The 60,948-nt window shown below is 36.6% G+C and overlaps 2 protein-coding genes and 1 long non-coding RNA gene across 7 annotated transcripts; 2 read left to right on the forward strand and 1 right to left on the reverse strand.

Moving 5' to 3' along the window:
* Window positions 1-1,131: 1,131 nt before the first annotated feature.
* LOC309391725 (transcription elongation factor A protein 1) lies at window positions 1,132-41,361 on the reverse strand. 5 transcript variants are annotated; one of them, XM_081952397.1, is made up of 17 exons: window positions 40,946-41,305; window positions 36,796-36,827; window positions 34,737-34,802; window positions 31,977-32,024; window positions 29,758-29,828; window positions 27,444-27,517; window positions 26,241-26,342; window positions 25,089-25,265; window positions 11,744-11,806; window positions 9,384-9,489; window positions 7,859-7,946; window positions 7,210-7,358; window positions 5,814-5,870; window positions 5,134-5,288; window positions 3,710-3,856; window positions 2,311-2,382; window positions 1,132-1,390 (listed from the first exon to the last, which is right to left on the reverse strand). In XM_081952397.1, exons 1-17 carry the CDS (start codon window positions 41,012-41,014, stop codon window positions 1,382-1,384), a joined length of 1,485 nt encoding a protein of 494 aa, XP_081808523.1. In that variant the 5' UTR covers window positions 41,015-41,305; the 3' UTR covers window positions 1,132-1,381. The 5 variants fall into 5 exon arrangements, with proteins under 5 accessions (XP_081808523.1, XP_081808522.1, XP_081808521.1 ...); XM_081952396.1 differs by lacking the exons at window positions 25,089-25,265; window positions 26,241-26,342; window positions 27,444-27,517; ... (3 more) ...; window positions 36,796-36,827; window positions 40,946-41,305 and adding exons at window positions 15,346-15,422; window positions 16,588-16,881; XM_081952395.1 differs by lacking the exons at window positions 25,089-25,265; window positions 26,241-26,342; window positions 27,444-27,517; ... (3 more) ...; window positions 36,796-36,827; window positions 40,946-41,305 and adding exons at window positions 15,346-15,422; window positions 16,417-16,881.
* LOC309391726 lies at window positions 20,732-28,895 on the forward strand. Its single transcript, XR_014175324.1, has 3 exons — window positions 20,732-20,819; window positions 25,979-26,030; window positions 28,073-28,895. It is a non-coding gene; the product is annotated as an uncharacterized lncRNA (long non-coding RNA).
* Window positions 41,362-42,731: 1,370 nt separating the features above from the next.
* MRPL15 (mitochondrial ribosomal protein L15) lies at window positions 42,732-47,973 on the forward strand. Its single transcript, XM_081952546.1, has 5 exons — window positions 42,732-42,950; window positions 44,333-44,481; window positions 45,886-46,051; window positions 47,064-47,187; window positions 47,523-47,973. The coding sequence occupies exons 1-5, from the start codon at window positions 42,834-42,836 to the stop codon at window positions 47,858-47,860; spliced, it is 894 nt and encodes a 297-aa protein (XP_081808672.1). The 5' UTR covers window positions 42,732-42,833; the 3' UTR covers window positions 47,861-47,973.
* The last annotated feature ends 12,975 nt before the right edge of the window (window positions 47,974-60,948 follow it).

The following is a 60,948-nucleotide window of genomic DNA, read 5'->3' on the forward strand; positions in this document are numbered from 1 at the left end:
GTTTCCATCTCTGGCCATCGGGGGCGTCCAACTAGCCCCCATGGAACAGGTGCGCAATTTGGGCGTCCTCCTGGATGCCCGGCTGTCCATGGATAACCATGTAACAGCCGTGGCAAGGGGGGCGTTCCATCAGGTCCGCCTGATGCGCCAATTGCGCCCCTTATTGGACCGGGATGCCCTACGCACAGTCACCCATGCGCTAGTGACGTCTCGCCTGGATTACTGCAATGCTCTCTACATGGGGCTTCCCTTGAGATGCACTCGGAGACTACAGTTGGTCCAGAACGCGGCCGCGCGGGTGATTATGGGGAGGACTAGGTACTCCCCTGTAACACCTCTCCTGCGCGAGCTGCACTGGCTTCCTGTGGTCTACCGAGTGCGTTTCAAGGTTTTGATTATGATCTTTAAAGCGCTTCATGGCACAGGGCCTAGTTATATGCAGGATCGCATCCTGCCCCACACATCCCTACGACCAATTCGCTCACACAGAGAGGGACTTCTCCGGGTGCCGTCCGCCAAACAGTGCCGGGGGGCGACACCCAGGAGCAGAGCCTTCTCTGTGGTGGGCCCAGCCCTGTGGAATGACCTCCCCCGTGACATCAGGATTACTTCCGATCTCCGCTCCTTCCGTGTTCAGCTGAAGACCCACCTCTTTCAATTATCTGGCCTGGCTCAATCGTAATTATTCTTATTCCTCCTAACTGTTTTTAAATTGTATTTTAAACGTTAAATCTTAATTTTTATATTGGGTTTTTACAATTGGGGTATTTTAATGCGGGTTTTTTAACTGTCTATATGATGTAAATTGTTTACCTCCTCCGAGTCCGTGTTTGTGTATCTGTATGTATGTTCTGTATGTACGCCTATGTGTTTTATATATTTTCTATGTTTATATGCCCCATTGTACGCCGCCCCGAGTCCTACTTGGAAAGGGAGCGGCTAATAAATTCAAACTTATTATTATTATTATTATTATTAGTATAATGAAAAACTATTTGCTTTAACACACTGAAATTATTCAATTGGAGTATGACACTGGGAATTTTGCAAAAAAAAATTCAACCATATATGTCAAAAGCAAATAAGTACAATAAATTGTTTACAAAATTAAGAAAAAAACAGTTACCCAAATTTCATTGATAAAAGTTTAATGTAGAGTTGCTTATAAAAATGGAAAAAAATATTACACCATACAACTAAGCATCCTGGCTCTGACTATTAACTACAGGGATGGTCATGTCAAAAACAAAATCTAACTTCAAAATTATCTGCTTAAAAGGAAGCAAACAAACAAAAACATCTCTGCAAGTAATAGGATGCTTTACCTAGTTCTTAAAGCTATTTATAAAATTATTTTTAACTGGTCCAACAATTTCTTCTTCTAGCAGAACTGTGAAAAGAAAATAAACATTTATGAGATAGGCACATATAGGTAGGTTCACTCCATTTATTTTCTATGAATGCAAATATGTATATTTTACTTCTTGGATACACGCTGTGTATTCTATTTTAACATCAGAATTTATATCAAAATTCACTTCAATCTTAAGCACTTAATTCAAAAACATAGAGGATCTATTAAATCTACTTTTTTGGGATTGCATATATCAGTTTTACATTCAATTTCATATACAGAATCCTCTTTAAAAATATCCCAGAATGGCAACTACAAAAAAAATTCCACTTCGTATATTTACTATAGTTTTATTGCTAGCTATTATAGATTTATTAAAGAGTATTATATGACTGTCTAAATTCTGAAATAGTACCCTTGTTTTTTTTAAAAAAGGTTCATCATAGAGAAAATGTAAACCAGTAATCAAGTTTTGTATACTTTTTCCAGTATAAAAAATTAAAAGCTTCTGACAAAACAATCTGTATATACTAAGTTTATCTTGCTTATTTTAAGTAAATCTTGCAACTTTAGTTTTCCTCTTTCTATTATCATTTATGCAATATTTGGCAAAATCTGACCATAAAATTATAATATTCTCATTTCCATCTTATTTCTCTTTTAATGTGAGGCTGCTTCATCTTCATTATTCTGGTTACATATATATATATATATATATATATATGTGTGTGTGTGTGTGTGTGTGTGTGTGTGTGTGTGTGTGTGTGTGTGTGTGTATGTGTGTATATGTGTGTGTATATATATGTATGTATGTATGTGTGTGTGTGTATATATATATATATATATATATATATATATATATATATAAACAATGAAACAAATGCTTAATAAAACAAAAGGGTTAACATTAAAAAAAGAACCAATACTGCACAAAATACAAAGCTAGTTATTTTTACCTTCCATCTGTTTCCACATTCATTGCATACAACAAATGTTGTCATAGGTTCATCGGCACTTCTGGTCTGAACCTATCCTCCCCAAAAAAACCCAAATAAACAGAAAATAGCAATGTTACTTGGCTACAGTTATATAATTTTCTTATTTTGTGGCAGTACAACAATACGATTGTATATCCGCCCAAAATCCAAAACTCTTTAGTCACAATGTAACACATTAGTTTGATTAAAAACATATATGATAAAATCAAGTTAAATGCAAAGCACCATAGAAACTAGTCAGCTGCAAGTGGACATTGAAAATGTAAAACGATATGAATAAAAATACAATTAGAAGTTAATTTTAAAGCCTAGGAAAATGCAAAGCTCTTTACCTGGTGTCAAAATGATACAAATGTGGGTATCAGGCAAGCCTTACTGGGACAGAATTCCATAACTGGGTACCAACTCAGAAAAAAACTCTGCCCCTGTAGAAACCCACCTTACATCCTTTGAATTGTTTATTCAGGTATAAAAGCCCAGTTTCTTTAATCACAGTTAATCTTTTGGTTACTTAGTAATGTATGCTAACACTAATCTTTAATTCAATATTATGTTAGTCCAAAATATTAATAAGTTCATAATTTTCAAATGAAATATTAAGTGAACCCACAATCCTTCTCTTTAACAGCTAAGATTCTCTCTTGTATGCCTGTCACAGTTGAATTTTTAACTCCAATCTTCTCTAGCCAGGATAGCCAATGGTATTAGAAGAGAGTTTAAAATCTGGCAACACCAAGAAAACTACATTTTGCCCGTTATTACTCTCAAAAATAGTTTTCCATATCTTATTTGGTTATGAGTGCCTGGGGAAAACATTCAATTGGGCCTTTGCCGTCTTATATTGGGAATACAGGTTATAAATAGAGACTGAAGATTTAGTGCTAAATCTGATGTGAAGAGAGAAAACCTAAACATCAAAGAACATACATCATTTTGAGAGGAGATCAATTACAGATTACTGTAATGTTCTAACTATTTGAAAAATATACTGTATCCCAAGACAGCCAACAAAATTATGGTTTTGTTCAAAATTACATTTCAAAAGACGATGGATGGATGAATGTAGATAGAGGTAAGTAGATAGATAGATAGATAGATAGATAGATAGATAGATAGATAGATAGATAGATGATAGATAGATAGATACTAACTCCAAAAGCTAATACTGTGATGGTCATGTAGAAATGTCTAAATCACAAAACAGAGTATCTAAACAGGTATATTTGAACTGTTTAGTTGAATCTTTTTCCTGCCTTGTTGGTTCCTCATAATATGCTATGAACATATTATTTAATATTATTTAATTTATTTCACAAAATCGCAAATGTTGAATGCTGCTTGAATACAACTGATATACCTGGGTGTAAGTACAGTTCTTCTTTTTACATTTACCACAGGAAAATAGATCAGTCTGTGTTCCTCCTGTTTTAGCCATCTGGTGCTCTCTTATAGCTTCTTTGGTAAGGTTCTTCCTCATTTCTTTCAGTTCATCACTTGCCATCTCCTACAGTGAGCCCCCCAAAAATCATATTAGTTTTACGTTTTTTTGAACACACACACACACACTTTATTTACTAGGCAGTAGGTTTACCCTTTAGTTTGTGAAAGCAAAAATATTACTAATATTTATAATATATGCATTAGCCTTATTAATTAACATTAGATTATTCTATATATCGGATTATCAGATTCCTTTTGGAGGCTTACAAAATGACAATTTATTTGACTGAAAATCCAGTTTAAGAACTAGAAATCATTCTTGTACCTCAGCATCTAAGTGCTATCAAAGTTAATACCGAGTGGCTTCTTGAAAATATAACAGAGGCCATGTATCTTAGGTATTGTACAATAGTTTGGTTATTACGTAGAACTTTAAAAAGTTTTATTCTCCATAGATGCCTTCAGGAAAAAATATATTCTTCAAATGATTGAAATGAACAGATTCAACATAATCTGATTATATATACAGGTAGTCTTACAATAGCAATTGGGACAGGAATTTCCATTACTAAGCAATTAAGTCATAAAATCTTTTTTAATATACAATACAGGCAACCAAGTTGAGGCATCATAGATTTAAGATTTTCGATCCCTCTGCTGCCATCTTCTGACTATTTTTTTACCAAAGATATGGTAGCCTAACTTGGGCTGAAAACTCTAAGGACCATCTGGGTTTTAAGATATTCTATAAAATTTTAAAAATGGAATAAAAGAAGGCAATGGCAAAGGGTTCTGTATTATTGCCAAGAAAACTGTACTATCACTTCCAGGAAGTTGAGCTCAAACTGAAGTATTACTTTAAGACATTATACCCAGTTAGAGGAGTGATTTTTCTGGCATAATACTATCTACATCAACTGTAGGTTCAAGATTTCTCCAAGCCATATCAGGAGATGCCAGGAACTGAACCAATGACTGCATGCAAAGCATATGTTGTTTCATCCATTTCTGCTATTCTATGGAGGCTTGACAGCAGTAAATTATAGCCTTCTATATTGCTAAAACATGTGAAGTATAAATTTAAATACTTTTAAATTATATAGTATGATTTAACAATATATTCAGATTTTTTTCCCCAAAACACAAATAATACTGTATTTTTATTTTGGAAACATAAAAAGTCATAGACTTTTGCTTAAACAAATCCAGTAGGCCGGAAGACTCTACACTATTTTCAACTGACAAATGTAAATGTTGTTTTACCGTGTCAACTAAACATGGATTCATAATTGTATCTTAGATTAACAAAATAAAAATTGTAATATGCTGAATGTTTATTACCTCTGCTGACATCTTAGCAAATCTATCAGGAGGTATATTTCCACATAAAACATTTTTTCTTAAATTAGGATTTTTTGTATCTTTAAGATTTGCTATTCTGCTGCGCACTCTATTTTTATATTTCATGTCAGTATTTTTTAGCTCCTGAAATATAGGTATTCATTAATTAAGGAAATAATGTGTAAAACATAGAATTGATTCATTTTACAAATATTTCACATTTTATAATTGCCTGTTTTTAATTAATAAGAGCATACATATGTAGAAACTTAACTAAATTTATATTAGCCCCAAACTATCAAGTTTGTTTTGCTTACATAAATTTAATATGCAGAAAAGCAATGTTATTTTAATGGTATGATATTTTAATATTAAAATATTTGAATAATCTCAGCTATCTCAAAGGCACATATATACTTTGTCCTATTAATAACAAAATCCATTAAATATACAATATTCTAAACGTTTATCTTCTTTCTACCATACAATTTGTTTATAATATTACCTGATCTAAAATACTTTAATAAAGTTTATAAAAATGTAAGTATATTAGTGAACACAATACAGACTGATGTAAACAATTATAGGAGCCCACAAAAAATTAAGGAACAAAATATTTTAAGAGGTTAAGAATTAAACTACAGAATAAGGTAGAACTTTCATTATATAAGAAAGGATATCTTCTTCAATCTGAGAACCTAGTTCTTCCTCATCAGCGCCAATAGCCATATAATCATCTGAAAAATAAATCAATTGGGAATCAGTTTTTTGTAAGCTGATTATATACATATATTTAGATGCAAATAAAATTGTGTTTAATAAAATGTGCTCCAAATTATATAGTACTATAACTGCAGTGGATTCTATCCACAATTAGAGAGTATCATAAAAACAAGTACAAAAATAACTGTAAAACAATCACAAGCTGGCAATCAAGCAACAATTCAAACATAAAACATCACAAACAGGAGAGTTCCATCCACCCTACCCCAAGGCCTAGGTAAATTTTCAAGGCCTTCTTTAACATCAGGGTGGGAAGCATATGGGTCTCACCTCATTCCAGAAGGCAGTCATCCCTAAATAGAAGGTGAATTTTCTAGGTATTGAAAGAGGATACCATTTAATTGAGATGACCCAAAGCACACCACTCTGCAACATTGCATCAGAGGGGCAGAAAGAGAAGAAGATAGGTAGCTTAGACCCTATGCCATCTATAGGGTTTTAAAGATAATAACCAGCATCTTTAATATTTCATTTGGACCCTTAATTTGTTAAACTCTGGGCTATTTATGTCTAGAACCGAAACAATCAGTTCTTTCACTCCCCTCTTTGAATTAGAAATTAACTTTCTAACACTTTTTACAGTGAAGACTTCCATTTGATATTAACTGGTCAAAGACACTTCACTAGGTTATTTTTCCACTAGGTCATTTTTCACTTCATGTCTCCATTCCTTTTTTGGTGTAACTTTAGATCAGCAAAAGACTTTCTACAGTACTGACACAAAACATCTCTTTATATAATATCAGATGCATATCCAATCCACTTAACTGTAAATTCAAAATTGCAACAATTGTCAATTCAGAGCTAAAAATGATAACTTAAGGCTATTCTCAAAAAGAAATATGACAAATTCACAGCAATTAAAAATAACTCACATACTGCAACATATAGAGCAGGGGTCAGCAACCTGTGGCTCTGGAGCCACATGTGGCTCTTTCATTCCTCTGTTGTGGCTCCCTGCCGCCAGTCGGCTCCACAATTGATAGGTCATTTTGTCAGGATAGGTAGACGAAAAAGGACGCTGCACTAGGAGGAGAATCTATGGTGGTGGAACCAGACTTCCAGTCAGCTGCAGAATTGAATGGGGGGGCCTCCGGTTATGACCTTTGCAGCTCTTTTTAAGGTTGCCAACCCCTGATATAGAGGATCCTCTAAAAAAATGTTTTTTACTATGCACTTAATAACATCTCACAGCCAGTTTCTTAATAGCCTTGCATTTTGTATTAAATAAAAGTAGAAAGAAAATATTGAGCTGAATGAAAAGTAAGTATAGCACAGTAATATAATTCTTACCCCCCGTTTTAAGAGCTGCTGCTAACATTTCTCTGCATTTCATCCGTACAGAATCAGATGTGTTTGGAGCCCGGGGAAAAGAAGAGATATATGTGTCTGATGAAATGTTAGAATCCTCTTTCTTGCTGTTTGAATTGCTACTGGAACTGCTAAATAGGCAAACAGACAAACACTTTTTTTTTGTTTCATTACTAATCAGCAGGACCCACAAGGGATGATTTGGACCCTTTTTATCACCCACCCAGACACTGTTTCTACTGATTAAATGACCCTTTTAAAGATCTAAATCAATGAACAAAACTTCCAGTATTAAATATATTTCCATGTGTATAATGAAGTTCATAAATGCAGAAATAAATATTTCATCCATCCCAGGTGTTAAAGTAATACAAAAAATGAAGGTCTCTCCTCTATACATATTGATTATTTATGACTTAAATATTCCAATCTAAACTGACAGGATTTCATCTAACCAAGTGTTAAATGTTCCTGTACATGGTATAAGACTATTCTGTAATCTTTTCTCCATATGTACTTTCATCATGTCCTTTAATATTACCCTTGAGTTTGTACTCTAAGTTTGTAAACATTAGGATGACTTAATGTTAGTTGTCTTCTACCATTTAAGCAAAAAGTTTATAAGAAGTACCTTTCCTCCCTTGCTTCAGGACTATTTTGTGACGATGATGCTGATTCTTTTTTCTTGTCTTCAGATTCTTTGTCATTTGATGGTCCATCTAAAATGCATATATAACACATACAAGTAAAAATAGTTCAGTTAATGAAATGAGGGGATGTCAATCCAAGATAAATAAAAGATTAGCGAGCGCCTGACAGCAATGAATGAATTTAATTAATTATATATGAGTAATTAACTAATTAACTTTATAAGAACGGGAATAAATCTTCGCTTCTTCTTTCTTTTTTTCCCTTTATGTAGCCATTTCTTTCTACTTAATTACTATTTAATTTGGCCTTATCTCAAGATGACATATAACACTAACTACACATAACTGAGACCTGCCAACAAGCATCAGTGAGGCACAATCAGCATTTCTAATTCTTAATTAAAAAAATAAAAATAACTTTATCATCATAAAGAACATTCAAAGGCAAAAAGAACTCCTGCTGCTATTTTCTAAATCTACATCTATTGTAAACTGCTCTTTTCCACAGGTAGAAAATTAGTATTTTTTCTCACAAAGTCTAGCTAGAAGGGGGATATGTAAGAAATAAATCTGTGGGTAAAAGTGTTACACTTCTCTCTACAGCTCATTGAATTCTTGGATGAAATTTTGGATGTCATCGTAGTTTAAAATATGGGGAAAATACAGGGAATAAAACCAAGAAAAGACTAAATCACAGGAAAACTCTTGAAGAAAAAAATGTATTGTCATTGTTAGGGAATTAAGAATCCAAGTAAAAGGTAGAAGCTGGATTACAAAGGAAATAATTATCCCATGAACATTATCTTAATCTCTATATGTTACAGTATACAATTTACTGGTACATCATTCTGGTTATAGGCTAGGTAAGATCCTTGTCCTTCACATCAAACTGGACAAGCTATAGATTTTTGAGAGAATTTTGCATAGATTCATCAGCACTGTTTAATCCAAAGTTCTTTTTTTAAGTTTATTGAAAGGTTACTGTAGTAAGAATAGTTTCAAAAAGGTTTCTATAATTTAGTGATCCATCTTTAAAATACTAGATTATTGATAATTATTAGATTGTTATCTTTCTTATCCATAGTTTCTTAAACATATTAGATTATATTTTAATACATTGTTGTAAAAACCTTTGTTTATATTTTAAGTTTTCACTATAGCATTATTGCATTATGTTTGAAAGTAATTTTTAAAAAAAGAATGTACATTTCAAAATGCTCTTTTCCCCTGGTTCAACCATTCTAAATTGTCTAATGCACACAATAAATACTTGAGAATTTTCCAGGATATCCATCCTCCCCTACCTGCAAACATATTCCTCAGGTCAACTAAGTAGTCATTAGTACATAGAATAATCAAGAAGGAATATCTCTTAAGGTATGTATAGTTTCATTCATCACCATAGCCAAAAACCGTAAGAAGAAACTAGATATACAAGACCAAGAAAAGGATTAATTTGAAAATTAACTAGCAATGAGAAAATGCAAAAGCTTAGTGCATATGTACCTAACAATTTCTTCCACGATTTAATGAGAGATTTTGCTAGAGATGTAACTTCTTCATCTGTACTTTGTTTCCGAATTGCATTCACAGACATTCCAATTCTTGTAGACTGAAAATTAAAATAATTAAGATCAATGACAGATAATTTCAAGATTATATATATATATTTCATTTATTTTCTGAGGTTTTCGCGGGTGTTTGTATGTATGTCTTTGGTTGTTCGGGTTTTCTCCCGCGTAGAATTGGAAGTATCTTCATGACGTTTCGATGAAGTCTCATGCATCATCTTCAGGCTGGTGCTTCTGGCTTGGTGCTTCCGGCTTGGTGCTTCCAGGAGCAATGTGAGATCTCAGCCGGTTCCTCCTTTTAACTGCCAGTGGGGGTTTGTGCTGATTGGGTGGGAGCTTGGCTGCATTCTGATTGGGTGGAGGTGTATTCTGATTGGTAGGGGGCTTGGCTGTGTTCTGATTGGATGGGAGTTTGGCTGTGCCAAATATTTCATTTAACCTCCACCTCCCCAAAATATGTTGGAATAGTTATTGGTTGTGGTAAATATAAGAAGTTTCTAAACCTGGTATCAAAATTGATACATTGTAAATAGTTATTTAAAGTTCTGATTAAGATTATGGTGATAGATTAATGATATAAGATTTCTCTATTTTCTTAAAAATAAAGTATTAGCATAACAATGCAAGTTATTTCAAGCAGATTGAAAAGATATTAGGAACATTTTTATGAAAAGGAAAAACATAAAATGTTACTTAATTTATGGCTATGGTATGATAGAGGTTAACTTTTCTGATTTTTAGCTGTATAGCTGTGCATAAGTTTCAACTTAAATTTCTTTGTGAAATGAAACTGAGTAGATTTTAAAAAACAGATACAATTTGAAAAGTTTCACATAATGATGGAAACTTGAGTCTAGTCTGACTTATTTCTTACATATAGCAGAACCTGTTTATGCGATTTCTTTTTTTTTCTTTTTATATATATTCAAAATAAAGCATGCTGATCTACTACCATCTATTGTGGTAGAAAAAAGTGTATAAGGAATTCTTATAATTGAACAAACCATCCATTGGTCATAGTTTAAAAATTAATACTCAATTGCCAATATTTACTTAAATGTGTTGTGTTTTAATTCTATTCTGTCTGAAACAAGCTCATATGTAACAAAAAGAACAAATTAAAAATCAACTATTCCTTTTCTGTTAGCTATAGCTTACGTGTGTGTGCTAGAGCTAACAGCTTTATGTACACACATCAATTTAATATACTGATTTCTCACATGCTTGCATAACTAAAGCTAACTATACCTAGATTATTTACATTAAACATGAATATTTATAACAAGATTAGTGAGAAAATAGATGTCTTAAGTGAATTTTATACTTTCCCTCCCTTTGAAAAAATCATAGATTCTCTGATCACTTCATCTGCAATTTCAGTCACAAAGGTGACTGATCTCTTCATAGTGATCTGTTGAGGCAACTACTGTAGCTTTCCTTTAAATGTCTTACGAAATACTCATATTCTGATTTTAGATGAAAAATTAGATGTCCTTTTTATATACATATTTTTATCAGTGTTCTGCATTTTGTGGAATAATATTTTATTATATATTATATATATAATTTTAACTTCCCAGAATCTCTTAAAGTTAGGTGGCATATACATTTATAAATAAATAAATAAATACATATCTCCGATATGAGACAATCACTGAAGCTCAACCATCATAGAATATAGGATATACAAGTAGTACTCAACTTACAACAATTCATTTAGTGACTGTTTGAAGTTACGTCGCTGTAAAAAGTGACTTATGATCGTTTTTCACTTACAACCATTTCAGCATTCTCATGCTCACATTATCAAAATTCAGACACTTGACTACTGACTCATATTTATGACAGTTGCAGTGTTCCTGGGTTATCTGATCACCTTGTCCGACCTTCTGACAAGCAAATGGGGAAGCAGATTCACTTAATTGTATTGCTAAATTAATACCGTAGCTGCATTGATTCACTTAGCAACCTTTGCAAACAATGTCTTAAAATGAGGCAAAACTCACTTAACAAATGTCTCATAGCAACAGAAATTTCAGGCTTAATTGTGGTAGGAAGTCGAGAACTACTTGAATTAGCATCATAAATCTATTAGCAAGATCCAATAATGATAACCAAAAATGTTTTTCCTTATCAATACATTTATAGCATTTATGTTTGAAATCTAGATCTCACAAACCATTTTCTATTTGTAAGGAATCCGAAATATCACACTGATGAATGTTAGCATCTGCGTCTTGGTGTTTATATCATAATCAACTTCAGTATTTGCAGACAAAAAATATATATGCATACCTGTAACAGTTCCAGTGTCATGGGTATATTCTTAAGTTCCTTGAGTAAGTCAAGAGCCCCACCCTGCAAAACACATTGAAGATTAAATATATTACTATTGCCATGTACTTAAAAAAGATACCAAATATCATTTATTCAACTTCAAATCTATGATATAAATGCTAATTAAAATGATACTGATCAACATTTGAAAAATATTTCTTCATGTTTGTTCCAAAAACTGACAACTCTTCTCATCCTTAAAAACGTGAACTAGGTCCATCCTAAACTAAAGTCTACCTATGTGAAGCCAGTGACATTTAATTAAAATTTTCTAAAGACTACTAATTTTTCCAATGTCTTGCATAATATTTAAATTCAGACTAAAGAAAAATTATAACATCAAAAATTATAAAATCAAATTCTATCCAAGATGTCCCAGGAGGAGGAAACTATGTTGTCGATAATTTTGTTTACACAGTCTGATTTCTATTTAATGCTGAGCTCCTAATTTATTTTTAAATGTAGTAAAAAGGGTGAAGGGGAAATTACCATAGAATTCAACCTTTTTAACTGCTATAGGTACAATTTATGAGATTTAGATCATATTCATATTGATCTGATTGAAAAGTTAGATTTGTAAGATTTATAAAAATAATTACTTCTCTGGCAACATGTAACTCATGAGTATCAAAATAGATATTCTGGTAGATATGAAATAGAATTGAATTGTAAGTGTACTTTATTCAACTTTTTTCTTACTACACAGAATTTGCCTTCTATTGAAATAATAAAATTATTTTTGTTGATAGTTTTAAAAAACTCTATCTGTTAATGTCAACTTTATATTCATATCACAATTGAGCACTCAATCACAACACCCCCAACTATAAAAAATCCCATCCAAGAAAGGGAGACAATTCAAATTAAGACAATTACCCTGAAACTTTGGCTTCATGTCACATACATTTCATTGCTGAAAATAAGGAATTCTACTGATGGGAAAGTATGAATAAAATGTCCTTTGCAGAAGGCAAGCTCTCCTACTAATATAACTAGTTAGTAAGATTTGTCCACTTAAGACCCCAACAGCTATATACATACAAGCCTAGAAAAATATGTTACAAAGTTATTCAGGAGGTAAAGAAGTTTCCTTTCCAAAGACAAGGTCAAAAGAAATACCTTATAGTTCATAAAATTACTAAAATTTTCACTAAAATCACTAAGACACTATAATCATCATAAATATATGCCAGTTGCCAAGCGGTCGAATTTTGATCACATGACCACAGGAATGCAACAATCATAAAGGAGAAAAAAGATTATGTCACCCATTTCAGTGCTGTTGTAACTTTGAATGGTCTCTAAACGACTAGCTGTAAGTCAAAGACTACCGGTATATTACTAAATCGATTTTCTTTTGTTAAGAAGTATTTCTGACGGCAAATCTCAATTAATTTCAAGAGAAAATTTCTAAGAAATTGAAGCCACATGAACTATAACTGTAAAACAGGCATTAAAAACATCATTCAAAAATACCTTTCTGAACAAAAATACTTTTTGCACAATACACACACACACACACACACACACACACACACACACACACACACAGGCAATTGCTTTTTTACTGTTTCATTCATTTTCAAAAATTTAACATGTACTACAAAATATGTCTAAAAGGACAAAAATATTAATTTCAATTCAGTTCAACTCAGTTTTCTTCCCTTATCAAATAGTACAAAAGCTGCCCAAGAGGCTTTGGATAGTGAAATGGATGGATGGATGGATGGATGGATGGATGGATGGATGGATGGATGGATAGATAGAGTCAGTCATAACCTTGAAAGTATTTATTAGTGGCTTGTTCAATAATACCTTATTTATCTAATATCTAAAAATGTCCTCATTTACATATGTTTATAGTATTGTTTAGTTACTTGGTTTTAATACATTGTTCCACAATATTTACAAAATAGACTGATATTATGGTTTGGCTAAGACCCTGTTCTTTATCCTGGTGTACTCAGATGTGTTGGGACTATCAGAATTCCCAGCCAGCCGGTGACAACTCTCTACAGGAGCATATAATTAAAAAAACAGAACAGTTCTACAACTGCAGTAGGGGTGCATGATCTGTCGATTATTAAGTTCATGAGGCCTCCAAACCTTTTTTATGGTAGCTGAGTTCCTAAAGTATTACAATACCCCCAATCCCGCTAAAAAAAAAACCCAAACCCCGCAGCAAAAGGTAAATGTACACAACAAACAAAAACCTAATCAGGCATTTATATGATATTACTGTTTTTGAATGTTCAAATTTTGATCCTTGTGTGTATAAAAAAATGATAAAGTTGCTTGGGTAATACAGGTAGTCCTCAATTTACGACTAGAATTTGGCCCAAATTTCCAATTCTAAGCAAGGTAATTGTTAAGTTTTGCCCCATTTAACTACTTTTCGCCAGTTTTTAAGTGAATCACTGCAGTTGTTAAATGAATCATGTGGTTGATAAGTCAATCTGGTTTCTCCCATTGACTTTGCTTATCAGAAGCTGGCTGTTACAAATGGTGATCACATGACCCTGGGACAGTGCAACTGTCTTAAATACACCAATGCCAAACACCCAAATTTGGAACATGTGTCCATGTGACTATGTTGATGATACAATGGTCATAAGTGTGAAAACCTGTCATAAATCACATTTTTCCAGTGCCACTGTAACTTTGAATAAGTTGAGGACTATCTGTAGTAAATGATTTACAATTGCAGCAACTGAATAATGTCACACAAGCATTAGCAACAAAAGTTCATTATATGGTCTAGCAGCTCAAATGCTTTATTCATAATGAGAATTTAAAATAGTGTATACCTAAATGCTGGTACAGAACATGGTAATTTTAATGGAAAAATTCTAAATAACAGTTCTGCTCAGAATGAACATATAAAATGGCCTAAGTATAGGTGGGACTATAGATTACATTGTTAACTCTTCCCAGATAGACAGATCATATAACCTGCACAGTACATTTATCAACATTGAAAGCTACTTTACATGAATCAGTCCCTTAGGTCACATCCATTATTTCACAGATAACACAATATAATCTACTGGAAAGTAGTGGTCTCCAGGATCACTCAATTTGGTGGGTATTATTTTTCTTTATAATTCACATAACTAAAACTCAGCTATAACAACTTAATATTAAAAGTATTTTAGAAGTATAGTTAGTTTAGCATGGAAAACAGCAGATATGAAGATTCTAAACACAGAACTATAACTATTGCTAATCAAGTGTTTATGAACTTTGGAAATAATTCTATATATAATTCTATATATATTGAAGTTTGAAAACTACTCAACGACATGACTGTAGTCTTTATTAGTCTTTTTTAAAATACCACTAAAATATGATTCTATACTCCAAGTCTTAAGAGTCTATAAACAGAGGTGCTGCTGTCTATAACAGACAAAATACTTTTGTGCCTACTCAAGTGTAACTTCTACTAAATTAAATATCATTTATCTCAGGTATGTGAGTATAGAATGGCAGCATGATGCACATGGAAAAATATTTAGTACACTCTGATTCTATATCTAATAATAGGAAAAGCTACTGCTTACCTTTTCTTGTCTAATCTTACTCAACTGCTCTTGATTTTTGAATATCCATATGCAACTTTACCTCTGTCAACTTGAACCTATTCATTACACAATAAGGTAATTCATTACACTAAATATACTATAAAAAGCATTGTTACTAATATCACTATAATAAAAGCAATTAAAATCCTTAACAATACTACTATAGTTCAAGGGACTTAAGAGACCCTAATGTAAATGGAAAAATATCTGTGCACAAGACTGTATATTAAATCCATACTAAAATAAAGAATATGGAAGAGCTTCAGTCAAAAGTTCATTTAATTAATAGCAGAAACTTAGTGGCAAGACTGGCTTTATTCTAAACTTCATTGTATGTGTGTATGTATTAAATAAAACATTTTAGCAGACAATACTACTTTGTGCAATATCTAGAGTTTGTCTTTTCTGCAAGTAAATATATTTAAAATAAACTGCAACATATATAGACTAGAACTGCAATTATCCCAAGCTAATGTTTTTACATAAAGTTTGTGATTTTCATGCAGCTTTTCTTGGTAGTCACAGAACACTTTTCCTATACAATGCAAATCCCATATTTCTTAACACCAAAATCCGAATTCTTTCAATATACTTCTTCATTTGAAGAAGACACTTGAAATTGCTTGAGGTGCAGTAAGCTGCAACTTAGCAACATCTAAAATCCAGAGACTCCCTCTGTCTAGAACAGGTAATGCAGTTTTAGATTAGTGTTTTAAATTTACAATTCAGAGTCAGATTAACAGAGTTGGAAGGGACCTTGTAGGTCATCTAGTCCAACCCCCCCTCCAAGCAGGAGGTCTTGCATATCTTATAATAATATATAGTGTGGACAGCATTTTGAATCAAAACTTTTGTTTGTTGATTGTAAACAAACATTACAATAAAGCACCTCCAGAGTTTAATATCCACACACAGTAGCAATGCAGTGCAGTCCATCTTTTAATTTTAATAAAGTGTTTGGGAACAATCTCAATGAATGCTCAAATGTACAAGGGTGAAAACAACGCAGTGTAGTGAATTACAATTGCAAAATGGAAGTTTGATATATACCTATAGGGTAAGTGTCTTTATACATTTTGGACTATAGAATTTATAACTCCATATAACCAGAAAAGCGACAACGTCTTCGGGAAAAGGGGCTGACATCGCATAATAAAGAAGAAGAGAAAGGTAGCATAGGTCTTAAGGATAGAACAGCTTTCCAACAAAAAGAAACCCCACAGCATTAATCTGGTTTTAAAACTCGACTCTCTTGAAGGTTCCAGTGGGCTCTAATTTTCAATTTTCCTGAAGCGAAGAATTAGGCCTTTCTCGAGGACAATAAATGCCGCCACAGGACGCTTTCCCTGGATTTGAACGCGACGTACGGCTCCGGCTCCTTACAAACCAGGAGAGCTACCAACAACTGGCCCAGATCCGGAGATCAGGCTCCCGTCACGCGACCTGCGCTTTCCACAGATGACAGTTGGAACATCACAAAAGAGAAGCGGCACGAGAACGAAGCCTGCCCTCCATTATCCCCCTCATTTATCAGCCGCCGCCACCCCACCCCACCCCACCCGGAAAAAGGCGGGCGCCCCGTTGAGGTGCAGCGCCGCTGATTGGTCGGACAGAAGTTGAAGTCGGGCGCGCGAGGGGGCTAACGGACCTTTCTCCCTCCCTCCCGATGGACCTCACCGCGTTCTTCTTCTGCACCATCTTGTCCATCTTCTTAGCGATGCGGATGATTTCATCTTCGGTGTTCATGGCGGCTGCCGGGTCCGCGGCGGCGCCTCTCTCTCTCTTTGTCTCTCTCTAATGGGCGACTGAGGAGGAGCGAGCGAGCGAGCTTCAACCTTCGATGCTCCTTCTACGCCACGAATGCCGAGGCTTTCAACGCAATAGCAAAGATGGAGACGCAAAATCACTGTCGGGGTCGCTGCGAACATCAACCGGCCAGGAGCGACAGCTCGGCAGCCGTGGCGCCAGGCCGTGCTGATCAAACCTCGGTAAAGAGAGCCAGGAAATGCTCCGGAAAACCGAAAACATCGATTAGGGATTAAAAAAAAAAAAAGGGGGTGGAGCTTCGTCTCTCTTCAGAGTTCCGAGCGTTCAGCGGAAATGGAGGATCAAGCTCTGCGTGGGGAGAAGGGTGAGAAGAAGAGGTTGCCGTTGACCGAAAATGACACGGAGGTGTAGAATCTGTGGAACTGTAACCTCAGGACTTTAGGCTGTGAGTTGTTTTGTCTTGGCAAATGGAAACAAAAGGAGAAGCAGTGGTTGCGATCCCGGGGAGGTAACATATTTCAGCTTCAACCACAACAGCACACGAGCACACAATAGATACAAATTTATGGTAAACCGCTCCAAACTTGATTGCAGAAAATACGACTTCAGCAACAGAGTTGTCAATGCCCAGAATGCACTACCTGACACTGGTTTCCTCCCCAAACCCCCAAAACTTTAATCTTACAGTGTCTACTGTCGACCTCACCCCAGCACGGAGCCGGCCTTGGTCGCGTTGGTAGATGATCTCTGGAGGGCCAGAGATAGGGGTTGTTCCTCTATCCTGGTCCTATTAGACCTCTCGGCGGCTTTTGATACCATCGACCATGGTATCCTGTTGCGCCGACTGGAGGGGTTGGGGGTCTGGGGCACCGTTTTGCGGTGGTTCGGCTCCTACCTTTCCGGCCGGACGCAACGTGTGTTGGCAGGGGAGCAGAGGTCGACCCTAAGCCCCCTTACTTGTGGGGTGCCACAGGGGTCGGGCCTCTCGCCACTCCTGTTCAACACATATATGAAGCCGTTGGGTGAGATCATCCGTGGTTTCGGGGTGGGATATCATCTGTACGCTGATGATACTCAGCTGTACATTTCCACCCCAAACCACCCCAACGAGGCCGTCGAAGTGATGTCCCGGTGTGTGGAAGCCGTACGGGTCTGGATGGATGACAACCGACTCAAGCTCAACCCCTCCAAGACGGAGTGGCTGTGGGTACCGGCTCCCCGGTTCAGCCAATTAATTCTATCTCTGGCCATTGGGGGCATACAACTTGCCCCCGTGGAGCGGGCACGCAATTTGGGCATCCTCCTGGATGCCCGGCTGTCCATGGATGACCATGTGACAGCCGTGGCAAGGGGGGCGTTCCACCAGGTTCGCCTGGTGCGCCAATTGCGCCCCCTACTGGACCGGGACGCCTTACGCACAGTCACTCATGCGCTGGTGACGTCTCGCCTGGACTACTGTAACGCTCTCTACATGGGGCTTCCCTTGAAATGCACTCGGAGGCTACAGTTGGTCCAGAATGCGGCCGCGCGGGTAATTATGGGGAGTACTAGGTACTCCCATGTGACACCTTTCCTGCGCGAGCTGCACTGGCTTCCTGTGGTCTATCGGGTGCGTTTCAAGGTTTTGATAACGATCTTTAAAGCGCTCCATGGCTCAGGACCTAGTTACTTGCGGGATCGTATCCTGCCCCATACATCCCTGCGACCAATTCTCTCGCACAGAGAGGGACTCCTCCAGGTGCCGTCCACCAGACAGTGCCGAGGGGCGGCGCCTAGGAGCAGAGCCTTCTCTGTGGCGGGCCCAGCCCTGTGGAATGACCTCCCTCCAGATATTAGGACTACCTCTGACCTCCGCTCCTTCCGTGTAAAGCTCAAGACCCACCTATTCCAAGTAGCTGGCCTGGCTCAACCATAGTCTGATCATATCACTCCTGACGGGTTTTTTATTTTGGTAATTTATTTAGGGGATTTTTAATATTGTGATTTTAATTGTTTTTATCCATCTGCCCACCTCCTCCTTGTATACGTCTATATTATATGTATGTTTTGTCCATATTTGTATTTTTATGTGTTTTATTGTACGCCGCCCCGAGTCCTTCGGGAGAGGGTGCGGCTAAGAAATAATAATAATAATAATAATAATAATAATAATAATAATAATAATAATAATAATAATAATTCCTAAAACGTCTTTAAGGGACGTGCCTTCTGTCCCTGTCCTAATATTCCCTTGTATTTGTATTCATTTCATGTATACATAATCATGTCTATACTTATATCTGTTATCTAATTCTTGCTTGACGAAATAAATAACAACACTAATATTTATTTAGGCGTGAGGAACTCCAGCCGTGTTGGACTACAAAACCCATGACTCACTGCCCAAATTATGACTGGAGTTTACATCCAATTTATTTGGAAGGCTATGGATTGGGGTGGCTAGTCTGAGAGGTTTGTCTTCAAGGATCCTATTTCCTGAAATTAAAACTCTACTGTAGTTTGCAAATTTGCTTCTTTGTATGGTTTTTGTCCTTTTCATTGAATACATAAAAATTAGAACAATTCTAAAACAGAATTTTGGAACAGCCATGGGTGCAATCTTTTGTGTAGGATTTAAAACTGTGATAAAGTATTTGGAGCATTTTGAATACATTTATTTTGATCTAGAATGCAAGAGAAAATATAAAGTTCAGCAAAAGAGGCTCTGTATGTAATGTGTAGTGTGGTATTTATTGACTGAAGAAAACTATCAGTGTATTGATTTACTAATTTAAATTGTCAGAGTGGTTTTGCAATTATGTCTGCATTGAGATTTCATGAAGAGATGGGTTTATATGTAGTAATTCAACTTTCCATTGTAAACTGTAATAAAGTATATTTCTGACAACGCTTCTGTCTGAGCTCATTTTATTGATTTTTATTATTCTTGTGAACTATATAATACCAAAAAAAGCTTTTAAAGATTAAGATTCACAAAGCATCTGTAGTTTTATTCTTGCAACAAAAATGCTACAATATATACTTATCATGGAAATAACTGATATTTTTTTTATACCTGGTTGTGCATTTTATAACTGCAGTTTGAATTATGTGTTCAAATTTAAACATGATTAACATTGGTTGCTTTGTTCATACACTAAGTCACACAACTAAAGTTTGCAGCCAAATTGTATAGAAGCCCATCTTTTATTATTAGTTTATGGGTTGGTGAATTATACAATATGAAAACGTGACCAACTATTTACCTAACAATGGATAAATGTATAGCACAAATGTGACTAATTTTAATATAATGGCCTCCCCAAGCCTTGGCATTCTGCTGCAACTCTATGGAATGATACTGATTTAACTTACTTTTTTAAAATGCTGTTTAAAAATCAATCAAGGTGGTGAACAAATGTTTATCTTATTTTCTCTGCAACAACAATCCTGTGAGGTAGATTGGGATAAGAGATAGTGACTGGTCCAAAGTCACCAGCTGGCTTTCATGTTAAGGTGGGACTTGAACTCACAGTCTCCACTACATCACACCGGCTTTCTTTGGTTTATGATATCTATTAATATGCTACATATTGTGCTTAATATCTTCTAGGTATCTGAAGGCATGCATGTTATATATGAAACACATAAACAACTGGATATTGCAGTCTGAAAGTATCTTAAAGTATAAAAGAAAGTATCTTAAGGTATCTTAGTGAAAAGTATGAATCCAAATATTGTTTCTCATATGCTGCATTTAGTTTTTTTAATATATAGATATATTTATTTATATTTTATATTTATGTATTTATCAGCACAAATACATTATATATATATATTATATATATATATATATATATATATATATATATATATATATATATATATATATATATATATATATATATATATATATATATATATATATATATATATATATATATATATATGTAGAGAGAGAGAGAGAGAGAGAGAGAGAGAGCAAAGGATCGGCCCACCGTGCCTCTGCCAGCGAAAACAGAGCTCCGTTTTCAGCTTGACAACCTTCTGCACTGCTCTGTTAGTAAAAATGGAGCTCGGGAGGGCCAACAAAAGTGATGTTGAGTTGGCCCCACACACACATCAATCACACCCCTCTCGCGAGGTCAGACACAACCCTGATATGGCCCTCAATGAAATCAAAGTTGATCCCCCTGTTTTCAATGAACAATTTATTTTTTCTTGTTTAATAATTGTAGAGATGCATATAAGGGATACAGCATTTGTCATACAACAAGAATTGTTTCATTCATTGATTGTTCAGATTTTATTCACAGTAACAGATTACAATTTCCAACTAAGATGTTTCAGTAGATTTCTTGCCATAAACATAGTATAAAATCAAAGTGTTATCTTAGCTATGAACCTCCTAAAATATAAGATAAAGAAAAGCCAAATTGTTTATAAAATACTCCAGCCTGAACATATGGCTTCATTTATATCCTATACATACTTTCTGGAAACAATATTTGACAGTCAAATAGCACCTATATATTTAAAAAATGCGTTTAGAATTTACTGAAGTGCAATACACTTCCTAAGGCAAATATTCAATTAACAGACCAGAAATTCATGTTAGAATAGAGTATGCGTTCAGCAATTCATTCACTGCAATGAACACTATATTTCAAGATAAATTAAAAACTAACCCTATCAGGATAAAAATCCTGATGGATTTATTTGATTTGCCTCAATTGTCACAGCATTTAAGATATGATATAATACAATTTTATTATGGCAATTTTATTTAAACATTCCAATTAAGAACAATTTAATACTTAATACTCTAACGTTTGATTGTTTAGCAAAGTATTGTATATGTCAGATTCCAAAGTAAACTCAACATTATTTGGGGGCTATTATATTTTGATGTCAGTAGTTCCACATAGGTTTTTTAAGTTAAAAAATGAGATTAATCAAAGTTTTGGTTTGTTTTGCATTTCTGATGTTTAAGAGAACTGAAACAGTTATCTTTACGTAATAAATATTTTAACAGACTACTTCCTGTTAAGTCAATGTTAGAAAATCTTACATGTTTAATGGTTATAAAAAAATCTCTGAATACTGTCAAATGCTTTCTTCTTGCTGGTTATAAGCAACCAGTCTCTAATAAAAACAAACTGATTAAATCATTGTTCCCATATTCAAGTCCTATGTACACAAACTCTCGCAGAGATTCCTATAATTAAAATAGTTCAGAGATGCTTTCAGTACAGAAACATTTACTTCCTTCAAGAGCCAAATTCAGTTCATTAGAATCCAGAATCTGCATTTTAAAATATTGTTTCAGGCTGCAACAGGGAACAAATTTAGTTTCCTTGCTTTCCAAATTCCATCATATAACTAAATAAAGAATAAGTCCAGTTAAACCTCCATGATATTGGCAATACACACTAGAAAAAAAATTACAATTTGAAATTATGTATTCCAAACACAGTCTTCTTTCCCAGTTCCTTCTGCTGGTATATAGATTGCCCTCAGTTTAATTATCTAAAGGCCCAGCAAGTATCAAGAAACATGCCAGAACATAGACAAAAGTGTCAAAGGCCATGATTATCTGCTCCACCAACATGTAATTGCAATTACATTTTAAATTCTGTATTTAAGTGCTTATGAGCTGCAGATATGAGTGATTCCATTAGGTTCCATGTCTCCTCTTAAATAAAATCACATTAATAGAAGAAATTTCAGAAGGTGCCATTCACCATCAATAGATGCACAGTAGCAATGTGATGCTAAAAAAAAATCAGCAAAATATTGGGATTTGGTGAATGGCCTGAAAGAAAGAGCATGTCCAGTTTTTCTCCCAAACATACAATATTGACCACAAAACTTGTACACTATTTCTAAAAGATTCTTACAATTATGCTATAGAATTAAGATTTTTTTCCCATTTGTATATACACAAGTACATATAGAAGCAATATGTATGTATAGCTGTGTATATGTACAAAACTTGGAACTTCTGAAGGAAGGTGTATTTATCTGAAATAAAATATCAAGTCATTAAGAATTTTTTTTTTAAAAAAGAATTTAGATGGAAATTTTATCATGAGAAGGGTGAGTAGTACCTTATTTCTGAATGACCTGGTCCAGGGACATTGAAAATGTTGCTTGCACAAACTGTTCCAGAACAGCTAGCTTGTGGTGCTCTGCACCAAACTGAACCATGCTTTGTTGCTCGGTGGTGGAGAAAACAACAGAAAAAAGCCAAGGCTGAAACGCTGACTTGATGGTGTCATATTGGCTATCAGTTGCAACTAGGAACAGAAAGCACATGCTGGAAAAATCCTCTGTAGGGTGGGTGTAACAGACAGGCAGTGTGATATGCCATGCTGAATATCAGCGGTAGTGGTTGAAGGCAGGCCATGGGGAGAGCAAGGAGATGATAGCAATGCATATACCTCGCTGAGGAGAAAATAATGTGTATCAGTCCTATCCTAACTTTCTCCAAAAAACTGCTCTGGTATCCTTCCAGATTTTGTTTTGAACAACCAAACATTACATTTCTGCTGAGCTGTGGTAGATTTAGAATAGTTCACGTTTTCCCCTAGTGATCTTTTTTAGCTTTAAAATAAAATATACTTTGTATGCACCCCTTCTCTTTTATAGTCAGTTGATTGTGTGATGCTTTAAACAACAACTCTGATTTCTTTTTTGAGTTTTTTGAAGCAGAGCAAGTTAAGACTAATACATACATTTTCTGATTTTGATTTTTAAGAAGTTAGCTACTTAAAAGTTTTTTTGAAAGCTCAATTTTTGCAAAATATTAAAATTTCTAATGGTTTTTATTATATTCTCTGTATAATTGAGTGACATTTATGTCTAAATTTATCTCAGTAAGGACAGCTAACTGAGAAACATCTGTTATAGAGATAAATACTTTTTCAAAGATTCTAAGTAGCAGGGCATACATTTAAAACACTGTATTCCTCCAAGGTGTAGGGATAATTTAAAGACTTGAGTCTTACCTTGAACATGCAATAATATTGGTTAAATGTGAATGTTAAGAATACTTGTTCTACTATTGCATGCTTAGTTTTATATACCGCATGTACAAGTGTCAATTTAGCAAATTGTAATATAACAGGATTTGGGGGAAAATCTTGCTTTGAATTATAAAAGGTCTCCATAACTTTAAATTTGGAATGATCTAGCAAGGAGGAGAATACCTAATTATATTCCAACATGCCTTTTCACTGCCATATAACTATGTTATGGCCAATGGAATTTAAAAGGAGTATAGTTTCTCATGAAGTTATAGTTTCTAAACTTTGCAATACAGTTAATACTGTAGGCACAGAGATGCTTTAGAAATAGCTACATGAAAAACCAATCTAGTACAGATGATGCTGGTGCATTTAACCAAAGGCTTCTCACATATTTCAATCAATTGGAGGTAGGTGCTCGTCAATAAATTGCTTCACATCCATCATTTCCTATTTAGGAATGAAAAACAGTATATTAGTTTAGATAGTTTGATACTAATATTTTTTTAAGTATTACAGAAAGAACTGGGATCCTCATCATGCAAGGAACTTTTTGTTCTGGTCTTCAACTAATACTCCTACTTCACTAAAATCAGGTTTTTCATTCAGTGTCCTGATTTATATCTCCAACTTGTCTGGATTAAAGTTATAAACACCAATTATATTGAAGCAAGTGCCACTGAACTCATATTATCACAATTGCCAATGTCAACTTCCCACAAGCAAAGTCAATGAGGATGCCAGCAGGAAGTCAAAAGTTACCCTCATGTGAGTGTCTCGCTTAATAACCCACATGGCCTGTTGGAATTGTCACCACTCAGCTCCATGGTTGCATGTCACAAATGAGTTCCTGCTCCCAACTTCTTTTGTAACCCAAAGACTACGTACACCCTTTAAATTATTTTTCCCGATTAAAATAACTCATTCTTAATGTAAAACAATCATTACCTCAATACATGAGCTATGCATCATGCCTGAGTACATTTTGAAATTTATGTTGCCAGGGTTTAACATTTTCTTTAGTGTTTCAGAAGTCACACTTCCAAACATTAAAGGAACCAAAGGATCACGGTCACCATGGCACTGGAGAATAGAAATATCTTTGTTGATGCAATTGATGGAACTCTAGAAAAAATGTTACAAGAAGTCACATTATGAGAGTAAAGCATATTACACAGGCTGTTTATTTGTTATATGTTCATATTTTTATTTCAGCCGACCTCTAAGCAGCTATATCCACCATTCCTTTTATCTACATTATCATATAATATGGAATGCTAGGCAGTGACAGTATTTAGTTGGTATTAGTTATTAAGTTTTGTGACCAAATAAGAATTCAAATTTCAGGCTCTTTAACCCAGGACTCCACATTTGCCTAGTTTGACATTTTTTGGAATACAGGATTGGAATCTAGATATCTTTGGTTTTCTGGCACACAGTGGAATTTATTAATCCCTTTAAAGTTATTTAAAAATTATTTGTAAAGCAAAATAAACAACAATAAGAATTAGTATTAACCATTTGTGAACTGTTCAAAATTGCTGGCATATAAATTTAGTAAATTATGATGGTTCATCATACTCAGCCAGATGTTTAGGATGGATTTGGCATTTTTATCAGTCTACAAAGTCCTTCCCAAGGACCTGAGATAGGCACATGTTGATATTTGTTGCAGGATGTAATTTATTCCAAGCAAAGCTACCTTTCACAACCAATCAATGGTGATTTTGTTAATGCCAATGGTATTCCAGTTGTTTTGGGATTGCACCCAAGGTGTCTATTACTATTGGTATTACTTTTGCTTTCTTTTTCTACAGTCATTCTATTTCTATTTTCAGGTCTTTCTATTTTGTGATTTTTCTCCAGTTCTTTCTAATCTGCTGCCTTCAGGTACATCTATTATCCAGACTTCCTATGTAAATACTCAGTATTCTAACATTTCATTTAAAGTCATTTAATACATTGTGTTCATGAAATGGTGGTTATATTTTTTCCATAACAAAGAAGAGGATCTTAAAGGTGCTGTTAAAATGCTATTAGGATCATATATTTGACAGTATAAATAAGAATTAACTCTTTTTTATGAAACAAATAAACTACCTGTGGAAATGAAGTCCGCAGTGGAAGCCAACAGCTGAGTGCTACAACACCACCTAACTTCTGTTGTGTTGTGAGGGCAGTGTATAAAGATAAAGCTCCACCCTAATAAAAATCAAGATAAAGTCCATTAGTACAGTGTTAATCAAATACTGAACAACAAACGCAATTTACTTTTGAAAACCAGAATGTCAATTATATTTATTTTATAATATTTAAGAAACTACTCAAAGCATTTATAATGTAGTAGCATTAGTTGTTAGATTGTCACATCAACTAGTCTAAACATGTAGAAACACTTGCCAGAAGTTTGGAAGTGATACACCATTGTCTCTCATTTTTATCAGGGGTGTATCACTTCCAAACTTCTTTTGTTACCTATGAAGCGTTTGTTATGCAAATGATATATCTTATAAGAATTTTAAAGGACATTAAGAATCCATAGCTGTAGTCAAATCAATATTTGTCTGACTTCTGAGTACAGACTGTAGAACTGTGAACTTTTGTATAAAGGAGAACTCTGTTCAATCCAATTCATTAAGGTAGTTTAATGTAAATCATTTTATATGCCCTATAAATATGTTATCTTATATTATCCCATGTGCATTTTCATGTTTATGTTCATTTACTTAAGAAGCTAGAACTTGATATGAACATGGGATTAGGTTATCAACCGGTAATCTAACAATACTATTTGTATCCCAAAAATGTCACAGACACATAGACAAGATTATTTTAATTCTGCTATACAAGAAAACTGTATCAAGTCAAAAGGATTAGCTATAAAGTATGCAAAATGTTTTTTGGATAATACAGAATTAACAGGGTGATGAAAACAATAATAATTTATATGTCACCTCTCTCCCGGTGACTCTACATATATGTGGAAACGTCTGTTTTAGTATTTGTATTGGTCTGAACATCATTATTCATTCTGTACTCTGAAGGGAAAAAGAAATTTAAACAAGCATATCAAATCTACCAGTAAAACTGGATTGTGTTCATGTTGCTACAAACTAAATACCTACTATAAGCTTGGACCTAAATAACCATAATTAAAAAGGTGTTGGGGAACTTTTTGTAGAATCATTATTTTGATTATAATCCAAAATGATTAAAAGAATAACTTAAAATCCAAGTTAGTTACAAAAGATTTGCCACACTGTTAGGGCTTCCATAGAATCAGAATTGTTATATTAGTATTACCTGAGAAAATCCTCCCAAAATTATTCTGTTTGAGGGTATTCCATTCCTTACTTCTTGTTCTATAAGTGTGTTCACTGAAAGAAAGAACTGAATGTTAACTATGTTTATAAAAGAAGTATTATACCACCATAGAAAGGTACTATGGACACAATACTTATTTAATGGTTATATAGTTTACCTCACTATAGAGTTTTCACTTTAAGATGGGTAGGGTTTGACATTTTAATTTTTTACTATTCTATTTTCTTATTTAATTTGGGGCATATATAGATTCCATTGTTTTAGAATGATGTCTAAAGCAGTGGGTCTCAACCTTCCCAATACAGTTCCTCATGTTGTGGTGACCCCCAACCATAAAATTATTTTATGTTTTCCGTATTTTTTTGAAAATATGTTTTTTGATTGTCTTAGGAGACCCTGTGAAAGTGTCGTTCAACCCCCAAAGAGGTCCCGACCCACAGGTTGAGAACCACTGGTCTAAAGAAAATAATTGGTTATAATTGGTTAATATTATTAAATGTGTATCGTAAATTATAATTAATTTCATTTTTAGGAAGTACATAATTGTTCAAAAATGAGTGCATTACAATATGTTCTAAAATACATTATTTTCTTGTGTTTAAAAATAGGTGATACAAGACGGGTGTATGTGTGTGTATCTGAGGCAACAGATGAATATATCAAGGATCAACTTGAAACAGAAGACTCAGGTTAAAGCAGTTAAAGCAATGGTGAAAGAATCCAAGAAATATAAAGTGAAAAATATTCATAGTTATTCTAAAAAAAACCCCATCAATATTCAAGGAGAACTGCTTTAAAATATGATACTGTAAACAGTTGATTCTGCTTTAGAATATGATACTGTAAACAGGCTACAAATCATCATTAAGTCTATCAAAATTTCAAGGCTCTTAAACGCAATGCTACAAATTATGGCAATGCTTGTTCTATTTAGTTATTTAATTATGGTAATAATTAAGAAAGGGCATATTTAGACTCACTGTATAATTTCAACATTTTATTTCAGCAATCAAATAAATCATATAGAACGTAGTGAGTTGAATCTAATGGCTGAGATTTGTCAGTCACACATCTGCTTCTACAATCAATTCTTAATCTCCCCCCCAAAATGCACTAAACTTTCTCAGAGCATACAAGGGATCGAAGGAACAGAATGATAAGAAATTCTGTTATTGACCAACATTCCCGTCAATACTACTGACCCATTAGAACCAGTAGTAGTATAGTTCTTAAGCTGCAATAATTTACACAAGAATTGTTCAAATTGTGTTCAACAGAATACTAGGGTTGAGTAAAAACTTGCTGGGATTCTGTGAATCCCCTGCCTCAATTTTCAATCACAGCAGAAAAAGTAGGGCTGATATTCAGATGACCCCCTCCCCACATCCCTCAGTTTGTACCAACAAGGAATCATTACTTTTGTGTGCATTTAAAAGGCAGGCAGTATGGGCTGTAGGGAATTCTTGATGTTAGAATAAAGTTTGTAATCTAATCTAACCAGGTGGGAAATCTGGGCTGATTCGAAAAAAGATGCTCAACAACAGGAAGAAATGGAAGGTATTATATTTAGGAAGGGAAATATATGTCATATGTACGAGACTGAGGATTCATAACTTGGAAAGGATTTGGGTATGGCCACTGACAAGCTCAATATGAGCCAATAGTTGAGACAGCTGCTAGAAAAGCTACTGCAATTCTCGGTTGTTTTAGAAGCAATACCATATCAAAGATTCATGAAGTCCTTATCTCCACATACCTAAAATATTTTATGTGGCAATCTATCAACAAGGGGTTAAAGTTCTCCATCTTGGAGCATTTTAAGAGGTGGCTGGACAGCCATGTTTTAAGAATAGCATAATCTTCCTGATACAGGGAGCATTTGACTAGATGATTGTGTTCCCTCCCAACTGTACAATTCTATGAGTCTGCTATCATTTTGCTGCCATATACTGATCATCTGGATTTCTTCATGATAGATGTGGTATTCTCAGTGCTTGAATTTCACATAAACCATTCTTGATATACAATGCTATTTTTTAAAATCATAAAATATCAGATATTATTTTCATATGTAGTTTGTTGGCTGAAGTACTTATTTGTTTATTCATTTATGACTTCTCACTCAACATACAACTGAACAGTACTGTTTATGTATGAAGATTATTTGCAAGATTCTATAATATTAATGGAACATAGCTAACTTTATAAAATACAAATTTATAAGTAGGATGGAAATTGGTAAATTCCCAAGCAATTATAATTATGTACTTCATTAAATACAACATGAATATACCATTCTCTGATGCTTGTTTGATTCCAGCTTCATCTTCCTGTGAATCTGGAGCAAGTCCAAAAATATCGAACCTTTAATCAAACAATTAATTGTATTATATTATGCAAGTAACTTCACAATTATTAGCATAAAGTTATTCAGGTTCAATAACTTTCGTATCCAGAAGGCTTAATGAAGCTCAGTCTTACATAAAATATATATCTGTAACAGAAAACCAACCCTTGAGCAATGAAATCTCAGGATTTCTAATGATACTTTTCATAGAATAAGGAACTCCTTTTTCTTCCAAACATCCCTATCAGATAAAGCTGCTCTGGTGAAACATACCAAAACAACATTTGCTCAACAAGTTCATATAAATACATTTAGTTGAAAAGTTTGTAGGACTCATGAGAATTGGCAAGACAAAAATTAGTCAACCGCAGGATAAAGTTTTTCAGCTTTATATCAATCTCTAACACTGTGAAATTGGAAAAGGGATCCAGTCAGGCACCACAAAGAAATTGTGCTAAATTTTGGCTTCAAATCTGAGAGCGGTGAGTGAGTATACAGTATAGCAGAAACATCTTGTCAAAATATTTAAGGATGTCAGATGAACTCTATGCCTTTTCAGCAGTACAGTCCCTATGGGTTTTTACTATTAGCAGAATGAAGACATACTTGCTCAAACTTGCAGCCATCTATGTTGCAGATAGTTCTTGGACCTTTTGGCAAGTACAATATCAATACTTGAGTTCTAATCAGCCTTCCTTGAAACACATTGGTAGGGCCTTCAATACTATTTTAAGACAAATAATATTCTTAAAAGTACTGCCTACCTATAGTAGAACAAAAAGGTGTCTACAAATACATTTTGTGGAAGGAAAATGTATATCATGGAGATGGCCTACCAAAGAATTAATATAGAAGTTGAATAGGTGTTGGGCCAACATGCAGTCTTGCTTTAATGCCTTTCTCAGTTTTACTAGCACTGGTAAGGGCATGGGGTTAAATCTTAGTCTGAATAAAATATCTTCATGTGTTATATATATATATATCTGAAATGAAGTAAATTCTGGCCTAACTTCTTCCACAATTTAGCTCAGTATATGGAATAAAACATTGCTTAAAATCAACAAAAGCAATATACAGGGAGATGTGAGAAATACTCTTCAATGAAGTGCTGGAGTACAAGCTACTGATTAATGTCAATTGACTTCTCAAGCAGACTTTCTTGTTTCAACCAGTTTCAGAATTTCATCTGAAATTCTTGCATACAGCTTGCTGCTGGTGTTGAGAAGGCCAATAGCTCTATAATTAGAAAAATATCATCTCTCTTTTTTATAATTAGGAACAAACATTGAAAGTCTCAAACCCTTGCAGACTCAGCCAAGGGATCAATACAGGTAGAGGGAAGCCAGATTAGAAGCCCAGAAAACCAGATTGCTTTTAATGGTCTGTATAAGGATTTGGTCATGAATGTCTATGTTGGCAACTGTTTGATAGCTTGCATAAGGATTCCTAATTCTACAGAAATGTCCTCATAGATTTCAGAAATTTCCTGACTCCTGAGGGAGTGGTACATAATGATGCACTGTTATGAGAGCTTGAAGTGATATGCTCAAATGAGGCTGAGTCATTAAATGTTTCTGCCTGAATGAGTTGCATCCAATTGTTTTTCAGGACTTCCCATTTCTTGCACACATACCGTTGTTTATTGTATCCCTTCTGCTGGAATAAATCCAGTGCAGCTGTACAATAGTGGCTACAAAAGCCTGGGAAGTAGTAACAAGAGCTATTTTTATAATTAACACATCCCTTTAAGTGGTAGTGGTGTTGTTAATTATTGTGGGTCAGGCAGTATTGGTTCTCTTTGGAAAATGTGTTATTGTTCTTCATTAGTGCATTAGGGATATCTAGCTGATGACAAGGAAAATTGAAGTCTTTAAAGGCGATCTGATTCCCAAAACTCATTTATCATTTGATTTAGTTGATGAGGGGTCCACTTGGCAAGAACTTTTAAGACACTTAACTGCATAGCCATTTATCATTCTGGTAAGGAAATAACTCATGAAATGGGCCATATGAAATTCGAATCAGTGGCTAATTAAGTCCCTTTCCATTTATTCTTCACTATTATTTTTTAGCATGAACAGTATAAATCACAGGAATAAATAAGCACCAGAATGTTTCAAACTTAAAAACAAAGAACGGCGAAAAAAATTTAATCCCTCACTTACCAGGAAGGCATGGCCATATTCATGTTGAGAGAAACTGGCATGACGGGCCTTGAAATTGTGTAAAGAAAGATTCAAGTTAAAGAATATTTTTTTACTTTTTTAAAATCATAGAATTGCATCATGCTGTTCCTCAATGCATCTCTTTTCCTCGTTTCTTATCACATTGTGATAATCTATATCAGTGATGGCGAACCTAGGGCACACGTGCCACAAGCGGCACGCGGAGCCATTTGTCAGGACATGCGAGGCGCTGCCCTGTCAGCTGGCCAGCGGAGTTCACCTTTTTAAAAGATATTTTTCGCCTTCCCCAGGCTCCAGAGGCTTTATAGGAGCCTGGGGAGGGTGAAAAGAGCCTCCCCCGCCCCCCCCCGGAGGCTTCAGGGACCGTCCGGAGGCTTCCCTGAAGCCTTCGGAAAGCTTAAAACCACCCTCCGAGCAAACCGGAAGTGACTTCCGGGTTGCTCGGAGGGTCGTTTTAAGCATTCCGAAGGCTTCAGGGACCGTCCGGAGGCTTCCCTGATGCCTTCGGAGCGCTTAAAACCACCCTCCGAGCAAACCGGAAGTCAGTCACTTCCGGTTTGCTCGGAGGCTCGTTTTAAGCGTTCCGAAGGCTTTAGGGAAGCCTCCGGACAGTCCCTGAAGCCTCCAGAGGGCCTCCGGGGGGGCAGGGGAGGCTCTGTTCGCCCTCCCCAGGCTCCTATAAAGCCTCTGGAGCCTGGGGAGGGCGAAAAAAGCATGTAAAAATGGGGGGGTGTCGCGTTTTGTGCGTGCATGCGCACTGGGGGGTCGTGCGTTGCATTATGGGTGCGGCACGCCCGCACATGCCCCCCCTGCGCTCCCCCCACTTGTGGCATGCGAGCCAAAAAAGGTTCGCCATCGCTGATCTATATTAATATCTATTCAAAGTTTATATTCCAGAGAAGATGAAACAATTGTTTAAATGGTCGCAGCAAGCCATCCCAATGTTTACAAAGCAACTATTTCGTTGGTGCTGCTCAGGCAACTGTGGCCGTTTTTGCAGCTGCAAAAGCGGCAAGAGGTCCAGTGATGAGCCCCACGCCTCATGCCATTTCCACTGAAAGCAACAAGGGGCGCATAGCTGGACCTCCTACCGCTTTTGCAGCTGCAAAGTGATCACAGTTGCTGAAGGCGGAGCCTGAGCGGCACTGGCGAAGCAGCTGCTTCGTGAACAGGGATAATTGCTGCGACTATCACACCATTACCGGTAGACAAAGAGGGGAGTGCGAGTCTCTGGGCCTGCTATTCTTTTTGCAGCCATCACTAAGAGAAGGAGTGCTAGGGCTTGCAGTAGCGGCCTCTGTGAGGCTGTTCTGTGGTAGGTGAATGTGGGGCATGTTCCGTCCCCTCCCCCAGGAAATGGCAGCGACCGGCTGGGCAAGCGATTCAAAGGCCTTATTTTCGGAAGAGGGCTTATTTTAGTGAATGCACTCAAAAGCCCGATCGGGCTTGTTATTCATGAAGGTCTTATTTTCAGGGAAATTATCCATCCATCCATCCATATCAGTGTAAAGAGGATTAATATTTTTGTTTGTCCCAACTCATTAGCTAAGAATTAGCAATAGTACTTAGACTGATATATAGGTAGTTCTCAACTTACAACAGTTTATTTAGTGACTGTTCAAAGTTACAATGGCACTGAAAAAAATATTTATGACTATTTTTCACAATTATGATGGTTGCAGCATCCCCATGGTCATGTGATCAAAATCCAGACATTTGGCAACTGACTTATATTTATGACAGCTGCAGTGTCCTGGGGTCATGTGATAACCTTTTGCAACCTTCTTAAGTCACTGGCAAAGCCCGATTCACTTAACAATCCCATTACTAACTTAACAACTGCAATGATTCACTTACCAACTGTGGCAAGATAGGTCATAAAATGGGGCAAAATTCACTTGAATGGTTCACTTAGTAACAGAAATGTTGGGCTCAATTGTGGTAATAAATCAAGGCCTAGGTGTAGTCCTCCATAGTGCTTTACCGCACTCTCTGTCATATTGCCCCCAACAATCTGGGTCCTCATTTTACTGATCTGGAAGTGTGGAAAGCCTAGTCAACCTTGGGCCAGTCAGGATCAAATTACTGATGTGTGGGCAGAGTTAGCTGCAATACTGGATTCTAACCAGTCTGCTGCCACACCTCTTAATTAGGTAGACAGGAGCTTCTTCAAAATTAAGCAATAGGAATAAGGAAGCAGATCCAGGGAAAAAGAAATGGGTATCACCGTGGACTTTTGAAGTTCGTGTCTTAAGAATGGAAGAGCTGCTTTTGGGAGGGACTCTTTCTGAAAGAGGCGGGGAACCTTTCTTCCACCTTTAAATACACAAAACATTAGCACTTAGATGGGACAAAAATAGGCATGCTGGGCCAATGAAAGGAATTTTGGGGGTCCAAACCCTAACCCTAACCCAGAGCAGGAATTTCCTTCTGTACATAGAGAGGAGCTGCCTGCTCTCTTTTGGCAGGGAGCTCTTTCCTTCTGTCCTTTCAATTATTTGCACAGTTGCTTAGTGACTGCACCTGGAAGAATTAGGGTAGCAGTCGTTGAGAGAGCAGTCACATGGGTGCCTCACTTAACAACTGTACTGACTTGCAATCATAATGGTCAAGCTCCATTATGGTTGTAAGTCAAGGAGTACCCGTAATTTATTTCTCATAAATGGGTCACATAATTCTGTCAGATTTATTATTGAGAACTGTAAGGAAACAGCAACCAGAAAATATTAACATACTTACGCATGCGGACAAATATACTTTACATGTGGACTCCTAATACCAGCAAATGCTTCTGCCCAGCCATGCCTATAAAAATATGGAAAACAAAATTCCATTCAAAATCTTCCCAGCTACTGGTACTTACTGTATTTCTAATTTCCATTAATCTCTTCTCAAATTTGGAAATAAGAACTCTTGAATGGAGTCTGATTCTTGATGATGTTATCATCATGAACCCTTCTTAGCAACAGAAATGGTTTGCTACAGCTTTCTTTCAGGATGCTTACAACTTTCCAATCTAGTCTTTCCCAACCTAATCTACAGCTATGGGATTTTCTGGTAATCTCCTATGTAACCTAACCAATTCCAACCCTACTTTTTCTAGAGCATTTAAGATCATTGAGATATTCTGACTGTCATCGATTAAATTTACTAAGCAAAACAAACCATTTTTTTCTATATATTGTCTGTTCTTTAAAGAGTGTGCCATGGTTCTGTTCCACTTTTACTTTAAACAGGTGTCCAGAGTCCAATTGAGACCCAGGAAGTGCCTTCTCTATATAGCATCTATTCTGTGGAATGATGCCCACCCAGTTCCAATGATAGTCCAAGGAATTTTAAAAATATGTCTATTCTCTTAGGGTTTGGGGTTAAAGAATACTATCAGCATTCCATGGTATCTGTGTGCTACCGATTTTTAAAAATATTTTTCTTTTTCAAACTGTAAGATGACCAGAATCATTCTAGATTTGGCCAGCTCCTAAATTTAAGAAATAAAAATGTCAAGATATAGCTCAAGTATTAGGTACCTGAATGGAGTTATGAGATACTAAGTATAATTATCTTTTCGTTCTTTTCTACCAAGAGGAAATCTCAGAATACTGGGATTTTATCTGCAATACTACAAAATCTAGGAGTATATAAATAATTCCATGGATTATACTCTGCATTTAAAATGACTATTTTAGGACTTATGAAATTAGAACAAGACATTTAATTTTCTATAATTTCTAACCCTGGGACTATTTTTTCCCCTCTAAGTATTGTTTGGTATAGTCTGACATCTTGCATTTGGGTTGGCTTTTTTCCCAGTCTTCAATACTCAGGTAATAAAACTGATGGTGCAGATTTTATCTCTGCTATTACTGGAACTAACTGATGATAGGGAAAGGATGGAGAGTTGAGCACACATTTAATATGTGAACCTTATTGACATGTAAAAACATTACTGTCTAGCTCATAGAGAAGCTTAATACACACACACACACACACACACACACGAGATTATACACTGTAAGATTTTACAGTGTATAATATTTCACCTGTTTATGCTATACTTTTTTTAGACAACTAACCTATGTAAAACATGCAGTTATTTTCAAATTTTGTTTTTAGTCCATAAAGAGGAAAACATTTCAGCGTATAGCATTTCCTAATGTTCCCTTCAAATGCCACTATAAAATGGAAACAACTTTATTTCCAATGAAAAAGGCATTAAAATTGAGGTACTTTTGTTTTCAGCATTCATATCCTAACTGCCAGGAACTTTTCACTTAATAATTAAGAGTATAATACATTACATCTGCACCTCCTAACAGGCTTACTAAATGCTAAACCTCACTGACAACATCAGGATTTATTTCTGAATACATGCATATGAAACTGCACTCAAGATCATATAAAAGATTTATAGAAAGTTTTGTATGAAAAATCCTATTCTTGTTTTGACTTAATTGTGGCAATTTTAAGTCAAATAACAATCTGCATATATTGAATTTTATCAAAATAACTAAAAAGGACTATTCATATAATTAATGTTCTTTCATTAACTGAATTTTTAAGAATTAAATCCAGAAACATGCACTAACATCTTCCAATATCCAGTTTCCAACTAATACTGGTACCATTAAGTCAGTTTCAACTCTTACTGATCACACAGGTATCTATCAAATGAAATGTATACATTAACCTCAGCATAGCATTGCAATTAATGAACACTACATTTTTTCTTTGCAAATTGCAAATAATAAAAGGTGATTCAAAGGTACAGATAGTTTATTTAAAAAGCCATTTTACTTACCCAGTATCTCCTAATCCATGGAGAAATATGACCTAGAATTAAAGAGTATATGAATAGCGTTACTACATGCTGGAAAGTTAGCTCTTCAATATTGTTCTGTTCTTGCTTATTTCATAAATCTAACTGCAATAGACACTGCTAAATACAAAGTGTGCCCATTTAAATATGATAAATCTATTAAAAGAACATAATTTTGGTAGCATCACCAAGTGCGCTCTTCTGATATATTACTTATAACTGCTACATATCTATATATGGTCTGTGTTGACAAAAAGAGAGAAATATATAAGATTTTCAGTGATTGAAAATCTGAATAATTTGTATTACCAGTATCATATCTTTGGCATTTAATGAACAGCAATTTAATCCATTATTTACTGACAACTGTGTTTAGCATTATTAATCTATTCAATATTCTTAATATAGGTTTTGAACTTTTTTATTTTTAATCCACTATAATCTATAATGCTAAATCTTGTTTTCTGTTTTAAGTAGAAAATAAGTTATTATTTATTTTTTCTTCCATGGATGAATACAGAATAGTCAGGAATTATTGGCAGGGTTAACAATCTTTCTTGAATTGAGCAAGTTTGAAGTTACAGCAGTGGTCACATGATCACATTTTGAACCTTAGCAGTCAGTGTTCACTTACAACCGCAGATGGACTTCAATTGCCCCCCCCCCTATCTTCCCCCCCTTGCCCTTCTATATACTGCAGCCCGTCACCTAATTGACTTTCACTCTCTTCTTGCTTCTATTGCTGACTAAAGCATGCCCAGTCTGATCTTTTATGAGTCAGTTCCTGGCTCTACAACACTTTCTTCCCCAAGTTGCCCAGGGTTTTTTTTTTTCCACAAGACCTGGGGAAGATGGCCTCATGTGACCAGCAGTTGTTTTGTGAAGGACCAGACCAGGCACACCTCATTAGCAATAGGAACAAAAAGATCAGCTGCGGCAGTAGAGTACAGGATGGTGATGGTATCAATGGCTGGGTTGGATGGCTTTGGCTTTGCATTGCAGTGCTCAGCTGGGCTCAGCTTTGTTGCCAAGGGTTTCACATTGCAAAGGGCTTCATGCTGTGCTGTGGATTAGGGGCTACTTGCTCTGTACCAAGAAGCCCAAGATGCAGCCTGGAAAGCAGCATCAAAGTTATGTGGTTCTATGGCTGCTTGCAAGGCATGACAATAAATAGATAAGGGAATTGAAAAGGCGTGGCCACTTACCTTACCAAGGCTTGGGATTGGGAGGGACCAAGCCTGAAATAGCTTGAATTGGATGGGTACTTGCTTAACAACCTGCAATTCTCGATTAACAATGGCAACAGGGGAATGGAATTGCTGTCGTTAGTGTAGTCATGTGACATGCTTTATGATATTACTTAGCAATGGAAATTCTGGTTCCTATTGTGATCACAAACCAAGGCCTACATGTACTTCTGAGGCCACCAACCATGCCTGTTGACAAAGTCATGTTTTAAGGTAGGGTTGAGGATAGCCAGTAGGATTGAGGGTCAATTTGATCTCCAGGGAAATGATGTTCCATAGAGTGAGAATAGGACAGAAAAGACTGTGTTCCTGGGCTCCACCATTCAATACTGTCTACGAGACAGAATAGGACCATTTCCTTCCTTCTGGACCCGACAAAATGGGGAAATGGGATTAAAGAGAGTTGGTTCCTCAAAGTAGTTCCATTTATAATCAGTGCTCTTTCAAAACCCGCAAACTTAGCTACCTAGCCCTAAGTGCTGCCACAAAATCCATAGTTTATAACTTAGTTATATGCTATGTGAAAAGATATCTCCTTCTGTTGATCCCGAATCTTTCCTTATTTAGTTGCCATGCATATCTTTGAGTCCTAACAAGGTAAGATAGGTAAAAGAAGAGTGCCAAGAGTAAATGAATAGAAATGTGCAGAAAATATATATTTTATGATACAGTAATAATACATTTTATAATATAAGCAAGTTTCAGACGTTTCTGTGGAATCTTTCCAAATCAGTACATCATATTTCACCAACCTGTCCACCCACAATATTTCCAACATGTTCTCTTCTTTTCTTTACTGACATCCTTCAAATGCCAATCCTTAACTTCCACTGCATAGCATACCAGTTGGGCTTACCCCATAATCTTCCCAGAACCTTCTCTTCTATCCCTCTGCTGCCTCTCTCAACCACTACTAATATCCTTGACTTTTCTCATTCTTCCATAAAACACCTACTCAGAACACCTACATTTCAGTCCACATGGACCAGAAAACAAACCCATTTTGTTCCATACTCGAACCAAACATTTTGATTTAAGCACAAACAGATTGCAATGAATTATTTGAATCATGAAACTGTTCATAGTGTTTTTATTATTAGTGTTGACAGAAGGTAGAGTGAGTATAAAAGAGTGTTCAGTTCAAGAAAAATTAACTATGATTTAGTCATATATAAAGATTTAGAACTGAATTACAAAAGAAAATAAATAAATGAAAAGTGAACGGGTTGAAAGGAACTGGAAGACTAAGAAAACTTCAGTTATATGGAATTAATGAAGTCTTCAAAACACAGAATTATTAAACACAGAATTGGATAGTGTGATATCCAAAGGTAGGTATGAAAAGCTACAATGAATAGTACTGATGTAAGCTACATTTGATTATATTTTCTTTGCTTACCTGGTGCCCTTATTTCTTTGCTATGCTATTTTTTACTTATTTGCTACATTTTGCATAGATCTGCTTACCCATAAGAAAATAGCTCTGGTAAGTATGTAGATAAGATTTTTATCCTTTTTCTTAAAATATTGTGAGTGGGTTGACATCTTCATGTCCATGATAACTCAAAAATCACTTTTTGGTCACTGGCAGATTCAGATTTCATTAACACAGTCCAGACTTTTTCTGTCAATGTATATAATTTATACCTTTTTACACTGAATTTAATAGCTGTACTGAAACTGGATCTCTCTTTTTATTTTACAACTTTGAACAGTTTGTATCACCAGTAAATGTAGTCATCAAGTGTTCATTTAAAATTAAATTTTGGGCATCCAAAGATATCAAACTATCATCTAAAATTATAATGATCCATCAGTATTATTAATAGAAAAAAGCTGAAAAATATTCCGTGCAACAGAATCCCATAAAAATGTTTTTCACAAATTTCACAACTTAACACTTAAAATCATTTTCAGCAATTACGTGCATAATGCTTTTAAGGCTACTTCTTCAGGACACTCTTGAATGGTAGCTGACATTAACACAATTCTCGCTAATTCACGCTTCAGTTATTTTGATGCAAGAATTCACACCAAGCTACTTTGGAAAGGCCAATTAAAATGGTGAAAAAGTGGTTATTTTTTAGCTTAAAATATAAAAGTGTTGTTTCCCTATGCAGCATCTTTTCAACAATTTTGTGCCAAGGACCTGACATTTTTAATTTTTTTCCTTTTTTAAAATAGTATCTACACCCCTTAAAAACTTACAGCAGAATACAATAAAACATGTTTTTCACATAGAGTTTGAAGCTTCCTCATAAAGTATTAAAAAGTTGGAAGGAGCTGTCCTAATTAAATTTCTAAGCACCCAGGAAGACCTAGGAAATGAGAGCACGGTGGATATTGTCAAATTTTAAAAACTTTGCTTGGAAATGTAAGTATCAGATTTATTAATCTTGTATTCCTGCTATTGGACCCAAAACCTCCCAGATTGCAAGCAAACGGTCAAGACCAGAGGTCTTCAAACTTGGCAATTTTAAGACTTGTGGACTTCAACTCCCAGAATTCTCCAGCTAGCTATGGAGAAGCTGGCTGGAGAATTCTGGGAGTTGAAGTGCACAAGTCTTAAAGTTGCCAAGTTGGGAACCCCTGGTCAAGACCATCAGAAAAGCTCAGGCGTTCTGAGGGAATACGGTATTTTCCAGGAAATAAGAGAGCGCCGCGTCAGAGCCAAGTCAATGGGAGAGGCGGCTAAGTCGCCTGTCCGGTCAGAAAAGATCTGCATGGGTGAGTCTATATGCGTTACTCAAAAGCAAGGCCCGCTGCAGGAAGCCTCGCTTAGCCTGAACCGACGCTTCCTCTTCTCCCTTTGCCCGGCAAGCTCCTATCTCGTCGCGCCCTCTTGGACCCCAGAGATAAGAACCGTCATTCCGTTATTCACTCACCGCGGCGGTGGCCTTCTTGGCGGCCGGGACAATGGCTGGGAGCGGAGCAGACATGGTGTTGCCGCACATACACTGGGCTCTCCTCTCGCGTCGGCTAGTCAGACACTGACGGGGCGGGCGGGCGTGCTGGAGGGAGGTGGGGAAAACGGGAGGCACAGGAACTCGATTGGAACCAGGGAGACGGAGGAGACTCAGCAGGCCCGCCTCCCTTCCCTGGGAAGGGTTGGGAGGGGGGTGCGCGGGCTCCCGCTCCCTCCTGCCCAGTTGAGAGAGTGCGGAGGCGACCGTTGAAACGGGGGCGGGAAGGAAAAAGAAGGTTTGAGCCGCCAGCCCGGCTTCCCTTAGGCTCCCCGCGCGTGCGCTCTGATGGGCTACTCGGCGTAGGCGACGGCTCTTTGCCGGAGATTTCACACTTTCAACCCCTGCCAACGCAAGGGATTCTGGGAGCTCCCAGTTCGGGTCACGTGGCTTCCCCTGGGGCCTCATTGGAGCTGAAGCCGGGAAGAATTTTAGCAAAAAAGTATTTTAGAGGTGAAATTCACCGACTTTTTCTTTCTTTTTTGCTTTTGATAGCGTGCTTTATTTTAGCTGATACGAAGATTGGCAACATGCGCTCTTCAAAAGGCTCCCATCATTCCTCACCATAGAACTGGGGGCGTGCATAAGCGCACCAGCGCGCCCAACGTCCCTGTCCTACTGTCCCCATCTATTTGTATTCATTTATTTCGTTTATATCCATGTTTATATTTATACCTGCTATATTGTACATGTTTGGCAAACTAATAAATAAATAAATAATAAATGGCTATTCCTTTTGACAGTTGGACTTCATCAAGGGGGAGGGGGGCTGTCATGTTTTCCGTCTTTAAAGAGCATTTTTTTTAAAAAAATAAAGACAATCGAAAATTCTCTTCCTCCTGTTTGTCTTCCCAAAGAGACAATCCTCCTTCCTCCTACGTTTTCCACCACTCTTTGAGGTGAGTTGGGCTGAGAATTAGAAATGGCTTCTTTCTTGAGATGTTACTCTGCCCATTAAATATCTTTCGCGGAGGAAAAAAAATCTTGGAGCGATAAACTCTGTAAGGAAACGCGGCAGCTGTTCAAAAGAGAAAGTAAGAATGTCAATATTATTGCAGCTGTGTGGCATTAGGCAACAAACAGCCTGTCCTGCCGAGTAGAACAAAATCAGCACTTCAGCCTCAAGAGATTTTGCGAGTGCTATAAAAACGCTGCGCATTCATTTTTAATATTTGTATTGAAAATGTAGGTTTTCTTTTAATCCACCAGTCGGTATATGGAAAGACGGGGTAGGTGTAGTCAGCGTGCACCAGTTTTGACATGTAATCTTCATTCTAATAGTGAAGCTTAAATCAAGCGCTTTAAGTGACTATTGAAAAACACTTTTTGAGAATCCAGTGCCGTATTTTAATAGACAACCTTTTCCAAGACAGCTCTCCAGACAGCGCAATAAAAAAAGTGCATGTTATCAAAAACAAGCTATGCATTCAGGTGCACAAGTGGTTTAAAAGCACTAATTTTCACGCAGCCCTTTTGCATCTTCACTACCCCAGTCGGTACATTATAGTTTTATCAAAATCAGATTAAAAGGATCCCACAGGGGGGAAAAAAAACCTCAGAAAATGTCCGTGTCCTGCGTTACAATATTACTCAGTCCGTAACGCTGCGACTTCCCGACAACGGTTGCCTCTGAAGTAGCTTTCGCGTGGCGAAAAGCATACCCTTAAGTAAACCGTGAGGGGAGACTCCTTATTTTTCGTTGCTCTCTGTCTCCGTGCGCCTGCGCAAGAGGCCGCGTGCGAGCCTGCCCTTTTCCTGCAGGGCGACGGTTCTCCTGGCCCCTGCCCTGGTGATTAATTGCGCGAAGGCGATGGCTGCTTCGCGGGCACCTGGCGGGGGGAACAGGATGAAAGCCTTGGAGCTGTTGCAGAGCCTGCCTAGGGTCAGCCTCGGCAACCTACGGCCTAACCCTGGGTCCCGGCGAAAGGTGAGTTGAAGGGCTTCTCGCTCTCCGCTGGGCTGCGGCTGCTGCAACAACGTAGGCCGCTTTGGCTTTGTTTTAGCGAAAACGAAGGAAAATCCCTTTGCCACGTGAAGCCAACTTCGGAGATTCCCCCCCCCTCCCGCTTTGCTCTTTCTGTAGTTTTTGCTGGTAGTTTTTACCATTCTCCCGCATTCACTTATCCTATATTAATGTCCTACGGCAGGGGTGTCCAAACTTGGCAACTTTAAGACTTGTGGACTTCAACTCCCAGAATTCCCCAGCCACTTAAAGTTTTAAAGTTGCCAAGTTTGGACACCCCTGTCCTACGGTTTTCTTTCACTTGACTGTTTTCTCTAATCCTTTTAAAATATGCTGATATGTTCGATTAGGGAATGGAATAGAATAAGAATAGAATTTGGGAAGGGATCTTGGATGTCTTCTAGTCCAACCGCCTGCTCAGGCAGGAAACCCTATACCAGTGATGGCAAACCTTTTTTGGCTCGCGTGCCACAAGTCGGGGGAGCGCAGGGGGGTCGAGTGCGGGCGTGCCGCACCCATAATGCAATGTGCGACACTCCCCCAGTGCGCATGCGCGCAGAATGCGCGACCCCCCCATTTTTACATTTTTTTTTGCCCTCCCCAGGCTCCAGGGGCTTTATAGGAGCCTGGGGAGGGCGAAAAGAGCCTCCCCTGACCCCCCGGAGGCCCTCCGGAGGCTTCAGGGACTGTCCGGAGGCTTCCCTGAAGCCTTCGGAACGCTTAAAACGACCCTCCGAGCAACCCAGAAGTCACTTCCGGTTTGCTCGGAGGGTGGTTTTAAGCGTTCCGAAGGCTTCAGGGATGGTCCATGAAGCCTCCGGGGGGGCGGGGGGGCTCTTTTCGCCCTCCCCAGGCTCCTATAAAGCCTCGAGCCTGGGGAAGGCGAAAAATAGCTTTTAAAAACAAATGGCTCCGCGTGCCACTTGTGGCACGCGTGCCATAGGTTCGCCATCACAGCCCTATACCATTTGAGACAAATGGTTGCCCAATCTCTTCTTGAAAAATTCCAGTATTGGAGCACCCACAACGTCTGGAGGCACATTATGATTAATTGTTCTAGCTGTCAGGAAATTCCTCCTTAGTTCTAGGTTGCTTCTCCTTGATTAGTTTTCATCCATTGCTTCTTGTCCTGCCCTCAGTTGCTCTGGAGAAAATAGTGCAGAATGTGAAGTTGTTTCAATATCTAATGATGGAGGAATGAGAGATTTGACAATGGTTTTTGTACATTCATATGGGAATAGAGGTGTAGGGAATGGGATAGCCTATGAGGACAAAGAAGTAAAAGAGGAGGCCGGAACTGAATTACATTTGAATATGAAATTCATGTTAACATATTGCTTTTTAAGAAAAAAATACAAGGTCGTGGAAGATATAATCCTCCAAAGAGAACTGGTGGACAAGCGAAATCTGGGTCACTTCCTCGATTAGGCTTTGAAGGTGGCCAAACACCGTTTTATCTGGTTATTCCAAAATATGGCTACAATGAAGGACATCAGTAAGTTTATTCCTTTATTATATGTACAAAAATGTGAAATAATATCTGTTGCTTCTTCAGCTGGTGTTTGCCTTCATGCGTATTGAATTATTCTATAGGACTGGTATTTGTATGAATCCAAGATGACGTTATGTAATTGACAGATGGAAATGTTGTCAATGTACATATTTTCAAAATGGTGTCCAATAATGATAATTTATTATCATCTTAGACATAAAAGCTGGCTAGGTGACTTTGGACTAGTCATTGTCTCTCAGTCTAACCCACTAACAGTTGTCATGGGAAAATAAGGGGTAGAAGGTATTATATCATTTAAACTCTGTATTCTATATAACAGGTAGGATAAAGTTTTTATCATAACTTTATTCATTTTTGTAAGAATGTGAAATTAGTCTATTTTATTCTTTCCCACTACGATTGGAATCCTTCCTCAGATCTCATTACAAATGACTTCTGAAACAACTGATAATTGATTTTCACAATAAAAACATAAATGAACCTTCTGAGTATTTTGATGTACATTCATCTAAATTGTAGTGATTAGATTAACATTTTAAATAACATTTTAAATATTGTTCCTATAACCACAAGTGAGAGAATTGTCCTTTAAAGTCTGTAATTTGCATAATTTCATAGCATACAAGGGATACAATTGAAGTAATGTATGTGTGGTCACAACAATTTAAATTAAAGATGATGATATATTATTGTTCATATGTGTGTGTCTTTAAGAGTGTCTTACCTTCCATACTCACTAGTATTATCAGATCTTTAATCCAATGAATAATCAGGGCCATAAATTTCATTCCAACATTATAAGAAGGACATCTACAAATTTTCCTTGTCTAGCTTTAAATTTCCACATAAGTATATTGTTCAAAAAATACAGACATCTAAAAATATTGAGTATTCAATGTATTCAATATTATATTCAGTATTCAATATTCTAAGTATCAACGTGAACTAGTTTTACTAGAACATGATAATTCAGGCCATCAGAAAAACACTTGTTTTAGTTGCATTAGTCAAATGTTATATTATTATAGTTCCTTTTATCTTTGTATTTGCAATTTATAGCTAGGCTGTTAAAGAGAACTGTTTAAAAAAGACTTTGTAAGAGGAATGTTTACCTTTTTATTTCTGAATTGTTAAGTGGCATGGGTTCTGTCAGTACACAATATTAAGCTGGTCTTCGTTTTGCAAAACATGTTTGCCACATAAAGATATATAGGCTTGAGTGAATCTGTAAGATTGCAGAAGAATATTCCATAGATAAAACAATTTCATCTTTCACTGAGGATGGTTGTCCAAGAACAATGTGCTGATGTATTATACTATTGATATTCTTAAATTACTTTGAATTGGATTTACTTTATGAATGTTTATTTTCTTTTCATTTCACAGTCTCCGGCGTCAGTATCCACCTATCAGCCTCAGAAAGTTGCAATACCTTATTGATTTAGGCAGAATTGATCCCACGCAACCAATAGATCTTACGCAACTGACAAATGCCAGAGGTGTAACAATGCAGCCATCCAAAAGACATTATGGTGTACATCTTGTGGAAGAGGCAAGTCTATAACGTGTGGTTTTTTAAGAACTTACTGTAGTTTTGTAGTTATTGAACAGTTTCAATAATATTCTCAAAACATTGTATTTTTGTTTTGTTTTTTGTTTGTTAGTAATTAGGTTTTTTGTCTATGAGCTTTATGCATCTGAATATTTTCAAAACAATTATTTAATAGTATTTTAGAAACATATACCACCAAAATGGCATATAATTAATCAGAAATATTTTTAAAATGACCATAATCTCAAACTGATGGGACTACAATTTCAGGCTAAGGGCTATATTTGTCAGAGCTCTGTTACTGTTAGGAAATACCCATGTAATTTATAGGAATTATCTGGATAGCAGACCAGGAAGGCAGAAAATGAAATGTATCATCATCCCCAAAGGATGATCTAAACATGAGTTATCAGAAGAAAGTTTCTGTTCTTGTGAGATGTCACTCTACACGCATGAGAATATGACAAAGTACGGGTGGTCCTCAGTGGACAATCACTTGTTCAGTGACTGAACTTTGGCACTATACGAGTGATACTTAAAACTGTCCTTGAAGTTCCAGTTGTTGTAGTCACATGATTGCTTGACAGCAAGACTTGATTTCCCACCATTTCCATCCCACAATCATGTCATTGCCATTTGTGAACTTTCTTGCCAACTTCCCACAAGCAAAGTCAACGTAGAAGCTGGCAGGAAGTTGGAAGTCACTGGAGTTGTGAGTCAGTTAAAAATAAATATTGAAACTCCCAATGAAAAGAATCTATTTCTTCTTTATCACGGTAAGACTGAATGTAATGATGAGTGCTCCAGAAAGCTTGTTTTCAAATTTAAACCTGATCCCAATTATAATCCAGACCACTATAACTTGCACCAGGTTGAATTTCCTACAGTACAAAGTAAACTCCACTAATCCTGAAATAGCTGGCTGATAACTTGTGTTTTAGAATGGGCAGATGGGTGAATGATGTTTTACAGTGATGTTATGTAATTAACTTCAGTTTATGTAAACTTACAGGGTGCTGATACTTTTGCAGCAAAAATAAACATTGAAGTACAGTGGATATCTGAACTAGCCATAGCTGCTGTTGAAAAAAATGGTGGTGTAATTACTACAGCTTTCTATGATCCAAGGAGTTTGGGTAAGAATTTTCAATACATTTTCATGTTATTTAAACTTGCCAAATATTATTTAAAAACATCAATATGTCATTATTTAAAAATAAAAGCTTTGCAACAATAATTTAAAAAAAGGATCTCTGATACTTTTCACCAGGTTCAATCTGAATGTTAGTTTTATAGTTTTTGCCCTACAGATATCATTAGAGCAGAAAAATATGATCAGGTTTATTTTAACAGTACAATATACAACATGTAAGAAAGTGTATTTTGTATTTTGTGTTAACAATTATTCCAGAAGTTGGATTGTTAATGTTAAAATAATATTTTATCTCTCTATTCCATGTTTTATACATAGAGGTTCTTTGCAAGCCAGTGCCATTTTTTCAAAGAGGCAAACCTATTCCAAGGCGATTGCTTCCTCCTGAAGATCTTGTCCATTACTATACAGATCCTGCAAACCGAGGCTACTTGGCTGATCCTTCAAAGGTTGCTGAAGCAAGGATAGAACTTTCCCAAAAATATGGTTATACATTACCAGATATTACCAAAGATGAACTCTTCCAAATGCTGAGCACTCGGAAGGACCCTAGGCAGATTTTCTTTGGACTTTCTCCAGGTTGGATAGTAAATATGTCAGAAAAGAAGATTTTGAAACCAACAGATGAGAAGTTGCTAAAATATTACAGCTCCTGAATGCTGGAATTGGATATGCCATTTAATTCTTACATGTAATATAAATGAATTTTTTTTTTAAATGAATCAGTTGTAGTAACAATAGTATAATAAAACATGAACATTTATCTGCATTAGAGCTTATTTTCCTTGTGTCAGATGCAATTTTTAGTATGATTAATCTTTAATGTACAGACTTACTCTGTCCCATCCTTTAAGTCACTTATTGCAGATTTCTGGGTCTTCTTCCTGTATTGCTTTCTTCTAGGAGTTCAGTAAATATGCCTTTCATACCCTTTTAGCTTGAGATCCAGATGGGTAGCAAAGTTTGTATAGTGGTTATGCTTATTTCTTGTTGTTGGTTCTATATATTTTTATATCTCAGCTGCTGAATGTGTATGTTATTTTTTATAGTTATGTCTTGATGATTTTTGTTACTGTTGTTAGCCTTCCACAGTCAATCTGAGATAGGTGAATGTATAAATTGAATAACTGACTGAATACATATAAGATCATATAATGGCATCTTAAATGTTTGAATAATAATTTAAGGTATTGCAATTATTTTAAGATATATCTAGGATAATTTTGGGACACGGTGGCTCGGTGGCTGAGCTTGTCAATCAGAAAGGTCAGCAGTTCAGCGGTTCGATCCCTATTGCCGCGTAACGGAATGAGCTCCCGTTACTTGTCCTGGCCTCTGACAACCTAGCTGTTCAAAAGCATGTAAAAATGCAAGTAGAAAAATAGGGACCACCTTGGTGGGAAGGTAACAACATTCCATGCTCCTTCAGCGTTAAGTCATGCCAGCCACAAGACCACAGAGACGTCTTCGGACAGTGCTGACTCTTTGGCTTTCAAACGGAGATGAGCACCATCCCCTAGAGTTGAGAACGACTAGCACATATGTTCGAGGGGAATCTTTACCTTTTAGTATAATTTTAAAAAATAAGCTAGTGCTTAAATTATACAAAGATATTCTCTTTACAAGTGTGGCTTTTAATATTTTGTTTTAAAGCACCAAAGCTTATTCTCTTTAGCAAGAAAACCTGCTTGTGCTGTTACATCTCCCTGTACAGACTCACTTTTATATTTTGATCGCTATATCAGATTTAATAACTCCTTTATGGGCAACAAATCTATTCATACCAAGGAATGAAAGAGTAATGTTGCTATGGACAGTGTATCAATGTATATTTACTAGTGTACTCAGAATAAGAAAGTGTACATCATTTTCAGAATTCATTCTCAAAAATTGGGCGGGGGGAGGAGAGGGGGAGAAAGGGAATTCTAAGAGCTTTTTGCTAACTAGAAGTTCCATAAGCGCTATAGGTATATTTACTTAGAAAACTCTCAGTTAAAAAAAAACGACCCAGTTATTTGGTCACAGATTATCTACTTGTCATATTTATCAAGGGGAGAGTGCATGTGTGTGTGTGTGCATACATGTAACTCTTAATACCTTTGCAGGTGACTATACAAATGTATGACTAATAGAGATTAAAGTATGGTGGAATATCATGTATTGTAATTCAGATGAGTTACGCATTCCTACTTTTTGTTCATTTCATATATTTAGATTAATAATGTTGGTTAGTGAAGAGTCTGATATATATATTTTGTCACTTCCATGCTATATTGGACAGATTTCTTTAAGGTGGTTACTTTAGTTAAAAATAAAACCCAGTAACTGGAGCATAGTTAATACAATATTTCTTTTTATATTGACTGTCCTATCCTGTATTAGAGATTAGATTAACAAATTATATATATTTTTTCAGGCGTGATGGTTTAATTTGAGAGTGAACAAGGACAGGAAAATATGAGTAGATTTCCCTCATTGGATAGCACAACACTTTTTCATGAGTTGATTATTGCATTCCAGAATTTGAGACATTAATTGACTGGCAGTAAGATACTCCTGCAGTGAAGTTTAGGCAAAAGTCTCTCTTGTCTGTAAACTACATTTATATATGTTATAAGGAATACAAAACCTATTTCCATAAGTTTGTTCTATGTTTGATGAGCAAGTTGCTATATGTGTTTAAGAATACTTTTCACCACATTCTTAATATAAAATGTACATATTGTGGAGTATTCTAAATAAACTTCAGGTGAAAGGGAAACTGATAAAATGAAAATGGGGAAAGAATGAAAACAGGAAACAGATGTCTAGTGACGTGCACTGATTGGATAGTACATATTTGTCAAGCACCCTTGTAGTCACAAGGCAGCTGTATCCTGATACCAATTCTGTAATGCTATCAATATGTTAAAAGAGCCAAAACTGCCACGTTCCACAGAATCCGGTTATTTTATTCTAGAAAGGTAATTATGATCAACTAAAAATTAGAAAGGAACAAAGGTGGCAATGCTATATTTTAAAAAAGAAAAACCACTAATTGTTTTTAAAATATATTTGAAAAGATACTATTTTATATATATTAGTTTTAAATCACACTGCTGTAAAGAATTTCCTACTTATTAACCTATCAAAAGCTTATCTATTACCAGATAACTATCACTGCCCCTTCCGCCGGGTAATTTTTTTATGTGTTGACTTCTTTTAATTTGAGCCAACCAACTACTCAAATCAAAGAACTTGTCTAAAAGCCAAATCTGTTTTTCACAGATTCAAAATGAATTGTTGCTTCAGCTTTCCTGTTTTGTTGTATATGTAGAAATCTAAAAGTACCATAACAGGAAAAGCACTCGCTAAACTTGCTTCAGGATAAAGGACTTAGTTTTAGCCAATATATATTGAAGAAATGGTTACAATGTTGTGAAACATTGTTTCATGAGGATGAGAATTGGCCCTGGGCCAAAAAAACTAACTCAAAAGTGAAGATTACTGAAAAAAATAAATATTTATTTCCATTGAGGTGAATTTTATTACATTATATATGCACAGCTAAATGGCTTGATAATTGGGCAAAGTCAAAATGTTTAGGATGGTTGATAAATCTTAAGGTACTGCTAATGATGATTTCATTACCTTCCCCTCATTCCAAAATTGAAAGAAGTGAATGTAAAAAGGTGGTCTTGAAGTTTGTCTTTCAGAGTAAAATTAAGAATGAAAATATAATTGCTATGATAATATAAACAGAATTTTGAAACCATAGCTTACCCATTCATTTGAATTCCAAACAGCCAGTTACAGTCCATGATACTTTTTTGGACAGTTCATGGACACATATTTCAACTATTGGATGATAATCTCAAAAGTGCTTTTTTAAAAGACAATTTGACTTTCGTTTTTCTTGAAGATATTTCACTTCTCATCCAAGAAGCTTCTTCAGTTTTCAAAGAAGATGGAGAATGGAAGGATTTATACTCCTTGTAGTCCTCTGGTCATTAGCGCTCTTTCTGAGAGTAGTTGAGACCACTTGGAGGTTTATCTGAGCCCTCAGGGTCACCTGAAGAATGCAATGATATGAGAAGTGAAGCATCTTCAAGCAAAAACAAAGTCCAGTTGCCTTTTGAAAACTTTGACACAACCATGATCTGGATGGATGGATTATACTGGATTGACTGAACATACTGGATTATAAACTTTACCTATCGTATTCTCATTATCTAGTCAGACAGGAGAATCTGGGACAGTAAATGCCATCTTAAAACCATATCTTTGTTACTATGGGAATAATGAGCACAACAACCTGGCCATAAGTTTCACCTGTGGCTAAATTTCCCTAAATAGTTCAGTTTATACCTCCTCTCATTTGTTGCCATTTTAGACCACCTGTCTCTCATTCTTGCCTTTTGCTGAATGACTCCCAACAGTTCAGAGTCCTTTTACAAGTATTCTCTTAATTGTCATTACCAGTAATGGTAAAGTACAGTAATGCCTGTCTTTCTCCTAAGTTTATTCCCATTGCACAATCTCTAACAAGTTAGATCATTTTCTTTGAAACAATGTAAAGCAATCCTGTGATTCTTCAACTTAAGTTCACGGTACTCTGAAATTACATGGGCTCTTCTTCACCTGGTTCAAGAACAACCCCGCTGCCTTTTTGCACTTCATCTCATCTGGTGAATGGGAGGAATTCAGGCAGAGGACATTCAACACAGGTGGGTTTGACTCACTGGAAGTGCTATTCAGTCACTGGCTGTTCCTGAAAAGGTGGCAGAGGATATGCGTACACCATGCTTCCTTTGCTATTTCTATTTGCTTCACCCTTACAAATTCAAACTTTCTGGCTGGTTGAATAATAAGGTTCCTAGAGCTGCCAGATATTCTGAAAAGGAAAAAACAAGAAACACTGAAGTAACTTTCCCATGGTCTCCTTAATGCCCCACTCCCTCAGTCTGATCCAAAAGAGACAGCTTTTGTCTGATGGACATTCTGTCATTTCTATTTTACCTCTCTTAATAAACTTTGATTTTAAAAAAAAACTGAAATATTGGAAATCCTGCCTCCTCCAGCTGAGGAAGAAAGGGAGACCAAGCAAAGTGGGTAAACATTTCTTTCCCCTGCTGAGATTTGCTATTTTACTTTCTAGAGGAGAGATCTCATCTCAAAACACATGGTGGCAGTAGCACTGTGCCTGGGGAGGAAAGGGCTTCTATCCCAACCATGAGATTAAGCAAAGACATAGTGTTTGGCTCAAAGCTAAATGAGGGCTTGATTTTAGACCAATCCTTATCCTTTTTCATTGTCAGACATTCTGAAGCCATATAGGATAGTTATATATTGAAGCCATACCCCTATGCATACGTCTTTTGGAATAAGCCCCATGAAATAACAACAAAAAACATTCAGCAAACTGCTCCCTTAATATCTAAATTTATAGATAAGGTAGACAAGTGCATGGCTTTCAGAAGTATTGGGTTATCATTCCTGTAAATCATCCGGATAACCATGAAGCCTACTAATAAACAGTGCATGCACAGTTGATTCATATTTGTAAATACTTATTAGCTAAAATTTATTTGCAACCCCCAAATTAATATTCACAGTGCTTTCACAGTCATTTGTGGACATGCAAAACACCCAAAAACTTTAGTCACCCAATTCTGATGTTTCCAGTTGAGCTGCTAATTCAGTGTTCACAGTGACATTACAGAATGCACTTACTTTGAATAGCAAAAATTACTTTTATTACTTTGAAAGTTATTTTGAAACCCTGTGTAAGATTTAAAATTTCACTATCAAAACAAATAAAACTAGAAATTGTACATATTTTGGGAATCATAAAACCATTTGAAAAAGGAAGGCATGCCAACAATTTCAAAATGCAAACAAAGAAGAATATTGTCAAATTACCTGATTGTGAGAACCACTAGAATTTACTTGTAGAGGGCAGAGAGCTTTTATTAAAAAAAAGAAAAATTCCCCCAATGAACACCAGGGGAAGGTATTACATTTCATTTAACTTGGAATAATATTTTCTACTTCCTGATATGGCTTCTAATACCTTATAAAGGGATGTTAAACTACCCAATGATTATTACACGTTAAAACAAAGTGATCTTTCCTAACTTTGCTAATAAAACATGCCAAGTTCTGATTTGTATTCTGAAAAGCAACCTTTGCGACCTTGTGACTCTTAAATGTGTTGACACCACAAGTCCAAGAATTGCTGGACAATTACAATGCCAGGTGGCAATTCCAAGAACTGGGGAAACTGGGAAGACTGCTTGCCTCAAATCAACGTGCCTCAGGCAGTGTAGCTTCAGCATAATTGAGATGTCCTCCAGATTCACATTTGACTAAGCAAGTCTTCATTCATTCACAGGAAATAATGTTCAAGGTATGTTTTATTTTGATGGCTTTAGGTATTGTGACAAGGAGGGCAAGACATTATTCCAAAAGAAGTATGGCTAGGAAAAACAGCCTTGTTTGATCAGTAGTTAGGAAAATGGTAGTATCAGCCAGACTTTGAGATAAATAATATAGTAGTCCCCAGCAAACGTACTGTCAGGCCTGGAAGCCATCTATTGCATTGGTCCTTCAGGCCTGCCACATTTAATGCTGTGGGAAATTGGGAGGGGGGAATTATATGGAGTGTAATAGATATAGTCAAAATAACATTCCTTTCTGAGAGAGTCAAGGACGTCTTGCCCTGCACCTGAAGTGGTGTGACTGGGAAGCATCTCCAGTTGAGACAATGTCTGATTGGACCATGTGATGGACATGTGGATGCTGGGCAGTGACTTGAACTTCCACTTGGGTGGGGGAAACCTGGAAGCTTGCAGATTTGGTTTTTCCCCAGATGTGCCAATATGACATCTCTAATAAAATAGAACTTTGAGAAAACTCAAGCCTCGCACTCTTCTTTTGTTAGGAGTGTTACTTGGAACCCTGACATGTACAGGAGTTGATTAGACTGAAGGTTGAATGACCATGTTCAATAGTATCCTCAGAATGTGGTCAAAAAAGTTGTGTGGCTATAACAATGTAATCAAAGCTAGGCCCATTTTTATGTGTGTTGCACATTGAAGCACAGTAAAACCAACAACAACAAAGCTTTAACCATATTGTTCCAGCCCCAATGCAATTTTGTTTTCCATTCCTTTGGACAACCCTGATAGTATCCGTTGCACTCATGAGTGACAAATTGGCTTCCTGACAGAAGACAAACTGTACAAAGTGCTCTATATTCTTAAGAGATGGGCATGTTCAGTAAGAAGAGTCAGGTGATTGCCACTACTATTCCAGCAGCCAACCTGTTACAGGGCAGGACCTTATGTTCTGAGATCAGCAACATCATGGTCATTGCTACTAGCAGGCAAACAAATATCTTTAAAATATTAGATCTAGGACAGAGATTCCCAAACTTTTCAGTTCATGGTGCCCTTAGTGCACAAAGATACAACATCACAAATGGATAGTGCAAACATTTAAAATATCTATGACATCCTTGCAAGTTTGCTGTGCCCTGGTGCATAGTTGGGAACCACAGATTTAGGATATTTCTCCATCCCTTGCCTTTTTGGAAGCAGATTGAAGGAGCTGAGCAGTTTTTCAGTCTTGGGCAGAATTGTATTTTCACTCATAACTTACAGTATGCCAGTGCAACACAGAGAATCATCAAAATGCAGGAAAAGGTATAAATCAAAACAACAACCAAAAAGTGAGATATAAAAGATAGTGTAATAAAATCTGATAATCAGATTATCAGGCAAAATCCATCTCAGAAATCCATCAGAGGTTTGTTACAAGGAAAAAATACTCCTGGCATGGCACAACTATGTTACGCTCTTTTCAAAGAAATAATTTGATATTTTCATCTTTTGCTTTTGAGGCCTTTGAGGAAGACATACTACCAATAGGGGTGAGAAGGGAATGTTTTATATATAAAATTCCAATATCCTCATCATCATGCATCACAATTCCTCTTTAATGTGCCCAGATGAATGTAAAGTTTTTATTGTTTTATTAACAACTTAGAAGTTGTCAATGCAATTAAGGTGGTCTACAATATATTGTTGTTGTTTCTCATTGTCTTCTTACTATGACCCTAAGTGTGATTCCCAAGTGCCTGAGTTGATTAAGGATTATTCTTTGAACTTCTTGTATGCTGAGTTTCCTTTGTACTACAGGGTGGCACTTTTCTGTGTACTAGAATTGTGGGAAAATCAAAGATTGTGTCATAGGGTAAGTACAGTGATTTTGGCTTGCTCATGTTCTTGGCTTCTCAGAATAGAGGATGGAGTGGAAGATGGGGTTATAGTTTTTCTGACTTTTCTATTGAAATGATTATTGCTGGAGAAACATCCCATCTCTTCCTTTTGTGGGTCTTTGCTTGGTGGGAACTGTATACTGTTTCCCTGGGGTGGAGCTCAGCCCTCTCCCATTTCCTATTGTAGAATTGTTTTACAAATGAACTACTAGGCAGCACTTGGATATAGTTCATAGTTTCCTATGAATTTTCTGGCATAGACTCTGTTCTTCCCAGCCCAAGGTCCAAGTGACTTTGTCCAAAGCTATTATTCACTTTACAGGTTGGCCAGATACTTGCATTGCACTTATTTCTAGTGCAGATGTCCGTATTGATACTTTGAGACCTGACCCCTCTTCTATGCTGCATGTGCATGGACCATAGAATTTCATTTGCTCTGGATCTCACAATGACATTGATAGACTAGACTAGAATAGACTAGAATAGACTAGAATAGACTAGAATAGAATAGAATAGAATAGAATAGAATAGAATAGAATAACAGAGTTGGAAGGGATCTTGGAGGTTTTCTAGTCCAATCCCCTGCCTAGGCAGGAAACTCTACATCATTTCAGACAAATGGTTATCCAACCTCTTCTTAAAAACTTCCAGTGTTGGAGCATTCACAACTTCTAGAGGCAAGCTATTCCACTGATTAATTGTTCTAACTGCCAGGAAATTTCTCCTCAGTTCTAAAGTTGCTTCTCTCCTTGATTAGTTTCCACCCATTGCTTCTTGTTCTACCCTCAGGTGCTTTGGAGAATAATTTGACTCCCTCTTCTTTGTGGCAGCCCCTGAAATACTAGAACACTGCTATCATATCTCCCCTAGTCCTTCTTTTCATTAAAATAGACATACCCAGTTCCTGCAACCGTTCTTTATATGTTTTAACCTCCAGTCCCCTAATCATCTTTGTTGCTCTTCTCTGCACACTTTCTAAAGTCTCCACATCTTTTTTACATCGTGGTGACCAAAACTAAATGAAGTATTCAAAGTGTGGCCTTACCAATTATGAGGAGGAGGATCTAGCTAAAATACAAATATTCTGTGTCGACTAAAAAAACAAGAGGAATTTTTTTTGCTTGTAATTTTTTTTATTTTTCCATTTTCACAACATATAGTCACATGTATACTTACATAACCAACATCATTTTGTATTATTAAATGTTTACATCAATTCATCGTACCATCAACTCCCAAAACACAATTATTTAGCTCTTCTGCTCTCCATACACCATATTTATCCTTATCCATCACTTTCTTCTCCCTCTGTCTCCTCCCCCTCCCTTACCTCCTTTCTTCCATCTGTCATTCTTCCCTACTCTACTTCTCCTTCCTCTCTCCTTCTCCTCTCCCCCTTTTCCACTCCTCATTTCTCTCCTCCTCTCCCCCCTCCTTGCCCTCTCTCCTATTCCTTTCTTCTTGCCTCTCCTCTTTTCTTCCCACTCTTATCATTTACTTGGTGTATTTCAGCTTCTAAGCAAGCTCTGTTTTATGTTGATGGTATTTATCAGTGACGTGCAGTCAGGGGAGGCAAGGGAGGCACAGCCTCACCACTGTCATCATGAAAAGAAAAGAAAATGTAAAGGGGAAAAGGTGAGAGCTGAGGTCAGACTGAGCTATTTGCTGCCTGAGCCTGCCTCACCGTGGATGACTGATTAACTGTTTAAAAAAGCCTCTAAAAAGGGCCCTCTACTATGAGGCAGGATAACTGCGTGCCGCTCCTACATCAGGAATTTTTAGGCTTTTAACCCTTAAGTTAAGCAAGGGTTAAAAGCCTAAAAATTCCTGACGTAGGTGAGGCACCCAGTTCTCCTGCCTCATAGTGGAGAGTGCTCATTTGGGCGGGGCTTCTTCAGAGGACCCGAGGCAAGAGCAGAGTTTAAATCCTCTCTGAAACAGCTGGAAAAGCTACGTGTGGGTTGGAGGGAGGGGGAGGAATTCAAACTTCATCCTCCTGGTGTGGGGCTTTGGGCAAAGGCTGGAGGGAAGGACTCTGGCTCGCTTGTGCTCTCCCTTGCAGGCAGAGCCACGTTGCCTTTTCAAACCTGTAATCAGTGAAGCTGGGCTGGATCCTTCCGGGGCTGGGGGAAAGTGTGTGTGCTCCAGTATGGCTCTTTAACTGGCTTCCTGCCTCTCCCTCACACACTTTGTGTGTGTGTGTGTGTGTGTTTGAGAGAGAGAGAGTGAGAGAGAGAGAGGGAAGGGGGTAGGAGAGATAGTCCAATCCAACGTGTGTGTGTGTGTGTGTGTGTGTGTGTTTACGAGAGGGGGGAGGGAGGGAGAGAGGGAGGAAGCCTAAAAGAATTGCTGCCTCACCAGCCATAAACCTCACCGCATGTCACTGGTATTTATAGTTCCCTTTTGATTTCATTTCATATTTCATTTTAACATCCTTTCTTGAAAAAAAATAAAACAAAAAGTATACATATATAGTCATTGTACTTTTAACCCCCCCTCCCCTCCCACCTAATTTTGGTCGAGATATAGACCTGGTTACAATTCCTAGCTATTCTCATCATTATCTTTATATAATTATACATCCTTACATGCCCCCAATTTGTGATTCTGTCTTAAAATCTCAGTAATTTCCCGTTGTAGTTGTATTCAGGTCTTTTCCTGTGTAAGATTGAGATTGTCTTGGCAATGTTTCGGTGATGTCTCACTCACCATCTTCAGGCTGATGTTTTTGGCTTAAAGAATGGCCGGAGCTGACATCTTTTTATAAAACTTGGTGGGGAGGTGGGGAGTGCTGGCGTTGTTTCAGTAAGTGGATTGATTGGATGTTTGGCTGTATCATGATTGGTAGATTGGTGCTGACTGGTGCTGGCTGTGGGTCCGTTGTTGTTTTGTGTTGTAACAGCCTGGGTGAAGGGTGGGGCTCATTTGTTTACCAGGGCTGGTTTCTAGATGTCTGGTAGACGGGAGGTATCATCACGTTTATTCATGTTATGGAGGTGTTTCTCTATTTCGATAGCTTCCATAACTACTCTCTTGTTGAAGTGTTCAGTTTTGGAGATTAACATGGTTCCTTCAAAATTAATTTCATGTCCTGTAGCTTTAAGGTGCTAGAAAAGGGAGGAAGTTTTTTTCTTTTTTTCTGACTGCGTTCTTGTGTTCTGCGATGCGTGCATTTATTCTCCTGTTTGTTTGTCCTATGTATGTTGCAGGGCAGATTTTGCATGGTATTTCGTAGACTCCTTTGTTTTCTAGCTGGATTTTGTCTTTGGGGTTTTTTAGGATGTTGGCTGTTTTTTGGTCAGTGTTGAAGGCTGTCTTGATATTGTGTTTGTGGAGAATTTTGCTGATTTTATCTGTGGTACTTTTGATGTCAGGGAGGAGGTCAATGCCGTTGTCCTGTTCTGTGTCTCAGTTTTTTGGGGGAGTCTCCCTTTGGATTAGGTTGGTAATTGTTTTTCTTTGGAATCCGTTGGAGATTAATAAGTTTGTGAGAATATGTAATTCAGTTTTCAGGTGGTCTTTGTCGGGTAGGCGTTTGGTTCTGGAGATGAGGGTCTTGGCTACAGAGTTGATCTGTGCAAGGTGGTGATGAGATTGTGCATTTAAGTAGCGGTTGGTGTGCGGTTTTTTCTGGTAGATGGTGTGTCCTAGGGAGCCATTGGTTTTTTTTGTAGATTAGGACATCCAGAAAAGGAAGTTGGTTGTTTGCTTCTATTTCCATAGTGAATTGTGAGTGTGTGTGTGTGTATATATATATAATTGTACACAAATAATATGGAACTGGTTGCTGATTGATATATTCTGTGTTGACTAAAAACTGAGAGGAATTTTGTGCTGGATATGAAATAGGGTTCCTTGTTTCTATATCAAGAAGCTTTGATGTAAGCGCAATTGGATGGCATAAGTCACAGAAGGAATGTAACAGGCCGACCACCTGCTGCAAAGCACTAAAGAAGTAAAGGAATCAAAGGGTAAGGAAGCATAGGGCTCATTAAACGCTGCTTTTTCTATCTTGAACCAAAGCCCAAATAATATTCCTTCCTTACGCAACAAAAGCCAGCCTGCATTGCTTTTCTGTGTAACTATTGTTGTAAACTGTTTTGAGTCATAAGGTCTAATTTAAAAGAAAATTAAACTGATGCTGGAGATATTTCTGTTTCTTACACATAATATAGTGTATTTGTACTTTATATGCATCATTTTTTCTAACTAAGCAAAGGTGTCTCTGAAGCACCACTTGCTTGGTCTTTTCATTCTTTTTTTTAAAAAAAAATTCTGTGAGGTTTGGTAGGAAATCCACACAGCAACAGTGAGAATGTTTATTGTAGTTGGGGAACTTTTGCCCTGTGAAGTCACCTCCTTCTAGTCATCAGTAGCTTTCTGATATTCTATCACAGGAAATTCCTGGTAGCCCACAAAAGCAGTCCCCGGAGTGCAGCTGGTAATAAGAAAAGTATTACACTCCAATCACAACTGCAGAGGCTGTGTCATGTCCATAGCGGGATGGTGCACCTGTGCCCTGCAAAATCTAAAACCATATCTTTTCTAAGACAATGTTAAAATGCACTATGGAAGGGACAAAGGTCAAGTGAGTCCTTATTGTGCTAGACTTCATTGAAAACAAAACAAAAAACAAATGTAGTAGAGGATGTGCTTTGTCTCCTACAAGGTATTAGAGGAATATATTTAGGTTTCATGCCTTTGAAGAACATGGTAACTGAACCATATAACTGCTCTTTTTTGAAGTAGCAAGGAAGTTATAATCCAGTAGCGGGAGGGTGGGCAAAAGTGAGTGAGGAACACATTGGTTTCATTTCATAAAAAAAACATAGAGCTTAAAGGGTCTACTCAAATTATTGAGCCAAGCTCAATGTTTACAAGAATCCAAAATAAAGTTCCACAACAGATGGCTACCAGTCTCAGCTTGAATATATTCATTGAAGGAGAGATTACCACCTCTCCTGATATCTCAGTTTTGTTGTAGTGGTTAAAGTGCCAGTATAGACACTGGAAGACCATGAGTTCTGAGTTCTTCTTCTCCCTTGGGCATGAAAGCAGGGTGGATGGGTTTAGACCAACCTTTATACCATTGGTGTTGTTGTAAAGAAAACTGAAGGTAGGAGCATTATTGTATGAACAGAGTGCTTTCTTAAATCGTATAAAATAAAGATGGAATATAAATCTAACAATAATGAACAGAATAGATAATGTATTCCACTACTGAATTGCTTTTAATTTTAAGACATTTTTGCTAATATTCAAGTAGAACTTACATCTCTGGGACTAGAATCCATTTCTGCTACCAGTATGTCCATGAACAAATCTTGCCCCTCTCTGGGATATAATACTTGAAGAATTTGTTCCTTTGTCATTCTTTTATCAAGGCTAAATATATTCACATTTTTCAGTGTCCTAATTGCTTGGAGATTAAATTCTGGGCATTTGTATTCCACTCTTCAGTATCAAGCTCTGAAACTCATCTCA

The sequence above is a fragment of the Natrix helvetica genome (genome assembly GCF_964273705.1).
Source record: "Natrix helvetica genome assembly, chromosome: 4".
NCBI classification, from domain to species: domain Eukaryota; kingdom Metazoa; phylum Chordata; class Lepidosauria; order Squamata; family Natricidae; genus Natrix; species Natrix helvetica.

Bases quoted from the DNA above. Each gene is read 5' to 3' on its own strand.
- MRPL15 (XM_081952546.1), top strand. From the start codon at position 42,834: ATGGCTGCTTCGCGGGCACCTGGCGGGGGGAACAGGATGAAAGCCTTG. The intron at 44,482-45,885 runs GTAAGTTTATTC...TTCATTTCACAG, and splicing joins GGCTACAATGAAGGACATCA to TCTCCGGCGTCAGTATCCAC. The intron at 46,052-47,063 runs GCAAGTCTATAA...GTAAACTTACAG, and splicing joins GTGTACATCTTGTGGAAGAG to GGTGCTGATACTTTTGCAGC.
- LOC309391725 (XM_081952397.1), bottom strand. From the start codon at position 41,014: ATGTGCGGCAACACCATGTCTGCTCCGCTCCCAGCCATTGTCCCGGCC. The intron at 11,807-25,088 runs GTAATGATTGTT...TGTGTTTTGCAG, and splicing joins TGCATAGCTCATGTATTGAG to GGTGGGGCTCTTGACTTACT. The intron at 3,857-5,133 runs GTAATAAACATT...GGCTCACTGTAG, and splicing joins TTGCTAAGATGTCAGCAGAG to GAGATGGCAAGTGATGAACT.